This window comes from Uloborus diversus, chromosome 3 (genome assembly GCF_026930045.1).
Source record: "Uloborus diversus isolate 005 chromosome 3, Udiv.v.3.1, whole genome shotgun sequence".
In the NCBI taxonomy this organism is placed as follows: Eukaryota; Metazoa; Arthropoda; class Arachnida; order Araneae; family Uloboridae; genus Uloborus; species Uloborus diversus.
The window spans coordinates 212,007,733-212,079,821 of NC_072733.1; the positions used below are offsets into that span (position 1 = coordinate 212,007,733).

Here is a 72,089-nt window from a genome sequence, read left to right on the forward strand (position 1 = left end):
GAATAAAAGGGTGAGACATGCAAAAATCTGAACTATCCCACTCTAACAAATTCACTTTGCTTCAATGTTATTATGCTATCTATTAATATAAATAACATTTAATGTTTAGTTAAAATGTTCTGTGATTTAATTAATCATATCAGTTGGTTTTACTATAAACCAAAAGAACTAAAACCGTTGAGTAACATTAAGAACATTAAAACTTATGGAGCATAGATGCATTCCAATGCTAAAACTTCAATACTCAGGAGTGATACAAAACAACAAAGAAGCAAATACTGCAGGCTGAAATAATGTAAAATCAAAGAAAATTTTTTCAACTCTACTATAGTATAATATATTAGAAAAGAGAGAATAAATAGAGAGAGAAGTACATATTAAATTGCTTTATTTATATTCTGCTACTTCAGAATAAATTTAAAACTGTAATCATAAATATTATATTAATCACACTCAGTTTCATTTCATTAGTAAATCAATACATTAATATGCAAAATACACAACAACTTTTGGCTAATTGTCCATAGTTTTTGAATCTTGAGAAGAACTGCCATGTACAGGCTTAGAGTCACAAAGTAACAAACTCAATGCTATTTGCTCTTCCTCTTCAAGGGTAGGCTTTGAAAAATTATGTACAGGTTTACTTCTTTGCTTTTTGACAGAATAAATTTTTTTCTGTGTACACATTTTTTTATTTGGAGGAGCACTTTCTTTTACTGCTGCACAATGCTTCGGCAATTTGTCACACCTCAAGGATTGAACAACCTTTCGCGCATTTTGAAGTTCGTCATAGTTTTTCACGGAATTAATGTATGCTGTGAATTCTTCAATCAATCTCTGTTTACTTGGCAGAAGATCGACTTCGCTTGTTTGTAGCTCTTGAAGCAAAAAGTCACTTTCTTGTATTTTTTGCAGCTTTCCATCATCCACTACTAGATTTTCCTCTGTTACATCTAAGTGCTTCTTTGAAATTTCACTTTCTGTTTCTTGAAGTTTTGCTTGACACAGAAAATGTATGTGCTTGCACATGTTCCATTTGATTGAAGAATCAATACACGAGCATGTATATTGATGGATGCAAGCTTTACAGTGTTCACAAATTAAGGAACATGTGCACTCACTAGGGTTTTCCTCAATTTCGTATAACTGTGTATGGCTTGTTGAGGATATTTTCCATAGTCCTTCACCAACTTTCAACAGGGTCATATTTTTGATTTCTTTACTTTTTTTGTGTCGCCTTCTGATATCTTGAAGTTTCACTGTTAGTTTTCCTTTGTGTAGCATGATTAATCTATCCATAATTTTATCTCGAAGGAGGCGCATTATGGCATGGATCGATTTATCAAGCCGCTTCACGCTTTTACCTTTCAAGTAGATTCGCTTAAGTTTCCCATGCATTGATTCCAAATGCATATTGGTATTCACTCCAACATTTTTTCGGTAACAATACGCCCACGATTTTTTGTTACAGGAATAGTGTTTGTCAAAATACTTGGCAAATTCTGCTGTTTGAGGGTCATTCGACCACATAGCGATTGCATTAGCAAGCATTTTCTCAAATGCAACAGGATCCGTTTCTTGTAATATTGTCCGTAAATATTTGTAGACAACGACTTGAATCTCCAAATCCTTAATCTTTTTCAAATTCTGTCTCCATGCTCTATCTACATGCCAAATACAGAGCAATCTGTGGTCTGGATGTGACATGACAGATATCCAGCCCTTGAAGAATTCTTCAGCCATGTCGGACATAAATATTTTCGCCTTGATGTCTTCCCCAATAGCATCTTTTATCTTTTTGAAAAAAATAGAAAGAACAGTTGTGTCCACCTTGCTGCTGATAAGGAAAGCACATGGGAATCCTTGTCGCATCTCATCAATTATCATAACTGTCGACAGTTGAAATCCATATGGATTCGTGCCATGGGTACTATCAACACAAATGCAGTCCCCGGAGAATTTCCTCAGCATTTCTTTCTGTACATTGTTCATAATCACTAAAATAAAGTCATCAGTTTTTAACAGGGGTTCGTCATCACAGAGAGTACCTTGTGGTTTGTAATATATGGTGCAATTTTTTTCATCCCTCAAATGTTCGAGCCAATATTCGACACTAACAGCGTCATTTTCATGTCGAACGACATCATTAAAAAGGCCGAAAGACTTTTCAATGTTGTGCAAGTCTTTGTTGGTCAGTAAGTGAAGGCGCTGAAATCCTTCTGGTGAAACAGAGTCTCTAATTTCATCCAAAATGGTGTCAAATGGAACTTTTGCCGATATCTTGGCAGATAAAAATTCCTTATCTACAGCTGAAAGCTTCAGCCTTCCAATATCATTGGTGTGCCCAATGTGTGTACTGGTGAATTTCACAACACACTGGCCAGTCGTCTTCGATTGATTTAGAGAAATTTTCGCCGGACAATGGCCATCGATTTTGTTTGAACCTAGCAATTTGATGCATCGTTCTCCGGAAGAGTGACTTTTAAAGTGTCCAGATCGATGGCAATAAAATGATGAATAGGTAGAACTCTTTAAATCTTTTGAAGCTCTGGCTTTTACGTATGAAGTGCAGGTCTTCTTCTCTTCATCATCCTTCCACTTCATAAAATCATCCAAATTCAAAAAATTTAACTCGATCGTAGTCACAGAAATGTCATGCACATTATCATAATGAGAAAGAATCTCTTTTGATGGCACAAATGCATTGCAACAGACACATCGTTTTGAATCTTCAAATTGTTGGTCCTCCTTATGAGCATCTTTCATTTGAAGAGTTTTTTGATTGTTGTTTGGAAAGGTTTCCGAGCAGAACTTGCACTGAAAATAAATATTCTTCGGTGCTGAAAAGTCATGCTCTCGCTGCTCATGAAATTTCAAATGGTGCAACTTTGTAAATTGACGAGTGCAAAAAGTGCACTTGAAGGCTTTTGCCTTGGTTGGAAATAAAGTTTCCAAGCTTTCAGGATGCTTCTCAGCAACATGACGTTTCAAATTTTTCATAAACTTGAAATGTTTACCACAAATTTGGCAGTGGTTCACATCCTGTGAAGAAGCATCACATGTTTGGCCCTGAGAAGGGCCGTTTTTTTGGCCCTGAGAAGGGCCGTTTTGTTGGCCCTGAAAAGGGCCGTTTTGTTGGCCCTGAAAAGGGCCGTTTTGTTGGCCCTCCGTTTTGTTGGCCCTGAAAAGGGCCGTTTTGTTGGCCCTCCGTTTTGTTGGCCCTGAAAAGGGCCGTTTTGTTGGTCCTGAAAAGGACCGTTTTGTTGGTCCTGAAAAGGACCGTTTTTTTGGCCCTGAAAAGGGCCGTTTTGTTGGTCCTGAAAAGGACCGTTTGTTTGGCCCTGAAAAGGGCCGTTTTGTTGGCCCTGAAAAGGGCCGTTTGTTTGGCCCTGAAAAGGGCCGTTTGTGGGAACGCAATGGAAAATAAAACTCATTGTGACAAGATGAAACAGCACGTGCGAAAAAATCAACAACGCTAAAATGAATGAGCGAGCGCGGTTCGGCAATACGGCTACAGTTAAGCAAGTCTGCGCATGCGCATGTGAATCGGAGCATTTGTGATAAGTTTTTGGGGCTGCGGCTAGACGCCCGTCGCTTGAGTTGGCGGCATCTTTGCAGTCGTACGCGTTTCTTGTCGTCGGTGAGAAGCTGAACTTTCTGGAGCTTGTAAGCCTTGAGGCTGAGCTCCTCTTTCGCCATTCGGCGGACTGACCGATCGCTTATGCCGGTCTCACGAGCGATTTTTCTTATGGAGACCCTCGAATTTCGTTGAACTCTCTTCTTGATGATTTTGCGGTTAGCAGATGTGCTGACAGTCCGCTTTCTGCCACTTCCTGGACGGCGGCCATCGTGGCCAAGTTCCTTGTATCGTTTAATTGCTTTAGACACTACGTCCTTTCCAACACCGAGCAAACGCACAATTTCACATTGACGTTTTCCTTGTCGAAACAGCTCCAAAATTGCAACACGTTTGTTTGACATTCTGCATAGAAAAGCTTGTCAATTAATCGATGGAAACATGATAAATGACTGGCACAGAAAAATAATGAGAATTTAATAGTAAAAGAATCATGTGGCAGCATTTAAACATGTCCGCGTAAAGACTGATACAGAAAGGTTGCCATTTTTTTTGCTGCACCCTGAAATATATAATTTGGTTGTTTTCTTAATTCTTCATATTAAGGCATAAACTTTTATTTTATTTTCATTAACATTGGCGAAAAATAAACAGTTCACATTGTGGCAGTTTTTCTAAAAATTATCATTGAAAAAATTGGAATTTTTGAATTACTGACGTTAAGCCAGAACACTTTCCACGAGTTTTCGCACGGGTTAACTAGTTATTTATAATTCCAACTACAGTTATGTTTACTATCACATATTTCTTCCCTTTATTAAACCTGGTTAGGAAATTTCAACATTAAATTTAAAATTGTAAAAATTCAAATTCCAACAAAACCTCTTTTTCCCCCAGACGCAAAAAGTAAGCATATTTATCACATTTTGCAGTGCAGTCAAAAATACTTTCAAAGCTAGAACTACAATTGTTTTCTGACAATTAAGAAATTTTTTTTACATGAATTTCCTAAAATAAAAGGCTTTTACTTACTATTTGGTTTACTTGAGCACATCAAAACTAGCCCCTCTCCCCCTTCGACCCCCCCCCCCCCCCAAAAAAAAAAGAAAACACTTTAACAAAATGACAATTTATTTCCTTGGTTTTTAAAAAAATAGTGTGATGATGTCTTTCATCACCTTACAAAATCTGTAAACTGGAAATCCAACGACATTTGAATAATCTCCTTGGATGCTTTCAATAAAACCACCAGCTAGTCCTTGGATGGCATAAGCGCCAGCTTTGTCCCTATTCATAGAAAAGAATATATTAGATCCTACAGAATATTTCTCTTCATTGAACGCTACATTTGGTCACGGAAGTGGAAGAATACAAAAAACAGTATCATTCTACATTATACAAATACAAATAATGACAATCAGCAAGTCTCTGAGCCCAGCTAAGCTGGTCCTGCTCAGTTTATTAGTCACAATGAAGATCAATGGCTCTCTTTAAGCTATCCACCCCCTTGATTATTACCGACTGTTCCGGTAAGCAGTTCCGTGCACACAACCCTACTAAAGTTGTAATTTTTCCTAATTTCTAGGTTAGCCTGAGATTTCAATAACTTAAAACAATGATCCCTTGTCCTGCTTTCTGTGCTACACTCTTAGAATGTGCCCAACTTGCCCTTTTATCAGTGTAACTGCACCCTGATTGCCTTTTTGTTTATGAACTGGCTCTAAGAAGGGAGCCATTGTCCCCTCCCATTGTTTTCCTCTTAAATCATTGAGACATAGATGCAGCAAGTGGGTGTGGTTGTTGACACGGGAATCGTTGTGGGGGTAAGGAGGGGGGACCATGTGACTGCGACCTTCCACGGAAGACGTTTTGCCAGAGCTATGCTAATTCTCATAGGGAACACTCCTCGATTTTTACTTTTTACCTTCTGCTTGAAATGTTTTCGCACTTTTTTTTTCTGTCACCCACAAGCGTATAGTTTACTGATTCATAGATAAGTGTTTTCCAATTTTTTGTCCAATTTCTACAGAAAGTTGTTGAGTTATGCCGATTTAAAAATGGCTCTAAAAGTTGCGCTCATTGACAAATAGAGTTAGTATTTCACACATTTTCGAAATAAAGTGAATAGCAGCAAAGTAGAGTTCTTTATAATGAATGGATTTTTTTTTATTCTTTATCTCTTCCTTTTTATAGTGCAAGATAGGTTTTTTTACTATTTCATTTACTATTTACATGCAAACTGGAAATGAATAAAATATTAAATTTTTGAAATTGATGTTAAAAGTTTTAAACGGTAATGTATTTCAAACTATTTTTAGCCTGTCTTCCCTGTAAAAGTTTTTTTTTTTTGAAGAAAATTAATGAAATGAATAAAGTTTCGATCGATTGCAAAAACAACGCCAAAAAGCACAAAGAAAATTTTCATAACAATTATTTTATCAAACCCCCCCCCCCCCCAGTTGACACCCTTCTGGGAGGAGTTACACCCAAAATGCTATTAAGAGTTACTGAAAAAGTGAATATTGAAATTCTGATGCATTTCAAATTGTTCTATATCTAAATTAATTCTCACTTTCCAGTATAAGTCTTTCAACTTTCAAATACCACTAAATATGATATCTTCAATGTTTGTAATTGTTCAGAGAAAAAGTGTTTTGCTAATAAAATTACTTCTAACACAGGATTTGTGGAAAAAAATTTTCATTTTCCAGTTACTAATGTTTAAACAAAATTAATTTAAAGCATTTGATGCATATTTTTGGTGTACTTTGGGATTCACTGATATTTTTTACAAAGTGATACATTCGTATATTCAAATATGTTTTGGCAATTTATTTAGTTAATTTATACACATGATTTTTTTTTCCGCTTCGTATTCTAACACATGGCTTTCTAGGTCTATAAAAAATGCAATTTTAGATTGCAGTTATACACACTGCAATAAGGCCATGTTGAAGAGTCTAAATGTAGTGTAGAATTAGACATATAGGAAGAAAACGCCAAAATCCTAAAGGTCGTGGTCACGTGGTACATTTTGGCGAAATTATTTGATCTTTTCCTCCTGGCCATACAAGTTGTTGCCTTTACTCCTGCTTCAGCGCATACAATAGCTGCTTAATAGAATGCCTCCTTTATCTCTCAATGGTCTAAGGTTTTCCTATGATGTCTTCTAAGAGAAAATAGCGAATATGAGCTCCCCCCGCTCACCACCCTCCAGAGCCTCCAGGGGTCTTTTACTTTGGGAACAATAAGGAACGACCACCTTTCGTTCTGATAAACCACTGTGGCTGAATTGCCAGAATTCAGCCACAGTGGCTTATCAGACTTCCTTACTCCTTGCACTAACTCAACAGGAGGGGAGGGAGGCAATTTATCGCTTTGGTAGCAAGCCTGATGATGAACACAAAGGGGAGGGTTAGTTAGAAGATCATTTTTTTTTCACTGGAAAACAAGTGCTAAGTATAGTCGCCATATTTGGTCATTCACAAGATGGAAGTTAACAAAAGATGCTTAAGTGTCAAGGTTTTCCCAACCAAAGCAGAATTAGTTTTAATTCAACTGCAAACTTATAAAATAACGACCACCTAAAAGTTTTAATACTTTAATTTCGGAAACTTTTTGAAAGAAGCTTCCTAGACCCCCTCCCCTTAAGTCATCCAAAGATAACCCAAAACAAAGCTCTTAAAATTTCAGAAACAGAAATATTTCGGGATAGGCGGTGGAATACTCCTCCCCCCCTCTTACTGTGTTTACTAAAGGCAGTGTAAGTTTGTGTTTAAGATTAATTTTTCTATTAAAAGAGCAACTCTGCTCCCCACATCGCCAAAGACAACCCAAAGTTTTAAGACCACAATTCCGAAAATGTTTCGAGAAAGACCCCTGAATTCTCTAACTCTTAACTCACTCAAAATTAGCCAAAATAGCATTTCATGACTTCAGCATGGAGAAATTTTCGGGGGAGACAGCAGCCCCCCTCCCCCTAAATTGTCCAAGATATAAAAGTCTTAAGACCTCGGTATCGTGGGTTAATTTGCGAACTTACTATCTTTGCAAGAGCAGTGTTTTTTCGCGAACTCCTGCTGCCGTTATTTTCTCATTTCCTTTCTCTTTCTCCCCCCCCCCCTATATTTCCATTCTAGCGAGTGTTACATTGAATGACATTGGAATTTAGTGATTCCCCAAGTCTTGTCAAAAGTGCAGTATGGTTGCTCATCGGTGCTTCAAACCAGCTTGAGGTTCCCGCCTCCTTCCCCCCAACCCTGATTCTTTCTAAAATTCCCATTTTCATTAAAATTTTCAAAATCCCTGATAGTTCCCATCTTACCTGGTATGCGCATAGCTGCCAACATATCAACTTAAAAAATCTTACAATGCATGCCGTGGGTGCATTTGTACACTTTTTTAACCAACACACAACAAACCGTTAAAACTAAAAACATTATACTTTCAAATCTTTACTTGTAAATAATCAGCAGAGCAAAAAAAACGAAAAAAAAAACTGGATTTGCAAAAGAGAAACATAGGATTACAACAAGCAGCTAGTTTCAAAAAGGCAGGCCTGTGCATTTAAAAATTTAAGAATACAAGTGTGTACTTTTAAAATATTGCCTAATATTTCTCTGTAAGATGCATCACTTAATATTAATCTTTAAAAGTATTCTTTTGGAAGAAACTAATAACTTGCTGTATTATTTTACTTTTCCTTTCGTAAATTAATGCAGTCAGCTGCTTTTGCTGAAACTACTTTAACTGGAACTTCAGCTTTCTTATGTTGCTGACTTCAACATTCAAAAAATTTTATTTCAATAATTTATTCAAAATAAAAGTTTTTTTTTCTGTAAGTTCTTAATGATTAAAATGTTATATAGGTTATTATCAGTAAGAGAACTGCACAGCTCTGTCCTCGCCTTTCTGACACTACTGAATATTCTTTCGCACTCCGCATTGCTGTGAGGTATGGCTAGAATGGAAAGCATAGAAAAGGAGAGCCTTTCATACTTCAATAAGCCATTGACATCAACTAATTTCTTCAAAGCAGCCTATTCTTTATCGATCCTCTCCCTTTTTAGCACAACATTGGTCAAATTATCTATTTGTACAGAGCGAAACTCACTTTGGAGCTTACCTTAGGCTCTTCATCTGCAGTTTCTCTATTCTTCTGAAGCAACATAACAGGAAACTCATTTAAAAAAAAGCAATACCAGAGATCTAAAACCTAATTATCTAACAATTATGCCATAGCATCTTACAAACTTACAATACCTCCAAAAATCTTACAATGTAAGGCTAAATCTTGCAAGTTGGCAGCTATGTGTGTGGACGCCCTTTTCTGTGGCGTAAACAATTCATCTTGTCAGCAATCACTCTCAATCAGTGATTCAGATTCAACTCTAAGACATTTTAAGAGGGCACATAATTTTCACTTATGCGTGTAAAGTTTGCAAGAAAAAAAAACGCAAATGAAAAAAAACAAAAGGATGATCGAAAATAACAAGAGAAAAGGTTAAATTTTCAATTAGAGACAATTATTTCAAAAATTCAAGAAGAATAACGAGCAACTCTGCAGATTGCAATGCAGTGAGTTAGAAATAACAGAGCTATACCTAAAAAAAAGTCAAACGGCGCAAGTCTACAAGCCACTCCTCCAAAAGCATGTTGCAAACAAAACAAGCCCATGGCGGGAAATTTAGAGAATGTCAATGTTAATTCATGGTTATGGAACGGTTCAGTAATTAAAGCATATTTCTTAAACACTCAAATTTTCTTTTTTAAGTAAAGACTGAAAGAAAGTCATTTCCGTCCCGACCTCTGTGGAAATTTTGTCCAAGACGGAAGGTCTTGCACCCATGTACCAAACTGTTCATGTCTACTTATTATTTTAATCCCGTTTAATGGAATGTTAGAATACCACTTGTTAGAATAATTTTTCATGTAAAATTGGCTATTCCATTAAGCAGGCTCGACTGTAGTTTAAAGAACAAAAATCACTTAAGTCATCAAATTTGAAGCTGTTGTTATACTTACATAGGCTCACCAGTCTTAATATATTCCTTAATGGTTTCCTCATCCAATACTGACATCTTGACAGTAGTTTCCTCACAGAAACGAAACTCCATAGGAGTACCTAAAAGATAAAATAGTTTACTACAGCAAATACTTTGGTTATGATCAATAGCATTTATAAAATATACGCTAAACTTTAACTAAATTTATGGTCAAAATTCCATCATTCTTATTTCAGGGGGGGGGAGGGATAGAATTTCATTTCCAATGTTTCAAAAGTAATCCTGAATCTTTATTTTCAACTGGTGAAGAATATAATCCATGTCCTGCACTTTCACAAACACCTCTACAAATAACTAAATTTGAACATTTATAACAAAGCACTTTGCCAGTTTATGTTTGTCGCCAAAAATATAAGGGTGATTCTCCAAAAACCAGACATTTTCCAATCACATTTTTAAATAAAAATGCTGGAAAAAAACATACTTACTCTTTGCTAGGAACTTATTAAGAGAAAAATAGAGGGAACTCACTTTAACTATGTTACACCCTCAAAAGAGGAGTCAAATTTACATACAGCAAGAGACTGACAAGCAGCACCAGGCGAGTTACAAAATGAATGTCTTCCTGAGTTATCTAAAATGTAACTATAGTAATAAAGAAATAACTGAATCCTAAATCAAGAAATATGGTTATTAAATGAAGAAACAAAATTTATGTAAAACCTCCCTTAATGGACACCCCCAATTTCTTTTAGTACAAATCCCATAGGTTTTTCCATATTATTCACTTTGAATAGCTTATACTTCGAATAACGGACATTCATTTCAACGAAAAACTAAATGATTACTACATTATCAAAATTGATTACTACATTAAAACTTTCTTTAAAATAGCCATACACAGAATGATAAAATTTACAAAAAGAAAAGTTACCTTCTCATTAACTGTGAATTGTTTTATGGCTCAGGAAATAGAAACATAAAACAAAAAGAGAATCAGCAATATTAATAACATATATTTTACTTTAAAGCAACTACGAAATTTATAGCAACTTCATTAACCTATTCGAGCAAGATCTAGATGTCGAGCCGATAAATCTCTTTTGGAACACTTCATCTGAATAATAAATAAATAAATAAATAAATAGAATTACTCCACAGATACATTTTTTATTTATCGTTTGCCAAATTTCTAATTTTATTTTCCTTAATCTTATTTTCCAACTAATGTGTTGTGTATTTAACGTTAATTGAAGTTCTGCTACTTAAGTTTAGCCTTGCTCTGAATTGAATAATAACGCAGACGCTTTTTATCTGCAGACGATTTTTTTTTCATCTTTATTTTTCTTTAAGTTCGCAATAAATGGTGGAACAAAGATGATGTGTGGTCATTTGTCTTATTTTATACATTATATCGCATAAATATAACATCCTCACATTTACCAGCACCTTACCGAAAAAAATACAGTCTGCACATAATGTTTTGGAAATAAATCCTTCTATTCTACGGAATGCATTACCAGAGCTTGAGAAATAATGTTAGGAGAGTGGTTTTTTTAGGACAGGAGTATGATATTTTTTTTAGGATAGGAGTAAGGCAATTTCCATACAATTTGCCTGTTGCGTAAGCCCAGCATTATAATTAAGGTAACTAATGTTATTTTCCGATTCTAACCTCTTAATTCTACTACACACTATGAGTAGAGTTATAATTTTACTTTTATTTAACACACAAATTTTGTCCTGGAGAATGACAGCAAAAATGTTTCATACCCATTTTTGAACTTCAAAGTTTTAGTAAGAACAGAACAAAAATCATATGAACCTAATACTCAAGGAATCTAACAAAATGGTGATAATAAACAGTGTTGTAGCACAGCAAATCAAAAAAATTTTTTTAATGTACTTTGATGATTTAAATAATTTAATTTATTTAAAGAATGCTATTTTACACCTTTAAGTATATTTAATTTTGTCGTACAAATTGAATTTGTGGAATGTTGATATAAAATTTTTAAATAATTTAAGTCCATTTGAAAAACGGCTGGGGACACACAAAAAATGTGACTTTCTAGTTATTTAAAAATTTCGTAGAAAAATCTAAATGAGTTATTGTTTTAATAGGAGTAGAACAACTACATCAGGTAAGTTATTCATAACTATTAAAAAAAATGAAAACCCTTCTGAGTTAAACAATTTTTGTGTGCTACTGGGACATAATATTGTTAGAATTTTGGAGAATCACCCATAAACAGTTATGTACAAAACAGCAGTAGTCATGATTTCTATCCTGGAAATTATTAAGGCTCCATTTAAACAACAGGATCTGAAAAAATAAATAGGCAACAATAATTTTACTCCTTTTTTTTCTTCTAACATTCATTTTTATTTATTTATTTTTTGACACTTACTCATATACCAACTTTTTTGTCTCTTTTTTACAATATTACATTATTTTCTTCATCCTGATTTGGCACAACAGACTTTTGTGGACTTACCATTTTCCTCAGACCACCAACTTTCTAGCCATTAAATAGCCTATTTTGATATTTATGGATCTAGTTCTTACATTTAAATGTCAATATGAAAATGAGAAAAATATTTAATTTTCTATTATGCCACATAAAAGATATAATTAGTCAAGTCATAAAAGTAAATTTAAAATAGCTAACATAGTAAAATTATCCAATCATTAACTTTTTAAAATATCAAATTTTTTTTTTCACTTTAAAACATTTATAAAGTTGTAAAATGAATTTTAACAAAATATATCTTAACTTCAAGAAAAAAAAAATCTATAATAAAAACATTAATATTTTTTTTTTATTTCATTTACATATATTCATTTTAATTTCTACCAACAGGTTCATTAAATTTAATACAGGGGTCTGTCCAGGATTTTTCACAGGGTCCGTTTTTTGTGAAAAATCAAATAATTTCGCAGAATTTTTTATTTTTTTGTTAAAACGAAATTTTAGAATCAAGAGATGGCACAAACTGCAAACTTAAAGTTGAGTGTTTTCCTCTTCTATGTTGAGAATATCATTCTGGGGTGTTTTTCTACAATTTGGCGGGGGGGGGGGGCGACATTGCTCTCTTAAGTATCAATAATTATCTACTATTCTACATTACGGTAAATTATACTAGAAATTTTTCTGTACAGTATTTAAAATTGTAACAAAAAAAAAAGAAAAAAGAAAGAAAGAATATTCAGACAAGTGTTCAGCATTCAACTTTTTGATCCAAGACACTCTTAAAAAGCACGGAATTTCGTTTAAAACTTATAAATTCCGTGATATTAACAAAAATAAAAAGAGATTTTATTTGTTTACCTCTTAACAAAGAGTACTAAACATCAAAAATTCGAAAAATAGGATTACCATAGCAGATGCAAAGAGATCTCAATTCTCAAAATGGAGGCATCAAAAGTATAAAAACAGCTTGTAAAAGAAATATTTTTGATAAAATTATTTGAAAATTGCATTTTAGAGTCATATGATAAACATATCATTAATATCTGTTGACACAGTTGAAGCAAAAAAATAAATAAATAAATAAACCATCGATTCAGCATTATAATTTTTGACTCATAAAAGAAACTGGCTCTTTAAAAACGTGAAATGAAAGTTCTAACAAAAATAAAGAGACTTTTCATTTATTTGCATCCTAATAAAGCGAAGGTAGCTTGAAAAAAAGAACAAAATTTGATTCTCATATCAGATGTTAAAAGATTGCATTTTTCAAAATGTAGACATCTAAAAGGAGAAAAAAAAACGGTAACTAAAAGAGTTTATTTACAGTTAATCATCCTTCTTAGCATCGAAAAATCAAATCCATAAAATTTTCTCCCAAAATAACAGTTAAACATCGCACCTCACCGTAAACACGAAAATATTTACAAGCTGGTAAAATGATGAGAATATTTCTAATCAAGTTATTATAAAGGGTTAACGCCAGACACTAAGTGGAGATAATTTTGAAATTGGTAACCCTATCTGAAGCGATCATATTTTTTCCCCATCCTTACTATCCCTTTGCAGTTATAAGTTCATTTCGCTGATATATATTATTATTATTATTATTGTTAATTAAATCATGAGCGGGGAGAAAAGTGCTTACCAACACCTTTTCAGAAAAGTTTACAACAACACTGCTGCAATTAACTGTGATAAAACAAACAAAATTATTTAAAACCAAACTTATTTATCGCTTGCAGGAGCATCACAAGACTGCCAATTTTTTTTTTCTTTGCAAAATTAGCAAATTTTGTATAAGCTGATCCCTCTAATTTGACTTTCAAAAAGGTTCCAAAAATTATTGGTTTTATACATAGAAATATGCGTTATTTTGCTTTCAGATTTGCTCTATCAATAAACAATTTGTGAAAGATCGGTTCTTGTTTATCAGAATTTTGTGAAGGGTCCATTTTGGTTGATCGGGATTTTGTGAAAGGTCCATTTTGGTTGATCGGATTTTTGTGAAGGGTCTGTTAATGAACCCAAACATCCTCTGGCCAGACCCCTGTAATATTACAACAAAAGACTATATTATACAGTAAAACCCCTAATAACGGACACCCCTCTTATGCGGACAATTTTTAATTCCCTGATTACAAGGCAAATAACATTATTAAAACCCTGTCCTGCGAACACCTCGCTGCTGTGGACAAAAAAAAATCGCCCTGTCAGTTTCTGCATTAGAGAGGTTTTACTGTACATATTTGCACATATAAGAGAGTCATTACTAAATTTATCACTTACTTTCCTTTGGTAGGTTAATGGTAACACCTGTAACAACGTAATGAGCTCGTCCGCTCAGGCTAAACAAAAAATGAGTAATAATTTGTCATTACTTTGTAATCGGACTAATGAACAAAAAAATTTGTTAATTTTTTGGAGTTTGGATTTTTTTTTTCATTGCATAACATAAAGTAACTCCCTATGCACCACAAAGTATCAGATAGGGTCAGAAGGCAAAAAGCAAAACATTAAAAAAAAAACACACAGACACAATGAAGCTTTTAGATGTTAAAAATTTAAATGTCATCGTATCGCAATTGAGTCCCAACAAATAAATATTTAGGCAGAAAGTAAAAGTAAATGTTTTCCTGCATGTGGTAAAGGTACAGAAATAAACCATGTGATAAAGAGTGATATAACCAAGTGAAAATAGAATAATCTGGTTAAACCTCCCGGCGGCAAGCCAAAGTATACATGCACTGGTAAGTGTTGAGTGGACATGATCCCGCCGCCTAAGAAAGCAAACATAATCAGCCTTTCTTTAGATGTTTGGTAAGACGTCACTTGGAGTATGCTGTTCAGTTTTGGCCTCCTTATCTGAAGAAAGATTTTTTATTAGAAAGGGTTCAAAGAAGTGTTCCTAGGCTAGTAGGAGGACTTTTAGATTTAGATTATGATGCAAGACCAAAAAGTCTTAATTTGTATAGCCTGGAGCAAAGGAGAGTCAGAGGGGACATGATTCAGCTGTTTAAACTTATCAAAATGAAAGATGTTAATGGGTTACATTTTTGCATGGAAAGCAGGACAAGGGGGTCATTATTTTTATGCTATTTAAATCTCATGTTAATCTGGAAGTTAAGAAAAGCTACTACTTCAGTAGAGTTGTGTGCACTTGGGGTTCTTGCATGTCACATTTGTACTACTGGTTGGGAGGGTATCAATAAAGACTTACATTTGTTTGCTATAAAAAAAACTCAATCTCAATATTTTAGCAACATCAACCATTTTTAAGAAAAGAAAAATTAGCATAAAAGTCTCTTGAAATTTTGAGGCAATGTTATTCTTTTTGAGACTGATTGATTCATAATAAAATCAGATTACTTGTAAACAATCTCGTTATGATTCGTTGTTTATCCAAAATTAATTGAAATGCACCTCATTACATCGCCAACATATTTTTAAGTTTTTCTGCTATTCAACTGGAATTCTTTATAAGATGACAAATCTAATTGACTACAGAATTTTGAAAGTTATAAATTGACATTTTTTTCATATGGGCAGTGAGAAACAAATTACTTTCAAATGTCAGCATAATGATTATCTTGTGTGCTGTCAAGTTTTCTGGAAATTTTGTAAGTCAGGACGGGAAATTCGGGGTGTTATAAGCCAAAAAGGGGTTAAAAAACTGATATTTTTGAAAGAAAATGCACACATTTTCTTGAATATAAGTGATACTTTCCCGAAAATCTATAAAATTATTGTTAAAGTAAGTTAACTAATTGCTGAAATTTATAGCTCATTCCATGCTATTTAAATCTAAAGATGATCAAGAAACTTTTTGGTTTCTTCAACTTGTTGCTGTTCCCCAAATGCATGGGCAATATAAATTTTATTGTAACATGTCAGCTGAAACGTACCTTTCATTTGACAGAAGTTACAGAATAGTTGGTCTTTTATTTTTCGAGAAATTTGTAAAAACATTAATTTTTGCAAGTGACGCAGCTTTTTTGTCAGCCACTGTATATTCAACAGTTTATGTAAGTTTAAACGCATTTTTTTTTTGTTTAGCAAGCACTCAAACTCTACAATTTCAATGCAATATATAGTTGCAGAGTTTAAATATTAATGCTGTGAATGATACGGGAGAGTGTTGTATCTTGGGACATTGCTAATTTCTAAGAATCTACCTTTAACAGCCATGTTTTTTGTAATCTCTAATAGTAACCTTCACCACTAAATGGGGCCATAGTAACAATCAGCATCAAAAGAGGTAAATTGATGATTTTGTGAGAAAAAGAAAATTTCATGCCCCCAAAGATTTCTTCATTTTTATTTCACTTTCTGTCTTATGTCAGGACAGCCAAAGCTTGTTTTACCATAGGACATGTCCAAAGGTGCAACATATGCATGGTTCTTAATAGTTAAGAAAGTTTTAGGAACATGGAAAGATATTCTATTCTGATTTGGTCTTTTAAACACATTTAATGTTAGATATTAATTCCAAATTCACTATTCATATATATATATATATATATATATATATATATATATATATATATATATATATATATATATATATATATATATATATATATATATATATAATGGATGATTCATAATTTAATTCATTACCGAGAAAAAATCTATATATATATATATATATATATATATATATATATATATATATATATATATATATATATATATATATATATATATGGTTTTTTTAGTTCAAAATTGGTTCAAAAATATGGCTGTTTCCTGAATCATAAAGGGTTTCCATGGTACAACAGAATGTGTCACAAGGCACAAAAGGATGTTATACCTTGGGACAGTTTGGAACTCTTACTTTAAAATTGGCTAACAATATATATATTTTTCAAACTGTCTGAATTAAAATAAAAAAATATTACAAAAGTAAATTGAGGTATTTCAATGTGACTTTTAGATTTCAAATTTGATTAAAAATATGGACTTTAAAAATTAAAATATGAAAAGTGTCCCAAGGTACCACACTCCATCTTATTGCCCTCCAAAGTCGCTATCAAAATCCACCACATCAAAAATAGTTTGATTTTAATGTGTTAAATCTGCCGCAATCAAACTTCTTTTCATTAGAATCAGTAGAAAGGACAATTTTTTCCCCGAACAGAATATCAGGGGTCTGGCCAGAGGAAATTTGGGTAAGTTACCGGACCCTTCACAAAAATCCGATCAATCAAAACGGACCTTTCACAAAATCCCGATCAACCAAAATGCACCCTTCACAAAATTCTGATAAACAAAAAAGGATATTTCACAAATTGTTTATTAAAAGAGCAAATCTCAAATTAAAATAATGCAGTATATTTCCGTGTATAAAAACGGTAATGTTTGGAACCTTTTTTAAAGTTAAGTTAGAGGGATCAACTTATACAAAATCTACTAATTTTGCAAAAAAAATAATTTGAATTCTGAAATTTTGAATTCAAATTATGTTTTTCGCAATCACGAACTGCGACAGAACCCCACTCATTGGAGTTATTGTTTCTAGAAACGGTTCCTGTCCCCCCAAGTCTGCCCCTCCTCCAGGGCAGTTACATGTGTGTGTGTTTGTGTAGGCTTGTGTATGTGCGCACGGACCTGTGTGTATGCACGTAGGCATGTGTGAGTGTATGTGTGTGAAGTCGTGTGCGTGTATGTGTGTGTAGGACATGGACGCCTTCGACCTGGAGAAGCGGATAGCTCACGAATGGATGGACAACCGCCACGCTGCCTGCAGAGGCTCCTGGTCCAAGCTGAAAAAGGAACCACAACGTCAAGGACTGTCAAATGAGAACAATAAGTAATTGTGATTGCTCAAAAAAAAAAATCGCCACTCTTGTGATGCCTAGCGATAAATAACTACTACGGCCAAATAAATATAATACTTGTTGTTGATTTCTTTGAAAGAAATTAACAGCTGAAAGTCAGTTTGGTTTATAATTTTGCTTGTTTGTTTTATGCAGTGGTGTTGTTGGTGTAGTTGTAAACTTCTCAGAAAAAGTGTCAACCTTTTCTGAATAGGCACAGTTAGCACTTTTCTACCCTCTCATGATTTAATAAACAGTAATAATATACAGCGAAGTGAACTTAGAACTGCAAAGGATCGTAGGGGTGGGGGGAAAATGATATCGCTTCAGATATGGTTACCAACTTTAAACTTATCACCACTTAAAGTCTGGGGGTGCGATGTTTAACTGTTATTTTGGGAGAAAGTTAAATGGGTTTGATTTTTCAATGCTAAAAAGGATAATGAACTTTCAATAAACTCTTTTATTTACCGTTTTTTTCTTCAGATGCCTACATTTTGAAAAACGCAATCTTTTTACATCCGATATGAGAATCATATTTTATTCTTTTTTCAAGCTAACTTCGCTTTATTAGGATGCAAATAAATGAAAAGACTCTTTATTTCTGCAACAGCGCTTATTTTAAGTTTTATTTTAAAGCAGAATTCCATTTTCTTTCATGAGTCACAAATTAAAATGCTGAATTGATGGTTTATTTTTTATTTTACTTATTTTGCTTCAACTTTATCCAGATATTAATGATTATTTTAACATAGGACTCTAAAATGCAATTCTAAAGTAATTTTATCAAAAACATTTATACTTTTTAACCTAGTCGTTTTTATACTTTTGATGCCTCCACTATGAAGATTGCGATCTCTTTGCATCCACTACAGGAATCTGATTTTTCGAATTTTCGATGTTTCAGAGGTAAATAACTAAAATAATTTTTATTTCTGTAAAAATCACGGAGTTTATAAGTTTTAAACGAAATTCTGTGCTCTTTAACAGTGTCTTGGGTCAAAAAGTTAAATGCTGAACCCCTGCCTGAATTTCTTTGTTACAAGGTGCCCATCTCCCAGAGAGCGATGCCGCCCCCCCCCCCCCCCCAGAATACTCGAAAAACATTCAAGAATGATATTCTCAACAGAAAAGAGGGAAAACTCTCAACTGTGTCAATGATGAAGTTAGCGCCATCTCAAAATTCTGAAATTTTGTTTTTACAACATTTTTTTTTTAAATTTATTTATTTTTTTTTTAATTATTTATTTATTTATTTATTTATTTATTTTTTTTTTGCAGCATTATTTGATTTTTCAGAAAAAAACGGACCCTGTGAAAAATCCTGGGCAGACCCCTGAATATTTTTCTTTTTTTTTTTTTAAATGATGATGTTTAGTCAGATAAAGATGAAAAATGAAACATCTGACATAACAAATGGCCATGTTGGAACTTTGATAGCAGAACATATAATTACAGGGGAGGCCTGAAATTTTAGAAACTCAGAGTAATTTTCGTTAAATTAATACATTCAACATTTTTTGTGAATTTAAGCTCATGAACTTATGCATAACATGCATGCAAACTTTTGACATGGTGACTCAGTGGGGAAACTTATATCTGAATCTTAAAAGCTCACTTATTATCCTCCTCATGAAGAACACCATCATTTTAAAAAAACATATTCTGATAAAAAGGAATCTGTTACGTCTAATCTCATTAAGTTTCTTCAAAAAAGAAAATTCACTGTGGTCAAATTGTGCAACAGCACATTGAAAAGAGACTTTTTGTGCAGTTGATTTTGATAGCCACTTAGAATCATAATTGAAAATTGCTACTTTGGTTATAGAAGGAAAATGTGGGAGCTTTTGAATTAGCCTTGCTCAGAATTTATGAAAACTTAAAGCCTCGGAAAAAATTCCCCACTGAGTTTTGTCAAGAGTTTACAAGTTGGCTACACAAAAGCAAATGAGCCAAAAATTGTAGAATGCATAAGCAATTAAAAGGACCTTTAAGTTCCCAAATTTTCTAACCTCCAGTGTAATAAACTTTTCTGCACGGTTAGCCTAAACCAAACCCTGCAGCACCACAGCCCATGAGGGCCAAGGCATACTGTGTAAAACTCGGTTTTCCTGACCAGGGACTCTGGGAAGCAAGGCAGATGTTCGGGTTAGGTGGTCAGCCTAACCCAGAACTGTAACGCAGATGTTTGGTTCCCAAGTATGCTTGGTACTCATTTTATCGACCCACTGAAGGGATGAATGGCTGAGTCAACCATGCCCAACCCAGGAACAGAATCCAGGCCTGTGGCATGGGAGCACGAAGGGATACCGCTGAGCCACTGGAATTCAAGATTTGCCTAAGCATGGCAAATCATTTCTCAAAGTTATTCTGCCATTTTGGATTCCTTTATTTGAAACATCTAAGATCTTCAGGAATTAAATTTTGGAAGCTGAAAATTTGCATATGTTACTTTCAAAGGCATAGGTACATCACAATAAAATTTCATGAAATTCGGAGATGGTCGCCCATAGATGATTTGAAAAGTTGGGTCAGTTGAAGTGGAATAACTAGGCACAAATATAATTCTCAAGATATTTATTGCAGTATGAAAGCAATTTTTATAAACTTTCAAAATGGTGTAAACCACTAATGCAGGAAACTAAGTAATATGTTTAAATGTTTTGATTCAGTGAAAAATTGAACAAACCTTACTTATTTACTATGGAATTGAAACATTAAATAACTATAAGAAAAATTTATTACACAGCTTGAAAACCAAAATGTCAAAACTATATCAGAAAACATAGGTCAGGCTATACATTATTCGATGACATTTCTAGTATGCAAAACATTATTTTTCATACAAAACATGTTTTGAGAGTACCTTTTTAGAATTCTTTCTGCATCCTCTTCATCAATGGGTTTTCCAAACAGTTTTTGTTTCATCGGCCTTTCATAACTTCTTGCAATTGAAACCACAGTATCAGCGGCAATAATAACATCTGGCTTACTCATCTAAATAAAATTGAAATATTTATTTTTATTTATTTTTCACGTATTTTACTGTTTTTTTTTAAATAATTCGCAATTTATTGTGCAAGCAGACACATACAGTTGGCTCTCTGTTTAACGACGGTTTTTCACGGTCCCACATGGTCCACTATAGTGTTAAAAGCATTCTATTTAAGGACATTTTCTACTTAAGAACAATTTTTTGTGGTCCCTTGAAAGTCGTTTTAAACAGAGAGCCAACTGTATACATATATATATACACAGAATGTTCCGTTTTAATTTGCAAGACCTTTATTTTTGCAACCGTTAGCCCTAGATGTATGTTACAGATGTGTGTTATGATACCTAGATGTGTGTTGTGCCATGATACCTAAAAACACACTACAAGAACTCGAAGAATTTGAAAAACCACACTCTAGACACACATATAATTTTAAACCCTTGTTAACCGCTATATTTTCCCCCAAAAGGTGTTATTAAAGGCGAGGGTAAAGTGGTGTAAGTCACAAAATGCTGCATTTCATATCTCGGTGAATATTGGTCGCACTAATGTCAAACTTTTTGTGTTGGAATAACTTTTCAATGGAGATTATTTCCCTAAATATAAGTTAGGGGACCTGGGGCCAGTATAAAAATTTAAATTTTGTATTTTTTGATTCATTTTTACTTCAAACTAACAATATCTTAACTCTGCATCTGATTTTGAGCATTTTTGCAATTGGAAGTATACATTGCAAAAATAAAGGCCTTGCAGGTTAAAATGGAACACCCTGTATGACACTTGAATTTTAAAAATCTTCCACCTTCTGTTGCAACTCTTTCAGGCTCCAAAATTTAAACGAACTTGTTTTGAAGCAATGTGTCACAAAGGAGTAATACCTGTGATTTATCTTATACTGTTTAGAAGACTAATTCTAAGGGGAAATCAATCTAAATGGAGTAATGTTTTGAGTGGGGCTCCTCAGGAACCGTGTGACCAGGGGCGGATACAGGATTTCATTTTAGGGGGGTCATGCTCAAGAATGTAGTCTTACCTACAAAAAAATTTCTTCTACGAATGTCCCCCCCCCCCCAGAAACTCTTCAAATATACAAACAAAAATCATTAAAATCATAAAAGCTCTTCAAATATGCTCACAAAAATCATTGAAATGATTGATAAAAATCATATTTAAAATTTTTTCTTTTAAAATAATTTTCCAGTTTTCGAATGTAAGCCAAAAATTGTCGTAAATGACAACTCAAAGCTTTCGGAATTTTCGGATCAGAAAACCTACTTGTTGATTCAATATTTGCATAATACTCGACACATATTCATCAGATTATAAACTTGCATGATACCCTACACATCCATCTTGTATGCAGAAAAATAACATCATTTTAAATAATAGTAAAAAATCACTTGAAATAATAGTAAAGAAAGCGCCGAAAATCAAATTAAAAATTAAATATTCTTAAATAATTCTATATATTCCATTCTCCAATGTTCCATACATATAATGCTGACGTGATAAATTACTCACCGACTGATTAATTCCAATTGTAGAAAATTGGAGGTTGACAAAAACGTCTCAGTCTCAGAGTCTGAGACAGGAACTCCAGATATGTTTCCATCGGTTTTGGGTTCATCAGTTTTTTTCAACAGTCCAAAAAAAAAAGACTACACTGCTGTTTCAACCGAACGCTTCATTGTTTTTGTTATAAGAAAGGGGTTTCCAAAGTGGGTGCCACAGCAACCTGGGTTGCCCCGAGCAGTCCATATTTTCAATAAGCATGTATAATTGAAATAGGTTAGGGTATCGTGAAAAAATTGTAATTCGTCAAAGGGTGCTGTGAGTCGGAAAAAATTGGGAACCCCTGTAACCACTTAACTATTTCACTTTTTTGCCATTTTGGCTCCAAAAATAAACACATATTTAATGTACATATTTGTATTGAAATGGATTATATAAAATGAAATCTGCATTAAAAACTATCATATGTATTGATTTTATTGATTTATGATAATTTTTAATTTCAGCAAACAAATTAAAATTTTTACTAAAAGTTGGCTTTTTTCCAAACAAGCTAACTCAACTGAAAAGCCAAATTTACAGAGAAGTTTGACATTAAAAAAACATACATTTTTAAATATTTACATTCAATTTCAAAACTCAGCTTTTGTATGATAAATTTTGAAACATGGCGATAAGCAGAGTCCTATATCACAGTCAGGTCACTTGAGAAGTCGATGATGAACTTTCACAACTGCCAGAATTATTTATAGATATTTCGGATTCACTTTCTGAACCATTATCAGAATTATAATCACATATTAGCCACTCGCTGTCACTCATTTTTCTAATTTAGCAAAGAAAACCGAGAAGAAATAGAATCCACAACATTCATACTGAAGACATGTGCAACAAATGCAGCTCTTTTCCCTCGTAAAGAAAAAACAAAATCAAACCAGTAAGGAAAATAGTTTTCAACACACTCTTTGCTGGACAGCTAGCGACATCTATTTGAAATACTGAAAACTAATAAATATAAAAAAATCAGGCAAAACTGCCCAAGCGGCGCTCGGGAATGTCAGTAGAGGCACTTACTCTGTGCCCGAGCGGTGTTCAGGCAAAACGGTTAAGTGGTTAAATGATTTTTTTCTAACAAACGCGGCTTTTTCAACAGGGTTTCCGTCTAAAGGGCCATTCACTAATTACGTAAGTACGATTTTGGCAATTTTGACCCCCTCCCCCTATGTAAGGGTACGTAAGATTTTTCAAACCCCTCCCCCCCTGTTCTTATCAAAGATTCCATTTCGTTTTTCAAGATAATAAAATAACAAATCTTACATCACTGAAATCGTTACTAAATTCACTATTATTAAATCAAACCTTTTTCAGTAAGGAAATATGTACTAAAAGGTTGAAATCTAGACTAAATGTTTTTCACCATTTTTTTTTGTATATGATGTGATACTTGTTAAAAATAAAACATGCCACACCTAGTGCGATTCCTTTAGAAAATGTTACACTATTCATTCTTTGTAAAAGAAATAAAAAACAGCTCATCATATGTATTTTACCTCCCAGACGCAAATGAAATATAATCCCTGTCAAACCACTCGACAGAGCGGTTTCTGACGTAAAATATCGACTTGGAAAATATTATGTAAGAATGGGTTCGACACCCCCCCTCCCCAAAGTAAGGGCATGTAGAGATTTTTCCACCCCCCCCTTCCCCTCAGAACCCTTACGTAATTAATGAATTGTCCCTAATGTAGTGGGCTAGTTTACAAGAACCTTTGTATAATGAGGTTTTGCAATCACACGACACTGAAATTTTACATTTCTTGCACGATACTAAATCCTAAACACTAATTTAAACTAATAAAAAAATTTACAGCACATTAAAAAATACACTCAGCACGACTAAAAGCGAAACTATCTAAAAATCAACAGAAAGAAATTATAATCTACAGAGAAAAAAAACATTTACAAACTCAAATGTTTTATCGATTGAAACGGTGCCTGAAGCTTTGGATGCGGTTTTACAAAAACTAACGTTGACTAAATTTGTTGCGCAAAAAGTGATTGGGCGTCAGACACTTCTATGTTACTTTTCTTTGTACTGGCTCTTGAACCCAGCACCGCAGACTGTCTCAAGAAAAGCTATTTTTACTGTCTACATATTTAAATACATATGCTAAAAATAGGAAAGTGACAGGTTATACTCCTCCCCTTCGCAAAAAAAAAAAAAAAAAAAAAAACAGAATTCCAGAACTATTTACTCTTTCTTATTATAATTTTGGTCCAGCTTTTCTTTTGTTTTTTTTTCAAGCAAATCATTTTCACTTCTCAAATACAATGAACCTTTTAACCTTGAAACAGATTACAAAGTATTGTCGCAGATTTTGTTAGGTGGTTTAACCATTTACTGTTTTAAGATAAACTGAATTAAATACAAATGAGTTTAAATTTGATATAGAATATTGATTGAATTAAAACAAGATTGTAATCCTAGAATATTTGAAAACAAAAGTCATAGAATTTTTTATGCATCCAGAGCTTTCAATTTATTCTTATAGAACAATTTATGCCACCCTCCTTCCCCTCTCCAAAAAGTAATTTGCTAAATATCAGTAAAAAGTAAAACTAGAAGTATTTCCCAAACATCGAAGAAATAGATGAAGCTTGATCATTTTTCCCCTTTTGTTTTTTAACTAAGCCATATTTTTTTGAACCTCTATTTGAGTCCAATATTTTCTTATTATGTAAATTTGGTACTTTAAAAATTATTCAGATGCTCTCTTTAATATATTCCTAAAGTATCACACCTTTCCTGATGATATAGATGAAATCAAGAACTGAAATATGATTAAAGCACTTGGTGAACTAACTTTTGACCATAGTTGACCATCAAAAATGTGTTTAAATAACATTTATTTTTTCAAAAGAACTAGGTGCGTTGAGCATTTAAAAAAAAATATGGTTATTTACGATGGTTTTAGATCGATTTTTCTTAACTATGACCACTTTACCCTACTCCAGGTCCTTAACAGACATGAAAAAGGAAATGCCATTAATCTATACAAATCAATTCTTTTTTTTTTTTAAATTCAGCGCAGCATGTTCTTTATTAATATAACGTAAAATAACAACAAAAAAAAATTGAAATTTTAAAAGAAATTCCTGTATTTGTTATTTACTAAAGTTGAAAAACCTGTGTTTTGGTAATAAGGTCATCCTACTTATAAAGTCACTTTCTCGACATCTCAAGGGGTGACTCTATATAGAGAAGTTCGACTTTAATATTATTACTCAAAAAAGAAGAAAAAAATTAACACATTGAAAACATTTACAGGAATAGCAACAGAATACCCACAATTAAAAAATTGCAAAATTAATTTCAACCTGTAATACGACATAAAACAGCTGACTCAAAATTTAAGAAGTTTGATACTTACACCTTTTGATTCATATTCTTTAAGTACATGAAAAGTTTTGAGATCAACAGTCTTCAAAACAAACTTTTCCACTGTTTCAAAATCCTCTGGTACTAAATCCTCAGCAAAGCTATGAGGATATGTATCGAACTTGAGTCTCTAAAAAATATTGAAAGTTTTAAAGACCATTGTTTAAGCATTACAACATAGTACAAATAAAATCAATCATCATCATTAAAGGTAAAGTAGGCTGCCTAACTCCTCTCTTCAAAGGTAGTAAATATAAAAACAATTATGGAAATAAATACTTTATTTTCTTTTCATTTTTAATTAAAATAACTAAGAACATAGAACATATGCTTTAGTTGCATAAATTTTAGAGCAGCGCTCTGCATATCACTGATATAATATTATAAGTTTTCAGTATTCACTTGCATTCTATACAGAATAAACTCTTAGGCAAAACTTTAAGGGGTGATAAGGTAAAAACTGTCAATACTGACATGGCTGATACACACAACAGATAAGGGAAGCTGCTGTACCCATGGACGGTTGTTCCTATGGATGTTGGTCGGGAAATTCCTTGTATCGTCGAGATAGATCCAAATTGGGGTTCAACGTGTGTGTCACAGCCCTCTCCAATACCCCAGGAAGTTTAACGGCATCAAACGGAGCTTTAAGATTTTATCACATTTTTTGGGTTTTAGTACGATCTAAGTAAAAAAAAAAACACAAGCGATTTCGTTTTTTTCGTCCGTCGTGGATTGTATTATTCATTTTTTTTTGTAGGTATCATGATTTCCTGTATTTTGAAGGTTTTGTTTCTGATTTTTAATGTTGTAAAACTGTGGTCCTGTCAATGTAACTATCTTGCAAAACCAAAATGACGTACCTTTGTACCCAAGGACACATAACCATGTGCACTACAACGGCAACTTTAGTCTCCTTGGGTCACACCTGAGTCTTCTTACATTGTGAAGTACCTCAAAATGATGCCTTGTCATTAACATCCGAAATTTGCTTTCAACAATGATGATGAATTTGAAGTAGGGCTTGAAGATATAGTGTTGAAGTAACCCCCACCTGTTGTAGGATCTACAGACTGTCAATCCCACCTGTTTTCATTTGAAGTCAACTTTTGTGGATTTTTGTTGGATTAATCTAAACTGAGTTTTTTGTAGGTACAGATGTGATATACCCCCCCCCCCACCTTGGCGAAGATAGAATTTTTAGCCCATTTCGAAAATTGCCAACGTTGGCGATAAAACTTTTTCCGGTAGCCCTAGTAACCCTGCAGAATATACCTGGGAAGTACAGATGTGAACTAATTCTTTTCGCACGTGTGTCCGTGGAGGTAGGTGCACATATGTTCCGCTCTTAGGGGGATTTTACGACGTGGTGTTGTTTCGTGCAATATACCTTACAGGAATGCTTATTTTGTGTTAGTTTAAATTCAGTAGTTGTGTTTTGAAGTAAAAACATTAGAAAATGCCAGTTTCTTCAAACTTGAAGGCTAATTAAAAGTTAACTCCAACGTGGTGTGTATCTGTAACGTGCCATTGTCATATGATGTATTGCTTTAGACTGAGTGTGAATATTTATACCATATAAAAAGGTAAGTTCTTTATTTTAGAATTCAAAAAAAACCTCTCACTTCCAAAATTCTTTGTTTTTACAAATCCTTGAGGGGTTCTTGTAGTATACATAACTGTGATCATACTCCGACTGTAATGTATATTAACAAACGGAGGGATAACTGGCGAGCCAGAGGTCTCATAGTACTTTCGTAATGAGACCTCGGCAGGGCCGGCGAGCCGAGGTCTCATTACGAAAGTACTATGAGACCGAGGGCTCGTATCCCGGAGAAATGATGAAAAAAAAATTAATGCATTAATTTCGACTTGTAATTAATACAATAATTTATTTCATTGTATTTTAATATGTTTACAAAAAAACCCCGGCCCTGTACATTTTTGAAGCATATATTCGTGATGTTTTTTGTTGTGCTTTTATGTTATTTTTATATATATTGTGTTCTGAAGTGCTTTGATCATTTTTTCTAATCTGATTTTTTCCTGTTGGCGCTAAAAAAGCATCGCTAAGAACGATGTATGACATATGTCGTCATACATCGTTTTCTTGGCGACGCTTTCTTGGCGCCAACAGGAAAAAGTCGCCAAGGGTGGGGTATATCACATCAGTTCCTTTTTGTAATGGGTTAATTTTGGTTAAAGGTTTCAATTTGCATATAAATTGAAGTTATTACGTAGGTACATAGAAAGTCATACTATCATGAATCTAGTTATTTTTTGTTTAAAAACACATTAATTATACATAGCATCATTAACTCTATTAAGAGCAATAAATTTTCTAAAGAGTTCACTGATGTTAAAAACTAAGGAAAATTTTAAAAAAAGGAAAAAAACCTTTGATTAATTTTCAAAGTTTAATTTCAGTTGGCTATTTTATTTAATGTCATTTTCAATGGATGTTTGAAATATTTCAATATAAAATGGTTTTTGAAAATGTAATGAGTATAATTGAGTTCCTCAGACCTATTTATATATTATTTTTTTTATATGTCCATGGGTATAAAGGCACCTGTCCGTAGGGCATGGGTGCCACTCTAAAATTTGGCCAGGACTGAAAAGCGCGTGGCTCCATTTCCCGACACCAAAATGTTAGCGCTTAGTTTGTTTGCTGTTTTAGACATATATAATGCTAATTTTTGATGCTGTAACTATATAGTAAAACCAAATTGTAAGATTAAGTAAAAATTAAAACCTAAATAGAAAAATAACATATCATTGTCCAAGATTTTTAGGAGGTAAAAAAGTAGAAAAAGAACCTAATAATAAAATACAATTAAAAAAACTTACTATTTGCTACTGCAGAAAAAAAGCTTCAGATTGTATAGTTCATATTACATAAATAGTTCATATTTCACACAAAAAATAGCAATTAAAAAAAAATTCAGGTATGAGATTCTTGGCTATAAGATGCATTGTGATAAAAACTTTAACAAAACTTTCCAGATTAAGATAAGAAAGGTTGAAATCAACAGATTGAGTAACTTATTTAGTTGTTTTTTGAAAAAAAAAAAAAACAGCTTATCTTTTTAACTTAAGCAGATGGGCCAGTTTTTTGTCCTCAGAAGAATAAGACCTTTTCTGAGAGTGAGAGATTCAAAAGTAAAGATTTGTTTCATCTATAAAAATCATTTTGAACATGGAAAAAAAAATCCGATGGCCGAAACTTTTGAAAAGACGGAATTCCGTCCCTTGGACGAAAGTGTGGCAGCCATGCCGTAGGGTGAACAGGGTGTTGTACCAACGGACAAAAAAGATGGTTCAAAAAAAAAAATTTGAAGTTGAAAGCTTTGAGCTTTTCACCTGACAGAAATTGCCAAATTAGATGATAAGTTGTAGATTCTGCTAGAAAATTTTTCCGATTGATTATCCATTCCCACAGACCAGCCAAAATTAAAAAGTAAATTTTGTCCGTGGGTACAGCAACTTCCCCTATAATCTGTTAGGACCTAAAAATGATATTGTTATCGACAGCTTATCATTATAGACAGTTTGATCATTTAGCAAACATCTCCCCCCCCCCTACATATCCAGGGTATGAAATATATTGAGTTTTATTTAGAAAACTCATTGTGATTCAAGTAATTTAAAATTTGAGATTTCTATAACTGTATAAAATAATAAAAATAAAAATTGAAAACTTAGCCAAGCAAGGGCATATTCGTTACTGTCAGTATTAGGAACAAATTCCAAATATTTTTTGCATCAACTTCTTTTAATTCTGTATCAATTTGATGCTGGTACAGTTTAGTACTAGCATCAAAATTATCCTGAATTTTCTTAGCATTATCTTTTGTCATCTCTTCTTCCGGATGTAGTTTCTAAGATAGAAAAAGCTGGAATAATTAAATACACCATTTTTGCTTTTTGAAAAAATGCATCTGCTTTTATATAGAAATTTGGTAATACTTTATTTGGAGTATGCTGTTGAGTTTTGGTCTCCTTATCACAAGAAAGATATTTCTTTGCTGGAAAAGGTTCAAAGAAAGACTACTTAGGCTAGTAAGGTGACTTTTAGATTTAGATTATGATACACCATGCTTAAAAGGCTTAATAAGTATAGCCTGGATCAAAGGAGGGTCAAAGGGGACAGGATTCAGTTGTTTAAATTCATAAAAATGAATGATGTTAATGGGTTGAATTTTTGCACAGAAAGCAGGACAATGGGTTGGTTTTAAGCCATTCAAAGCTCAGGCTATATTGGAAATTAGGAAAATTACTACATTAGTAGGGTTGTGGTCATTTGGTACAGCTCACCGAAAGAGGCTGTGATGAGTGAGGGGGTAGATAGCTTTAAGAGGATCATTGATTTTCATTGGGGACTAATAAATTGACTAGCTAGCAAGGGTCGGAATGGTGATTTCAAAAATTTTAGGACACAATTTTGAGAAAACTTAGGACATTTTTAGGAGATTTTTTTTAAAACTTAAATGCAATTTATAAGCTTAATTTTTGTAGTGGATGATAGAATGTTTCAAATCCAATCTTGAAAGCTACAATAAAATGCATTCAATCTTCAACAGGCATCATGCTTGGGTTTATCAATAGATTTATTTCAAATAAATCTAAAGAAGTTCTTCTGCCCTTATATAGAAGTTTGGTAAGACCCCATTTGGAGTATGCTGTTCAGTTTTGGTCTCCTTACCTTAAGAAAGACATTAATGTATTGGAAAGGGTTCAAAGGCGGGCTACAAGGCTAATAAGTGGACTTTCCCACTTAGACTATGATTCCAGGCTTAGAAGGCTAAAAATGTAGTCTTGAGCAAAGAAGAGACCGAGGGGACATGATTCAGCTGTTTAAATTTATTAAAACGAAAGATGTTACGGGGCTAAAGTTTAGCACTGAAAACAGGACAAGGGGTCATTGTTTTAAGCTATTTAAATCTCAGGCTAACATGGATATTAGGAAAAATTATTATTTTAGCAGGGTAGTGGAACCTTGGAACAGCTTACCGGAAGAGGTGGTAATGAGCAAAGGAGTAGACAGTTTTAAGAGGGCCATTGATCTTCACTGGGGATTGTAAATTGACTAGGACCAGTCTAGCTGGGCCCAGAGCCTGTTGCTGGTCGTCACTTTTGTATTTGTATTTGTATTTGTATTAATTCTTCAACTCGGTGACATTATGAAGAAGAAGTATCTACCACATACTAGTAGAATAAATGTATGTCCAATTACTTCTTTACTTGCCTTGTTGTTTCATCAAAGTGAATTACAAAGGATGATGAAAAAATATCCAGAAGAGGAGAAATTTAAAGTAAGGTACAAGTCCAAAATTTTTCTGTACTTTACTTTTATTAAATAATTTGCTACTTTTTGCTACCTCAGAATCATCAAAAATATTCTTCTAAATTACAGCCTATAATTTAAAGACGTGAATCTGCTTTTTCAAACCACAAAGTAGAGAATTTTGTTTCCCGTGGCATTTTAATAAAACAAATTACTATTACCTTTTAAAGCAAAAAGTTAGTGACAAAATTTAAAAGTTATATGTGCAAGAAATAATCTAACTTCACTGAACAGAAACACAAATCAAACTGACTCTTTGCACTGTGAGAACAAACTAATGCTCAAACCATTCACAAGTACTATACAAATAAATGTTACTTCCAACCGATATGATTTAAATTTTGCTCTAAATAATTTTTTTGAACAATATGTTTATGTTTGGGTTCTTACTCAACACATTGTATTTATTTTATTTCAATTAGCTATACCTTTCATAGCGCTGCCATCTCTGTGGCAGAGAGAGAGGGGAGGAGGTTGTGGGCTCTCTGCCACGGAACTGCAACTTGAAAGAAGGAGGGAATAACCCCTCCCTGGTTCATATTTTTCATTTCTTTTGTAAGGGGTAAAAAATCAAAAACATCAGATCATATTCCTTTCTCCTAACTTTTTTTCTGCCAAATTTGCGACACAGATGTATTAATTTTCTTTATTATTTTATTTTTTACAGAAGAGGAATGAGTGCAAGAGTTGAAACCTAGAGACAAAACCATCAGATGTACATTCGGCATGCGTTTTCGTTAACTGCATCCTTTACCCCCTCCCCTTCTACAGAAAAAAAAGCAGCAACAGCATAGGTTTTCCTCAGTTTATTTTTCACAGAAAATTTCTTAGGGTCTACTTTATCCAAAAGTACAGGCATTTTATTGTGAAAAAAATCATCTTCAGGTTGAATTTAATCTTTCTGTGCAAGTATGGAATACATAATAAAAATTTTAGGACAAAATTTGAAATTTTAGGATTTTTAGGACAATTCCTACCCTTGCTAGCTAGGCCCAGAGTCAAGCCTGCTGCTGGTAAAATATTTCCAAATTAATCATTGAAAAAAGATTGAATACATGTGAAAAAATATTTGTTTAAATACTAATTACCATTTTTTGAAGCATTTCTATTCTTCTTGGGGAACTACTTGCAAGGATAATCTTTCTTGAATTGAGGAATTCAAACGCACGAGGTGCAAGCATGCTAAAAAGTAAAATTGGATTAAAACTGTAGTATGATGAATGATTAACATATGAAACACATATGGGTCATTCTTCAAAACGGGTGACTTTTCTGTCACGTGCCTTTTACAGTAAAAACTTTAAGGAACAATTCATTTAAAAATACTTTTTAATTTCATCAAAATTATATCTATTTAAACCTGCCAACAATTTTTTAATAATCATTTTTATTTTAATATATTTTTGGTTCACAACATGTGAATTCTCACCTCCATGGCATGTCACACACAGTGGCGGCTCGTGGCTTAATTTGGCGGGTGGGCCCGCTTTTATCAGTGGCGCCCTGATGGAGGTCATTGTGACCTCATAAAGGTTTCTTTATTAGGCAAATTTGGAGTTCATATAGCTTTTCAGGTCTAATGTATCTTCTAATTATGTTTTAGTATGTGTGCATGCTTTGTTTATATTATTCGGTAAAGTTCGGAGTTTCATTTTGTGAATTGAGAACTCAACCACTGTCCTCCCATCCCAAAAGGTCGGGTTGCCTCTGACGATTGTATGAAGTTTTTACAAGAAAAAGGAAAACAGATAAAATGAAGAGAACTAAGGTGGGCGTGCCAAATAATAAGGCAATGAAGACCAATAAGAACCCCTCCCCCCCCCTCCTTCTTCCCATACAGAATAGCAAAAATTAGATTGTGACTGGGATCATGCATTAACTTTCACTTTAACATGTTTCATTATTATATGAGGTAATGAGAAGCAAAAGGATGTAAGTGGACATTTTCAAGTTTTGAGTTAAACGCGTTTAAAGATAACTTCTTACGTATGCTTTCATAGATTTTTTTCTTCTAAATCATGCTGTACAGTAGCACCTACCAGGGCTACTGGTACTATCTCTTGCCCTAAGACAGAGGTTCATCTACCATTTGTACTGGTTATCTCCAAATTTTTAATTTTGCCACTTACATCCCTTTGCTTCTCACTGCCTCATATATATTAAATTACGAAACTGGTAACTAATTTTTCTAGAAACAGTTTACTTAATTACCAATATATTCTTTTTATAAGAAATTTAAATTACTTTTAATTTTCATTGTGTAATAATTTAGGTATGCTAAGCGTTTGAATACGCTAGCGTAGAAAAGACATGATAATAAGGCCAACGAGATTAAGACTTATTACTTGAACCAAATATCATAGTTTATAAGAAAATTGAAAAAATCTCACGCAATAAAGATTATTTTAGGCGCAGCTTTTAATTCAAAAATTTAAAGTCTTATTATATTAGCACGACACTGAAAACCAACTGAACCTAAATTCAAACTGAAACTTAAAAAATGGCAAACGCCTTTTCGAAAATAAAATGTCCATTCAGAAATTTCAAGAATGCGCTCTAAGTTCCATAAAGAAAAATAAACAAATTAAAATGGACATCCCATGCAATGAAATGAGTGGGAACCCAAAATATTGTAAACCCCAGTACCTCCTAGTAACAGCCGTTTAAGATTAAAGAAAAAGATATTGGATTATATCATAAGAGAGAAAGGGAGAAAGAGATGAGAGAACTCTTCCTTTCCCCGTGGGGTGGGTTACAAAAATTCTGCCCATCGCCTCACTGAAACTTTGTATAAGCTACGCGAGACGAGACACATTTCTCCCATTGCTTCTACTATTGGGTCATTTTCCCTAAACAGTGCAATTTGGACAGGGCAAGGAATGGCATTCACTGTGCCAGGGGAATGACACTTAGAGGAAATAATGCGTTTTACTGACGATATTATAATTTATGTGGGAAAAGGAAGCACTACTTTTATGAAATTGAAAAAGATCCAATGTCGTGGTGTCCAAAAAGTAGTTATTGTGGTTATTTGTTTCCTTTACATTTTACAGGGGAAGGACGACAGGGGAATGACAAAAATTAAAGTTAATTTATATATTGTCATAACTGCAAACAACAAATATCAATGTCACTTAAAGTAAGGGGGGAAACTCCATACAAACAAAAGTCAATCACTCATTGAGCGATTATTACAAAATTAAATGAATTATCAGAGACAGGGTAATGACAGTCATTAAAAATACTTATCAAGATTTAACTTCAGATCACCCGAATATACTCGACACCGTGTATTCATTCAAAAAGAACTAATTAAGATTATTTCTACGATGAGACCAGAATTCAAAGATTAAATTATGAGTTAATACAACTATTACCAGGTGTGAGAAACATTCATTCCATTCCTCGACAGGGGAATTACAAAAAATCAAAGGACATTTTTTACTATTTTTTTTTAAATAGTGCAAACCTTGAAAAGTTTTTATTTTTCTATTTTACAACATTGCATAACACTTGTTAAGAGGTTAAACAACAATTTCTGTACAAATATGCATGGCTTCCTGAATCTCTAGAGCTGATTTTGCTTTAAGGTGGAGGTAGGGACACACAGGGGAATGACATTTATCATGTCAAAAAATTATTTAAATGTATAATAATAATAAAGTTTTTGTTTTAACTTATTTTACAAACATAAAAACATGTTGTTAAAGCATTCTAGCATCAGTTTTATTTCTATACTAGTTAGTTTGTTATTTTTGGAGCAAGGACAAGAATCTAGCAGTTTAGAGAAAATGGCCCTATTGCTATTGGATGAAGCTACTTTTCGAGGGGGCAAGAAAGGAGCCGGCCCATGGCCCATACGCATCGTTCGGGGTGATGTCGCTTGCTGCTTTCGTTATTTTGATTTAGTGCTCGCTGTTGGTTAAGTTGTGGGCCGTCGTTAAAATGACCTAAAGAATCATTTTTAAAGCGCTGTCGCTATTTGATAGAAAAGGAACACTTTTTTCTTATGTTAGCGATTAGCAGAGTGATAGAAATTTAAAATCAGTTTCATGCGCTGATTTTATTTAGAACTGAAACACAAAAGACATTTTAAAATATTCTAATTATGTATTCCCATAGTGACGAGCCGCCACTGGTCACACACCTGGTGTGACTCTTCATGTTGCTTAATAACTTCTTTAATTAAAAGAATATATTTCTTTATTTATTATTCCTTTCATAAGTGTATCAAATACTAATTGTTTAAGTATATTTCATTTTTCAATATTGTGCTTCGTTTTAGTGGGATAAGAAATTATGTCACACAATAAATTCTCAACTACATTAACTAAACACAAAATGCAATTTCTCATTAACATGCGGCAGTAATGACATCACATTTTATTTCCCGTGACACAAGCCCCTTTGTTTATTTTCAGCCATAAAGTTGTGATATTTTTGTTGAAAAACAAGAAGATAGATTTTGTTTTAAACAGGGTGTCTACTCAAAAACATTTTTCAACTTAACTTCCCTGACTTTTCCAGGTTTTCCATACCCTAAACAAAACTTTTCCAAATGTGTTTTTAAAGGTTAGTTTAGCTACTTTTGCAATTTTTTTGATGGTTGGCTGTGCTTATCTGACATTTTATACACATTACGTTTATATTTTGAACCATTACATCCGTCCATCCCTAAAACAGGCAAACACATCGATTCACACAGGAAAGGGGCCATTAGTTTACCAGCCTGGAATCTTATTTTGTAAAAAACCTTGCAATTCAGATGCCACCAAAATAAAGAAACCCAACTTTGCTTCCAAAATTTCACTGCACTTCAACAGATTTTACTGTGTCACAGATATTTTTTCATTCGGTGCAACAATTGCAACCCATGCTTTTTGAACAAAGACTTTTAAGTGTGACAAAATGTCTAATACCTTTTGTGCAACAACTGAGCTCTCTACCCCCCCCCCCCCCCCGGAATCAAACAAAATTCGAGTAGAAAAACTTTTTTTGTTTTCTGAAATTTTTAGTTTGTTTGGCTCTGATTCAAAAGGAATTGTTTCAAAGCATTTAATCATGCATAAATTAACAAAACATATCTACAGAGATAAACTACACAAACACTTAAGTAATGTTGAAGTTATATGGTGGCGGAGATTCGGAGGGGGGGGGGGGGGGGGCTACCGCCCCCGCACTTTTGTCATCATTAAAGATTGCCTCCACTGTATAAGAGTTTAATTACAAACCATTCTGGGTGAGATTACCTGAACGTCATCAAATATTGTTTTACCTTTGGGAGGGGCTTAAGCCCTTTTGCTCCCCCTGTGGGTGCGCCACTGCTCCGAATCCATTAGTAATTAAGACTTAAAACTTACTTTACCAAGGCCTAAAAGCTAAATCAGAGAAAGCGTTGTGATTTCTAATTTTTATCATAGACTAATAATAAGAGTCTATTATTAGTCTATTATATTTATCTGCTGCCATCTCATATTTGTTAACGAGTATAAAATGTTTGTAATTAATCATGGCCCCCTAAATTCCCGCTTACGCTTAGTATTAAGTGGGGTCATGAATTAATTTAAGCAAGCTTTTTGAAGTATGCTAAATCTGTGCGCAAGCGCAGTTCAAATGGAAAATTTGTGTTAACAGAGATTTAACATCGAGTACAAATAGATACATTATATTTTTTTCCCATAGTTGATTTTTTATTATGACATTTGTTCTTTAATTTAATATTTGTTCACAATACGTTTTCATTAATAATACAATTATCGTACAAAATTATGAAATGTGGCAACGAAACAATATTTTCAAGCACTTTTTGAGAAATTTCAAATACTGGAATTATAATTCCTAAGGAAATACTGGAATTATAATTCCAGTATTACCTTTTAAAAATACTGAATACCGGTACTGAATTTTTGGTCTGGTATAGCAAACCCTAGCTGTATTACTTAAAAATGTCAATTTTTCAAGGGTAATATAGCTGGATTTTAATTACAAGTAATTTAAACGTGTCGAGAATAAAAATTATTTTTCATATTTTGTTTATAAATGTTATAAAGGAGTAAAAAAGCTATCAATTTGATTATTTTACAGGGTAGAACATATTTATCAGAAAAACAATAATGATAATAACAACAGTAACAAGCTTGATTATCCTTTCTCATTCTCAGTGATATTTCACTTTGCATAGAACTCTAAATTTAGTTTCTCAACCACTACTTAATGATTTTTCTTGATTCCTTGCACATCAAATTACAGTAAACTCTCGATTATCAGCAGTCAGATTACCTGCAGGGCTTTTCTTTTTTTTTTTTTTTAAACTTATGATTGTGTTATTTATCACTTTTAGATTTTGCATTTTTTTTTTTTTTTTTGCATTTAACATCAGCAGATGCAATGTAGCAATATTTTCAGTAATAATTTAAATATATGTGAGAGAGTTATTAATATTTTTTCGGTATTGCATACACTAAATATTGTTTTTACGTATTATCTGCGGTTTTCGCTCATCCGCATTTAGAGTGTCCCCCAATTCTATTATACTATTTGGATAAGTAATCAATGAATCTTCTGAATACTTTCTTAAATTAAAAAAATACATAAGAGGAACAAACAAGCTAAGCTTCTTCAAAATCTGAGACTATGAGTTCTAAATCATATTTTCTTGGTTGAATTGGCACAACACCTAAAAGCAAAGAAATAAATAAATTATTGGAATAAAGATTAAATAAGCTGACTTAAGGTAGCTATGTTACCATTCAAATGAACTTAAAAAAATAACTGAAACCTTTAACATGATGCATGAGGATTGAAATCTCAAACAAGCTACGCAATTTTCGGCGATGCACGTGTTTCGCACTGGTACGTTTAAAAAAAATAAGTTTTTCAGCGAAAATATATGTGCTTGTACATACATCAGGAAAAATAGGAGATGCAAAGAAGGAGGGACGAAAAATTACATTAAAATAGGACTCCTTCTTGCCAGATTTGTAAGAAAATATCGGAATATATATAGGAGCAATGTGAGGGCTGCTGAAAAGGCCTAAGAGAACGCGCATTTTCAGAAGTGTTTTATACTTGGATAAAATTGGATAAAAATAGAACAACGTTTAAAAGCACAAAAAGGATAAAAGGTTTTTAAAAACGCAGACATGTTTCGGAGGCAATAGCCTCCTTCCTCAGTGCGAAATGAACAAATGGATGAATCAAGGTCATTGGAGAGTTTAAATGCGTAACCAGAAAAACATTGACCAATCAGATATCAGCGAGTGCTGAGGTTTTATACTGCCCGATCGTCCGTTTTGATAGTCACACATATCTCATAATTTTACCCAAAAAAGAGTTTAAATTTAAAACATATCTTTTTGGATTGTTTTTTATGCACAAAATATAGTTATGGTTCAAAACGACTTCGTTAAAAAAAAATGAGCAGTCAGATACACTCAGAATAACGGATTAACAATGGATTCAGAAAGTAAATCAGAAATATTTGAATGGTGAATTACTTGCTGTTTGCTCCTGAGGCTGAATGATTCAACTTACTTTAACGAGAAAGTTAATTCTTCAATCACTCGGATGTCAATATTCAACAAAACTGAAATCACTTCTTTGTTCACCTCAGACGATTCCTTCTGCTTTTATCCCAGGCGAGTTTCAATGATCAGGATGTTTTTGTTTATACTTGCTTAGATGCAGCGGCGCTGCCAACATAGTGAAAGCAATAGTAACATCACACACAGGGATGACATTGGTTACGTTCGCATAGAGCTACCGGTCAACCGAGGCTGGCTGTTCGCAGGCACTGGTTGCACACACCAACCGATGCTCGATCAAGCACTTTGCAATAACTGCGTCATTTGTTATATTCAACTCCTCGTGGATTTTAACTTCAACCCATGCTTTAACTGTATTAATTCTGGCAATTTATTCAAATCGCCAGCTAAGCGAGAAGGTTCCAAATAGTGCAACCCAAACAGGCAGCAGGGCGTGCTCAATAACTCCATAGGCGGTCCTAGCCTTCGGCGCAACCCCCCTCAGGCGTTCTTTTTATAAGACACGCTCAATCAAATCCATTATATGAGTAAAAGTCCTTTCTCGATGCAGGCGCTTGTATTTATGAAGACAACAAAAAAACAATTTGAATTTGACATCTGCAATTAAAATTATGTTTTTCGCAATCATAAGTATGTGTATGTAGGCGTGTGTGTGTTTGTGTCTGTGTGCAGGCATGAGTGTGTGTGTTTGTGTTTAGGCATGAGTGTTGTGGTTATGTATGTGTGTGTCACTGGCGTCGTTGGCGCGAGGGACAGGGGGGACACGTCCCCCTCAATATTTTGAACTCGTTAAAAGTCCTCCTCAATATTTGAGAATAATAAATGCGCATACAGAAAATCCGGTCTTACTCATTTGTGACAAAAAAAGAAGAAGAAGAAAAGTTTTTGGTCCAAAATGGGGCTGCTGATCTACCAAGAAAACGAACAGAAAATGACACCCCTTTTCCAGCAAAAACTGCCTTATCTATAACATTTGAGGGGCCATCAGAAATTCAGTTGATTCCCACACTGTTCGCTGTCCGTTTACTTTCTTGCCTTTTTTGCCCTCTACTTCTTTTCCTTATTTCCTGTATCTTCCCAAGTAACACTGAAACGTTACGTCATCGTTACATCACGTTGCAATTAGTTGAAACATCGTTACCGTTTCCCACGCAACGTGATATCACGTTGCTTTATCGATTCGTTACAAAAAGTGTAATTTTGAAACGTTACATCACGTTGCAAATTTCTTAAATTTGTAACGTTGACAAACAGTTGCAAAAGAAACGTTACTTATCGTTACTTTTCGTTGCACCTTGCCTCGTCTTCGGTAGAGTCCCTATATGAAAACGTAGTTTTCAGAGTTGCGACAACAGCTACGCTCGGAGAGCGCAACCGGTTTCCAGGGGAAGATAGGGTTGCCGCCGAGCTGCAAGATTGGCTCCTTGTTCGCTTTCGAGTTTCCTTTAAAAAAATAGTCACAAGCGGGAGCGGGAAGAGTGGATGAAACGGGTTATGAAGGATGTAAGCACGCTGATTCGAAAATGCATGCTGTCAAAAAATGAAACGCTCGATTTAGATTCAAACATGAAAAAAAGACAAAATGGCTCTGTGTTAGCAGAATTAAAAAAAGATTTTTTCTTAAACCTTATTCTCTTTAATACTATTAATTTTAATTTAATCAAAAGATTCCGAGACAACGAAAATTATATTGGTTTTAATTGATTCAAAATGAATGAAGGAATAAAAACTGATTAAGAAAATGAAAATAAATAAATTGGTAACAAATAACGAACTTAAAAAATTGCTTGTTTTTGCTACATTAAATTAAGCTTTATAAAGATTTTTGAACTTAGAAATATTTCTTATATTGATATCAAAAGCATTACTTATTTTATTTCTATAAAGGGGAAAAAATAAAATTTTCTGATTTAAATGGAACAAAGTTTAGCATTAACTTAAAAATTCCGAAGGGAAATATATGCCTGGGATGGCCACCTGCGAGGGGGGGGGGGGGTTAGGGGTATGGCATCCATGTATATGCAAAGGAAAGTTTGAAAGAGTAATACTAGACATATGTAGAAAGCTTAAAACAAGGTACCCTATCCAGGCCTGGATCTATACATTTTGGGCCTCCCTGCAACAAAATCTGTATGGCCCCTCCCCAGAGGTAATCAGTGTATGTTTGTAACGTTAAATAAGTCTTAGTGCTAGGTTTTTCTCAATTTTTTTTCTTCAATTTCATAGGCCGTTAGACCCCAAGACGTGGGCCACCCCACACTGCGGGGATCTTATCTCGTTCCCCCCTCCCCCACACTCCAAAAAAGAGATTAAGAACCTCTGAATATTTCAATGGTTTAGTGGGCACACCTAGTTAAAAGATTAATTTGTATAAAGTTGAAAACTGAAATTATATTAATTAACTAGATGCAGATCGAAATATTCAGAAAGAAATTGGGAAGCTAAAGGGGGGGGGGACATGTATTTTAATACATCATATTTTTCAACATTCGTATATGCATAAGAAACAGAGGTCTCCATTGTTTTATATTTATTTCTCGAAAGTACACTATCTATTACTTAAAAGTTTCAACAACATTTCTATACCAAAACAATACTAGAATGAAAGGTAGTCGACATTTTTTTTTAATGAAATAAAATTAAAACAATTCAGAGCACCAAAAAAGGACTTGTACTTATTTTGAATTTTTATGAGAAAGCAAAAACTAAAAATTAAAAACAATTTAGCAAAAGGAATACTCATTTATTTCATGCTAAGTCTTCAGATCAATAGCATGATCTTATTGTTGTAATCTTGTTGTTGTTGTAAACACAGATCTCTGTTGTTCAATTTATTTTTTGGTGTTATTGTATCTGTAAACTTTATTTAAAACACATAATTTCCAGCATTTTCATCCGGAAAAAAAAAATTCATTTTTTTAATGAAGCAATCAAAACTAGAGTACCAAGACAGGATTTAAAATTAAATGTTCATGACTATTATATTTATGTGGCAAAACAGTCTTAGTGTTTTCTGAAATAAAACGTAACTTCAAAATAGTTGATGTACAAAATATGTTTATTATTACAAAATGTTTAAAAATTCTTAATTCAAAGTGTTGTTTCCTTTAACAAAACATTAATTTAATCAAAACTTCAGTCACTAATGGGCTAATCCTCAAAAAGTGCAACTTGGCTGTCACATGCCTTTTAAAGTTAAAACTAAGTGATAATTTATTATTTTTTTATTTCAGCAAAAATATATCCATTTAAATCTGTCTTTTTTTTTGTAATAATTTTTGTTATTATTATTTTTTTTGGGGGGGGGGGGGGGTTTCGCAGCATGTGAATTCTCACCTCCATGTATTAGAATTTGATTCAAAATAAATAAAATAAATGAAGAGATAAAAAAAGGTAAGAAAATAAAAATAAATAAATGAACGACAGATAATGCACATTAGAAATTGCTTGTTTTTTTTTTGGAAGGCAAGCGTTATAAAGAGTTTTAAATCTAAAAATATTTCCTATAACCATCTAAAAAGCAATATTACTAATAAAAATGGTTTGCTATTAAAAAAATTGCATGTTTACGTTTACCCTGTACTTTCTGATTTAAATGTGATTAAGTTAAACATTAAATTAAAAATTTGAAAAATAAATATGCAAAGGAAAATTTGAAAGTTCAATACTAGAAATAGGTAGATTGTCAAAACGAGGTAACCCCCCCCCCCCAAAAAAAAAAAAAGAAAGAAAGAAAGAATACCAAGAACCTCTAAATATTTTAGTGGTTCAGTAGGCACTCTTGGTTAAAATATTAATTTGAATAAAGTTGAAAATTATTACTTTAATTTGATGTAGATAGAAATATTCAGAAATAAATTGAGGAGTTGAGGGGGTGTAATTTGAAACATTACTTATTTTCAACTTATATGAATAAGAAACAAATGTATCTATTGTTATTTATTTATTTTTCCGTATCACATCATGCAACTATTACTTACATTTTGAACAATATTTTCATGAAACAAAGAAAAAAATTATTCCCAGCACCAGTAGAGGACTTGTACTTATTTTTAATGTTCGTGGAAAAGCATTGTTTACATTTAATTTTGACAGAGATTTTAAATACAACTTAGCATGAAGAAAACTCATTCATTCCATACTAACAGTTCAGGTCATTACCCATAAAGATTACAACAAAAGTCTCTAATGTTCAATTTATTTTTTGGTGTTGTTACATCTGTAAACTTTATTTCAAACATAGAATTTCTAACATTTTTACACACACAAAAAAAGAGAAAACAAAGAAATTTTTCTCAATGAGGCAATTAAAATCAAATTCAGGGTACCAAAACAGAATTTGTAACTTTTATAGATTTTGGGGCAAACTATTATTGTCAATAACTGCTTAAGTAACAAAATAAGCAAAGATTAATCTTTGTGAAATACACCGCCAGCTCAGTCATTTCCAGCCGAGGACTGCAGTTTCGTGCTTATTAGCACTCACCAGCCCGGCATAGGAAAGTGACTGAGGTGGAGATGGAAAACCTCTTAAGGAAGCCAAGAGTGCGAAACAAACTGGTTGCCAATATGGAATTAGCAGACCAGACGAGTGACCGAAGCAATGGTTCGGTTCAATTGGCTACCAGTTTGGCTTCCTTAAGAGGTTTTCCATCTCCAGCTCAGTCACTTTCCTATGCCGGGCTGATGAGTGCTAATAAGCACGAAACTGCAGTCCTCGGCTGGAAATGACTGAGCTGGCGGTGTATTTCACATATTTCTGCTTTAGCCCTGGCCAATTGGGCGGTAATTTACTGAATATTAATCTTTGTGTTTTCTGAAATGCAACGTAACTTTAAAATATTCACATGTTCAAAATGTGGTTATTATTATCAAATTTTTAAAAATTCTTTACTCCAAAGTATCATTTCTTAAAACTAATAACTATGGACAAAACACAAGTTTAATCAAAAATTTCAGTCACTTATAAGCATAAAGAAAATAAATTTTGTTATAGGCTTTACTCCCATCTACTCAATTAGGGAGTTTCGATTAGACAGGGCAAAATATACTGATGCTTGTAATTTATTTTCTTTTATACCATTTGTGAAGTGAATGTTTGAAAAAAAAAACCCTTGATTGAAATAAATTGAAATTTTTGTTCAGATTTTTTCATATAGATTGCAATTCCATTCATTACCCTGTATCATGGATGGATGAGCATGACCTATATTCCAACATCCTGAAAAATGCTTCCAGAATTTAGTCAGAAACAGAGAAGGTGCATTGACAGTCGGAAGTGGACTAAGATAACAGTTGCTACCTATCCTTTCCAAAATTGGAGTTATTTGCAGTTATTCAAATCCTGTCCTGTAGTTTAAGTGGGGAGAAAAATCTGTTTTTTAGAGGGGGGATTTCTGGATAACTACACAAAGAGAATGAGCATCAATGAACTGTTCATTTAATGCTGAAATAAACAAACCTAAATATATCTTTCATAATTTTATGTATACCTAAATTTTTTAGCCTTGCATTGAATAACCAAAAAATTTATTAAAAATCTAATTTGAAAACAATATTTTTACATGACAAACAAGCATAAACCTTAAAGCATTTGTTTTACAAAACAAATTCAAAACTCTAAATTTAGAGAATCAAAACAGAATTCCAGCTATTTCTCAATTTCTGTTGTAAAATTATTGTTTGTTTTACCTCTTTACATTTCAATATTATTATACAAATGAATGATAATAAATATGATAATAAGCGTGACAAATCAGAAATAAAGCACTGTTTGTATGAAGAAGAACAAAATTTCATTTAATTACACTATTTAACATTTAAACACAGAATTTTTGTTGGTTAGTATGTCATTGTTGAAAGTCCAAAGACCATTTCGGCAACAAATTTCCTGAAGTCATCAGCATAATAAGAAGCATAACAAACATGAATGGCATATTATGTATGGAAGTTTATTATTTTTTTAAACAACTTCATTAGTTTTGATAAAGCTGTCAAGCTAAGAAAACTTGGAAGATGATTTCTGGACATCCTTGTAAACTAAATATTGGAGATCATTCTATTATACAATTCTTTAAGCGAACAGTAAAATACTATCATGAGTTTTCTAGAACATCTGCATCAGGGCTATAATTCAGTTAGTAGTCGAGCTTTCTTCAAGTTGCAGAATATCTGAAAGAAACTTAAAAAACATTAAAGGCAAACAAATTTAAAAGCAGAAGTAAAATTCTTCAAATGTGCTAAATCATCAATACGGCTGAACACAATTGGCAGGAATGTTTTTTTAAACTAGTTCATAAAATTATAAATGGAAAATAAATAAACACACTTTAATTGAAATAGAGCTGTATTTCAACTACTTTGCATTAAGTGTGTTGTAAAATTTAAGTTCAAATAACAGGGTGTATTTTAAAAACACTTGAAAAAGTAAAACACATATTACAGGAGTCATCAATCTAGATAGCATAGATTGCTTTTCATTTAATTATGTACACAAAATTATGTACATATTTGTTACTGTGCATCATCTTTGCTCTTAAGAAGAGAAATCATCAGTTTATGATGACTAAAATAAGTAATGAATGTTCGTGATTCTAAATTTTTTAGGAACCGAGAGAAAACTTGCTTGTTTTTTCTGCACCTCACTCAGGAATATCCAAAACAAAATTGTAGGGGGAGGTGGGGCACTTTGGACAGTGGGGCATGTTGTACGGGTTCCAATTATTTGAATAATATTAATATTTTTTATTTTATTTTTTGACCAACAAATAGCTCCTATGGTCCTACAAATCCTATAATGAAATCACATGGTACAGTTATATTGAACAAATTTTATTCCAGAAAGTGTTATTTCAGCAGTCCTGAATACTTTTCAGAAAACTATGAATTAATTTTTTTTAATGGTTTTAGTCAAGATTGCAGGAAAAAAAATGTAACTCCTGTCTTAAACTTTTACGTGAATGCTACTACCTCATCAAAGCGCTTACTTGTGATTGTGTATTGTGATTGAAAAAATGTGAGTGTATCCTACTAAAGAAATTAATTATAAACTGTTTTTGTTTGTTTTTAATATATAAATTTAAGTGAAGTAAAAATATAGAGAATGCAATATACTGATGCTTGAATTTAAATTCTTTAAAATAAAGCCACATTTTTTAGTAAATTCATTTATCTATACCTGATATTTCAGCTGGCCACATGAATCAGTTTTGAAAGCCGTATGTTGGGCACCACTGTTTTAGAGCATTTGAATTCCCCTTTATTTCAATGTTCTATTTCCTGACAAAAGTATTGATTTTCTAAAGACTTCAACAAATTAAGATAAGCTCTGTTAAATTGAATATTTATTTATTTATATATTTATTTTTATGAGTGGTTGAAATGAACTCGGATGCAATTGAACTACTTTTTGAGTGGATGAGGCAAAATCATAAACATGTAATAAATGAATATAAATAATGAAAGAAAAATTACTTTTAAAGTTGATGCATCATAATAATAATATAAGAAAATAAATAACTCTGATTTAAGGAAGCAGTTACTAAACACTTTATTTTGCATTGGTTGAAAACATCGGATAAATATCAAAATATCCAATATACAGTCGACTCCCGCTACAAAGCGATCTGACTTACGCGAAATGGCTATAACGCGATTTTTTCAACAGTGAAGAATTTTTGAGCTAGCGCGAATTCCTCGCCCGCAACATGAAAATTTTCGGAAAGGAACTGCGGTGAGTAAGTTGTTTTTCGTGAACGGACCTTCATCCCTTTAGACTCACTGAGAGCAGAAGTACCCACACTGTACTAGTCTTTTATCGCTTATATAAATAACTACTTCTCATTTTCCATTATATTTTTTCATTCTAAATGCGAAAGTTAACAAAATATAACAACACCTAGGAGCGCTGCTTTATCTAAAGTTGGTAAAGATAGAAAGAAAAAGAGAAAGTTTCTGACAATTAAAGAAAAGGTAAAGCTTCTTGAAAAGCTGAAGCTGAACCAAAAAATGCTTCGAAGGGTCGCACAACAATTAGGTATGACGGTATGAGTGAATCTTCCATACGTACAATTAAAAGTTAAGAAAAGGAAATCCATAAAAGTTCACCAAGCAAAATGCAAAAATTATGAAAATGGAAGCTGTTTTTTATTGTAAATTAAAGAAACCAGGAAGAGGGGTAATGCCATAGATGGAAACTTTATAAAAGAACCAATGAAGCAACTGTATTTAAAAATATATTAGAATAACTGCAGCATAAATCATCATTTTCACTTTTTTTAAGTTACAAATATCATAACTGAATCAACTGTACAGTACAACTATAGGGCATTTGTTCTCCTTACTACATGCCGTACGTACAGTACTGGTTTATTTTATGTCTTTCTTTCCCATGGATCATTGTTTTTGTGCATCATAGCAGTATTTTATGTTGAATAAAACAGCTTTTTTTTAAAATACAAATAAAAATTCAGTTATTTATGTAAGAAACAGTAAGATATGGTTAAGAAAAGGTTTTAACTGTTTAAGGTTGTGTTTACACATGTCTAAAATGATTGGTTATGTTAATAAAAGTTTTTACATATACCTTTTTCCACAACGCGAAATTTCGACTAACGCGAAGGGTCTTGGATTGCATCCCTTGCGTAAGTCAAGACTCGACTGTATATCAAAATATTGGATATTTTCGAACCCTGATCTTTACAGATAATCTCAAAACCCCACGATGACAGCCTTTATTTTAAAATGCAATTCCACACTAGTTAAAATTTAACTCCACATTAATCGAGATAGGATTATTTAAAAATCATTTTTCCACCAAATATCGAAATTTTTACGAACTTGATGTGGGGTGAGAGCTTCTTGTACTTTATTTTTCTGCTGATCTAGAAGAGTAGAATTCTTCTAAAGTTTGATTCCAAGAAACAGGTTGTGTCATAATGACACACGATAGACGTGAAACATTTTAACTATTCATCAAACAATTTTGAAGAGATTGTGTTTCTTATTCATATTTTTACATAAAATTATATACATGTGTCCACTGATAATGATCATCTTCTTCCTTCTTAAGAAGAGAAATGATCTGTTTACGATAACAGTAAGTAATTACAAATGTACATATTGATCTCCGCGCTGCCTGAACACAGTACATGCAACCATACAAAATGAGAAAGGAAGCGAGAAGAGTATAATGTCTCACTTTTCTCCAATACCAGAAGGCAAGCAAGCCACTGCTTTCCTTCTAACCGACATTGCTTATCCCCACCACTTTTCGTCACACAAAAAGGGTGGATCATAACTTCAAAGCCCTCGCACAAAAAGTTTTACTTAAAAAATCTTTGATTCAGCATTTTATCATAAAAGTATTGATATTTCAACCCGCAAAACTTTAAATGTACCTAATTTCTGACAAACAATCTCAAAAACCCATGATAACGGTCCTGAGATCAAAGGTAATTCAACACTTGTTAACACTTAATTATGTATCAATCATGGCCATAATTATTTAAAAATCATTTTCTCAATAAAAATAGAAATTTTTACTAACCTGAAGCGGGGTGATAGCATGCACTTTATTCTTCAGGTGATAAAGAAAGAGTAGCATGTAAAGGAAATAACTAGGCAACCTAAAAATTAGTAAACCCTAATTAAAGCATAATAAAAAGTACCAACACACTACTTGAAACGAACTTAGAACATCTCAGTTTTCTGTTTATGATGGAACACACAGCGAGTGACATGCTTGTTGAATAAAAAAGAGTAAATTACCAAAATAACCAAAACTGCCTACAATTCATTAAATTTTTAATAAAATAGTACATTTTAAATTGACTCGCTCAACCTAAAAAATGGATAAAAACTGCCGTGTGTCAAGCAAGTGTTCTACTTCATATCCACCTCAAACGCTTTGGCAAATTCATGTGGTGACATTAATTTCATAATTGAATTGACATTTTTTTTTACAATTTTTAACTAATAAATATTTAGCAGAAAATCATACAAATCGTTCTTCCTTAAATCTAAATGTTATTAAAAGATACTGCCAGCAAGCATTGAAAGTTCTATACTTTATAAGCATTTTATTTCCTCTGCATCTCCTTTCAAAAAACAAAAATTTGACACTGTAAATACTTACGTTGCATAAAGAGAAGATTTAACTTGGAGTTTTATAGCTTGAAGGAATATTAAAAACGATACATAAGTCAATTTTTGTCAGTGATCACGAAAAATAAAAACCCTAACATTAAAACATAAGTTAAAATGGGTTTTAATATCAAGTCACATTTATTTAAAAAAAAAAAAAAAAAATTCTGCAACATACAGCATTTATAATACAAATCACAAGTTAAGACATCCTCACGTACATCACAAGTGTATGTTTTGTTTACTTTCACTCGTCGCCAAGCACGAAACTGATCGCGCCAAACCGAATACAGAGATCTATCGTTAAAAATATTTAATTTACACAATTTAAACTTTTGCCTAGTCTTAAAGTGTTGTTTTTCAATAACATCGTGATTGGAATAATCGATTTAACAGGAAAACTAACTATAAAAGACCCAAATAAAGCGTCAGAAGGGAATTTTAGCACACTGGAACACATGTTCTCGATATAATTACGCGATAGTTAAAGAAATAGGAATGGACTCACTCAAGTAAAGCTACACACGTATAATTTGAACATTGTAGAACAGTAATATGAGCATTAAAATCCTGGACTCACCTTTAATTTTTCAGATTCTGGGTTTTTCCACAGCACTGTCATACGCTCCATGTTAATCCTACGGGAGAAGAAGAAACCTTGCCTCAGGCGGTCTTCGACCAATAGGAAAATGATACCGCGTTGTCGCAACTCTGAAAACTACGTTTTCATATAGGGACTCTAGTCTTCGGCAACCTCCGAACCCTAGTGGCCATTTTCAGTAAACAACTTCTGGCTTGCTATGCCGCCATTGTTTTGCTGCTTCGCAATCGCGATCTCTCATCACTTTTAGCGGTAAGTACTTTGTATTATTGTTAGTGTATTATTGTTGATATACTTATTTAATTTTAAAAAAAGTGTTATCACATATTTATAAGTTAATAAACCGCCGTTGGTCGGAGTTTGAGTATTTTTCCCACCGTTACTTTTATTTATAATATTGTTTGAAAGAATAATGTTAGATGCTTTCATTTGAATATTTATTCATTGATTTCTTAAAAAGATGCTGAAGCTTGGGGATATGTTCCATTAATAAGCTATAAAAGCGATAAATGATACCATTTTTTACTCATTTAATCGGCTTTTTGCAGAATGATTTTGACGAAATAATTGTAACAATTTTTTGAGAAAAATTTTGTCATGTAACTGAAATTATCTTTAGTAATAATACTGCAAATTTTTGTTTCTAGTACTGATGTAAGAGGATTTTTTTTAAACTTTCATGCCTTTCGAAAAATATTTCTGCAGTTCTTTAGTAATAATAATAATTATTTTTTCAAGGATTTATTTATGAAAGAAGTTTTTATTTAAATTGTAGTAATATCGTTAATTTTGACTATTAATAGAACTCCACTTGATGTAAATTCGGCTATGCTATGTTATGCTCTGTTTATTTTTAAATGTCAGGACTGCTTTTACAAAATATTGTAAATGAAGCAACAGTGTGAGAATACTCGAACGCCTTTAACGGCATGAGACATTCTATAAATTTTTTTTAAAAAAAATTTTTTCTGAAGATTTTATAAAAGTATATTAACAATAATTGCATTAACAAAAAATGCAGAATACTTACTGTATCAAAAATTAAGGGTTCAACGAACCCACCTCCATTCTCACCAAGAAAAAAAAACATTTTTTTTTTTTTTTCAAAGCTTGAATAAAATTTTAATACAACGTTTAAAAGCAACGTGATGTAACGTGATAAATAAAGATTAATGTAACGTTTCAAAAATCGTTGATGTAACGTTACTGAAACCGTTGATGTAACGTTACTAAAAACCGTTGCTTTTGCGTTTTGCAACGAGACATATTTTCGCTCTATCAACGTTACCAGTAACGTGATGTCAACGCTTCAGAGCAACGTGATGTAACGTGATTTATGTTACTTGGGTTACTCCTCACCTCCTACTAACAAAACTGATTAAAACGACGATCCACCATGTAAACTCCCCCCCCCCCCACCATCTTTCTGACCACTCAGATGGGGTGACTGATCTTTATTGCGGTTCGCTTCGTGTTTCCTTCCGTTGATCATATGGTCTTAGTGAAAAATTTTTTCTTAGAATTGAGATCAAGGTCGAATCTGTCACCTGAAAAAAGTGTATGTTATTTTCTATCCAAACACAGTCGTTTGAAGTTTGAACAGCAATCTTTGGGCAAAAAAAAAAAAATTATAATTCGAACTAACCATCATTTTCAATCTCTCCACAACTTCAAGGCTCATTTTAGTTCTTTTATAGTAAGTACAGCTCTCTTTTTTTCGTAGAAAAAGGCATTGCGATGTACAGCTATTGGAGGTTCTCTCAAAAAATATTTGAAGACACCCTCATTAGAAAAATACCTCTCAAATTTCTGTTCCCTTTGGGGGGGGGGGGGCGATTCTTTTAGCGCCATTGACACTAGAGTTTAAATTGGTATCAGGTATTTTTTATTTTCTTATTTTTCTCTTAGCCTAAACATGAATCTTAAAACGGTTTTGAAATATATTCGTTTACAGAGCTGTTTGAGTTTTTCACTCAAATGAATAATTTTAAAATGACTTTATTTTCCCTATCTTTTTTCATTGGTAAAATAAGCCTTTGTCGAAAAAGCGAATATTATAAGAAAGTTTTCGGTATTTCATTTTTATTTTTCATAGTTTTCATCAATTTGCTACGAGCTAAGTTAATAGAAGAACATTTCAGTCGAAAATAATGATATTGCGCTATTGATAGTATAAATTTTTGACTACATGAAAATAAAAGTATTTTACTATTTATTAACAGTTCACAACATAAAATATTGTTACAAATTCTGTAAATATTAATTATTTTTGTGATTAATTTGTCGTAACCTAGTCAAATTTGGGCGTTTATTCCATTATCTTTCATCTAAAATTATTGTAGTAACGTAACCTGTAAATAGTTTCTTGTAATGTCAGTACAATCCCCTGACATTCGACTGAAGTATATGGTCTCCCTATTTTTTCATTGATAAAATTTGTGAATGAAGAAATAAGAAAGTGTAGAACGGTGTAGCATTTTCTGGAATAGTTGAGAGGTCTCTTTCGATGTCTATAAATAGTTGTGCCGCATGATAAAAAGTCAGTCTCGAGTTAGTTTTTGCTTGTGAATCGTTGCAGCGGTACGATGGAGAGCATTTATTGCTCTGTTTGGTGAAGCCTTTTGAGCTGTATTTTTGCTTATTTGAATACATGTGTAACCGTTGAGTTTACGGTGTTGATTGTTATTTGCTTAATTGCTGATGATTAATTTAGCAGTTGTCAACGATCTTTCCTGTACATAGTGTAAATAAACCTCCTGTGTTTTTCTCAAGAACTGTGTAGTCCTTTCAAGAAAGTTGGAAGTCGCACCGGATCCGTTACAATATTTTATCCATATTTTTCTAATACATTACATTACTTCTGTGATATATGATAATTGAAGAGAGGATTCTAGTTTCTCTCTCCCTCTCCACCATAGAAGAAATATCTTAATTTCGTTCTTTGATTATCTTTTGACTTGCAAGAATAGTGACCAAAAATGCACTAAAAATTAATAATTTAAGTTCTTAAAATTCAAAACTTTTCTTGTTTCTTGTAGCAAAAATTTTGAAAATTTCATTGTTATAAACATCAGTAAAATTTGCATTTAAATGAACGCACACATTACTGAACGAAGACGTTACTGGTATAAATACTGAAAACTCGAAGTTTGGTTGGAATTCCGAATTAATGGTAAATTTAAAATGGTTCACAAATCTTGTGGGGGTTTTTTCTTTGTAGTAAAAACCGCAGTACAAAGAAGGGATTGAATGAAGCGTTAGGTCTGGTCGAATCATGAGGTTTGACTCGGCCGCTTCAGCCTATAATAATTTATGTTGAGAACATTAATACAACAAATATTGATGTAATATTGTGTTTTTACAAATATAATTTTATAAATTATTGTCCTTAAGTTATACACAACTGTACTATACAACAAGATCTACTGGAAAATTGTATTTAATTAAAAAATTGTGTGCTGAACCGTTGGAACCAGAAACTGTGCAATATAATTGATAATATATTCTATTTAACTTGAAAGTTCCCAAGAAATAAAAAGTTACATTAAGTTATATAAAATTGATAATTATATGAACAACTTTAGTTGCTTCAAAATGAAACATTCAAAATATTGCATTCTTGAAACATTTCTAGCTTTCAAACTTCCAGAAATAAAAAAAATCGTACCAGTTTTTAAAATGCACCGGGACAGAAGTCGCAGCAATGAGAACCCTTAAGAAATTTCTTTTAAAATTATATTTTATTGTATTGTTATTAGCATAAAATTTCAGTTTTATTTATTTAAATATATTGATGTAGCGGTAAAAATTTACTCAATTCCTAGTCATTGATCAAGATTATTAGTAATAATCTAGGATTATATAATATCCGGAGAATTATAAAACGTAAATAAAAGCTGAGTTTTTAACTTTTAGTTTTTACAAACCTAAATCAACTAATGTTTTTTACTAGTTTCCACAGTTTTGTAACGGGTGATCTTGAATCAAGTTCTGTGCATAAGTCGTTCCATTTTTGTCTCTTAATAAGAGCATAAGCACACTTAATCTCTGCATTTACTTTATTTAGATCAGTTCTGGTCAAACTGTTGTTGGAATTGACTTAATCGTTATGTAGCTGTTTTCTTTTTTCCAACAGTGGCTGTAATATAGCACAATCGTGAGTGAAGTAGTGCCTAAAGTTCCAAATTTTTCCCCTGGGGATAGATCTCCTTGCAGATTTAGCGATTACTTTTTTCAAAGTGATCCAATCACTATCGACATTGTTACACAGGGGCTTTGACTTTAGTTCATTGTCAATCAAATTAGCAAAAGAGTCCCAGTCTGCCTTTTTAAAGTTCCAGTGTTGTAATCTAGTAGTAACAAATGATTTACTGTTGATTTCAATCAGGACAGGGAGATGGTCACTTCCTATACTCTCCAAAACAGTCCACTTGCTTCCAGGATACAGGATAGGACTAATAACAGATATGTCAAGAGCTTCCGAAGAGTTATAACTATAAGAAATATGAGTTGTAGAGCCATCATTTATGCAAATAAAGCCACTGTCATCGATCATGTTGATTAATTCTACACCTCTCCGGTTTTGGTCAGTACATCCCCACTCTGGATGCTTAGCGTTGAGGTCTCCAACAAGTATTGAATTCCAATCAAAGAGATTTTGTAGATCTGAACTCAAAGCTTCATTATTTGGTGGATGGTATAAATTATATATGTTGAGAGGTTTACCCCTATATATAATCCTGATTCCCTGAACTTCCAAGTCAGAGCCATTTGTAATAACACTACTGACATCGATACTTTGATATTGGATGTTCCTGACGAGAAAAACTAGGCCTCCACTACCCTTGCCTTTTCTATCATTGCGGTAAATATTATAACCCTTAACCTGGATAGAAGCACTAACATTCAGTTTAGACTCCTGAGTGGCAATTATTTGGGAACCATGAACTTCGGCCAAGCTAAGCACTTAATCCAATTTGGTCCTCGAGGCAGGAGTTGACAGGCCATTTATATTTATCTGTGCAATTTTTAGAGACGTACATTTCTTTGGAGATTGTAATACACTATTCAATCGAGGTCCTATACCTAAATCTCGATCGCGACCCTTTTTTGACTGCGCGACGGCCAATGCAGTATGAGTTTCAGAGAGCGACAAAATCATAGCTGGAGGATAGGAGCAGCTTCTGTTGTCAAAGAAATGACAGGAGCACCAAAAGGTAGAAGTCTGACTTTGCTCCGATGCCTGCAGACCTTAGCTAGGCATGTTGGAACGGCCTTCACGCCTGCGGTAGCCCTGCCAGGAGAATACTCTCCCGACGTACTTCGCCCATTCCACCCAGAAACACCCCCTCGCCACTTTGAGGCGCCCTGCAGGACTTGAGGGGGGGTCAACTAATTTGGTGAAATACAGTCGACGCTCGATATAACGACCATCTCCGTCCCAGAAAAAAAGGTCTTTATAACGAGTGGTCGTTATAAGAGGTATAATTTTAAAAAATATACACAGATCATCATGCATGCCCTGTTCCAAAAACAAAAAAAAATGGTACTTTTTCAAACATTCCAATTAAATGCTCAAATTATTTTTATCATAGGAATTTTTAGAAAAATCGTGTGCAAAATACTATGACAGAATATTAAACAAATTTTAAAATAGAAAATATAGGGAGGAAAATGTTGCACACTTACAAATCTGCTACTACTACTGCTACCACTACATTTTCTGACCAGAAACAGATGTTTGCCTTTAAGTAGACGTGATTTTTACAAAACCTTATTTTCCGTTTCAGATATAGGTGATAAATTGTGTTTTTCTTGCTTTTCAAAGAAACATTTAAAAGTCCCACGAGAACCCCAAATCTTAAAAACCACTAGATTCAAACACAAAACTACCAACACATCTGTCAACTCCCTTTTCTTAGCAATCTGGAAATTTCTCGATTGTTCCTCCCTTTTTTGTGCTAGCTGTGGTGAATGGTAATTTTCCTGCCCCCCACCCCCCACCCCCTCTCACAGTTGGACTTTACATTGAAAACGTCAGGCAAATGTCCGTAAACAATAATCAAGGTCATTTCAAGCTACAGATTTGTTTTATTGGAAAGAACACCAGAAATAGCGTCCACTAAATTCGGTCGTTGTATTGGATTAGACGATACAGAACGGTCGTTATAACGAAGGCAAATCAACGTAGATTTCATAGGAACAAAGTTGGGATTTTTACCACTGGTCGTTATAATGGGACGGTCTTTATAATGTGTGGTCGTTATAATGAGCGTCAACTGTATTTCTCAAAGCTCACCAGTTATGGGACCCAGAATCGTACGTCTGAGTTCTTGTTGGGGTGAACCAACAATAAAAGATTAAAGAAAAATAGCCCTTTAAGCTTGGCTGATTCAGACAACTTGATCCCAAAAAATGTAATTCAGCACAGTTTGAAACAGAGCATTAATCCCTCAATTGGTTTAAGCAGAGTCTACTTCCACACGGATCTTCCTTCCCAGGTGAACAAGAAATCAGATGCACCGGCTTATTTGAAACAATTGGCTTTAGAAGTGATAAACAATATCCCTGAGGACTCTATTATAATGTATACGGATAGTAGTAAGGATGAACGTAACTGCTCTGGTAGTGGTGTTTATATTTTATTCCAAGGGTGTGCAACAAAATTAAGCAGAAGAAATCCAGACTGTTGCTCAGTTTTTAGAAGCGAGCTTATTGCTATCGATGAGAGGCTCGGTTCAATTTTGTCTTCTTCCGGCTCTTCAGCCGTTTGGATTCTGTCAGATAGCCGAAGTTCCATCCAGTACCTCTCTAATTGGCATAAAGTGGGTGATGGTACTGGTGTTTCTATTATTAACAAACTGGAGCATATTTCTTCTTTTCAAGAGGTGCATTTTCAGTGGATTCCATCTCACGTTGATGTACAGGTTAACGAGATGGCCGATATCTTGGCTAAAAAAGGGACTGGTGAGCCATTATATACACCTGATTCCTTGACTTACTTGGAGCTATTTTCTAAGGCTAAAAGAGATGCAAAGTCCTCCTGGACTGTCCCTCCTACCCATAATTGGTACCAAGCGAAGTGCCCGGGAGGTGCATTATCTCTCAAGTGTGGTAGGCGAGATCAGACGACCATCACTAGGCTCATTAGTGGACACCTAAAATCATTGACTTATTGCAGTGGAAAAAAGACTTTTCCAACCTGTGTGAAGTGTGCCGACCATCAGGCCACCCCCGAACATATACTGAATTGTCTGGGACTCTCAAGATTGGATCTTTTGGCGGATCCAATGTTGGTGTTGGATTTTTTGAGAGTGTCGAATTTCATAGACCTGGTTTAGCGCTGCCTAAACACCGGAGATTTGCAACAACATAAACCTAAATATGAGGAGAATGTCCCTTCCTTGCGCATCTAATTTTGATCTAAAATCTAAATAATTCTCTCTAGATAATTAAATTCATTTGCAAAATGAACATTGATATAAGACTACAAAAGAAAAGTGAAAGATATAAAGTTTTGATTTTATTTGTTATTTTAAAGAAAAATGTTTTTGGTTGTATTATAAGTCAATGTGTGAATTCACGAACATTGTTAATTGTACTTTTATTTCTTTGAAAATTGAATCGTACGGCTTATTTTGCCATTATTCGTCTAGAAGTGAATCAATTTGTTCTTCCTTATCTTTCAAAGATAAAAACCGATTTAAAAGAATACCTGTTTTCGCTGGAGGAGCAGCATCGGGAGTGTCCGGTGGTGCTGCAGAGGGAGGCGGGGGGAAAATAAAATCATAGGATCATCAAAACCGAAAAATCGTCAAAAAAGAACAATAAGCAATGCGATTGCTAAAAAAAAAAAAGAGGATGAAATGAAAAAAAAGATCAAAGTTGTGAAATTTTAGAATAAATTTGGTTTTTTGGGGGGAAAAAATTCATGAGAAAAAAAAATCCTGAGGGGTCAGTTCATTTTTATGAAAATATTGGTGAAAAAATGATATTTTTTTTTGAATTTGAGGAATTTTGATAGTCGCTTTTTGGGGAAAAAGTTGGAAAGGAAGGTTGCGTTCGACGACCTCAACTGGTCGATTGGTGACTAACCGGTTACTAACCGCAGCGTTCTATGATCTGCCGGTTAGCGAACAGGCTAGCATTTTAAGCTGTTGATTGGTTGATTGAAGCACGTGATCAATAGCTGTCATTGCTACCGGTAGGTTAATCACGTGATCAATAGCTGTCACGTGATTAACCAACCGGTAGCTACCGGTCGAGCTCGTCGAACGTAAGCGAAGTGGGGAAATATTTATTTTTTTGACCATCTGGCAACACTGATCTGTATATTTACAAATGCACCATGGAACAAGGAATGCACATGCAGCAAAAAACTTTTTAGCAAAAAAATTGAACCGCCGAAAAAACTGAAAAGCAAAAAATAATAAACCATTTTAATTAAACCTTAATAACTAAGTTCTTAAGCTGATGTAAGTATACCTAAGTATATATTTTCGTAATAATTTTGAGTTTTTAATTAACCTTAATAACTCAGTTTTTAAATTAATGTAAGTATATCTAAGTAGTTTTGAGTCGGTGCCAAACAAGCAAATTAATTATTTTTGTAAAGCGTGAGGCGCAGCGGTGGCGTATGGCGACACGCCCCTTCGCCGGAAAATGCCGAGCGTTCACGAAGTTAAACCCGAACGTCGTCGAGTGGTCTCGAAGAAGCACGTGTCGAGTATTTGGCTGCTACTGAGCTTTTGCCTCATATACAACAGTCAAAATGTTTAGATCATTGTTCATCATACTGAAGAAGGATTTCTCATCTTGTTAAAAGCTCAAATAAATGGTTTTGTGGGTCATAGTATTATTCATCGTAAGTATGGCATAACAACTGTAGCCGTTAATTGCATACATGACCCTGAAGATTTTTCTCACTGGTTGTTTGCCTCTCTCGTGCGAGGTCCCAAAGGTTTCAAAGCTCCAACGAGAGGTACTTTTCGTTGTATACGATCTACTAGTATTCATGATTTAATGATGGCGTGTGGAGGGAGCATTTTTTGAAACATTTATGTTTATCGCCGGACATTTCACATTACATTGCTAATTTTATTTGGTTATTTCTTTAAATTTAGGTAATTTAGGGATCTTTGTTTATTTATTGTTTGGCACCGACTCAAAACTACTTAGGTATACTTACATTAATTTAAGAACTGAGTTATTAAGGTTAATTAAAAACTCTAAATTATTACAAAAATATATACTTAGGTATACTTACATCAGTTTAAGAACTTAGTTATTAAGGTTTAATTAAAATGGTTTATTATTTTTTGCTTTTCAGTTTTTTCGGCGGTTCAATTTTTTTGTTAAAAAGTTTTTATTTTATAATTTTTTGTGGCTATAAGCTACTAATGTGGCTATAATCTGTATGCTTATATTTTTGATTACTTTTAAAATAGCTACCTATCTTACTTTAGCTATTAACATATATATATATATATATATATATATATATATATATATATATATATATATATATATATATATATATATATATTTTAAGGGGACACTGGACGTTCAAAAGGAAGAAATTTGTCAAAATTTTGAAATTTTTATTTTTTGAATTTATTTGAATATGAGGACAATTTTGTGAGTTTTGTTTTATTTAGTATAGTATAGAGAATGACTTAAAATAAGTTTCAGTGTTGCAAAATCAAAATAATTACGCAAGGGACTTTTCAAAGTTTTGTTAATTATCGTTAAGGCTATTTACATTTTTTTAAATAATTGGTCTTCTAATTAAAATTTAATGAAATTTTATAATTAAGCTTGTACTAGTGTTTAAATTATATGGTTAAAATTTCATGCAAATCCATCAATAATTAAAAAAGTTTGTTTTCAAGGTCCGGTGTCCCCTTAACAATTATCTGTTGTGTTACATAAATAATTTTAAAAAAGCAGGCTTTATATACTAACATGGGTAGGCCTACAAAAAATGCTGCTCGGATGAAGAAAAGATGTTTAGAAGAATCTATTAATGAGAAAGAAAAAAGGTTGGAAGCAAACAAAGAGAATTACATTAACACGTTCACAGGAGAGTTTAGGTCAGCGCGAGGAAAGACTGTCGAGAATGAGAAGCTACAATAACGATAGTTTATTGCAAGAAGGTGATAAGCAGCGCGCTCGTCGTTTAGATATAAGAGAGCGACTTTCAAATGAGAGTGAAGAGCAACACGCTCATCGTTTAGATCTGATAAGAGAGCGACTTTCAAATGAGAGTGAAGAGCAACGCGCTCATCGTTTAGATCTGATAAGAGAGCGAGTTTCAAATGAAATTGAGGACGTCGTGTCTATACAATCCGTTCCATAGATGAGTCTCGTGAAATTGCTACCTATGGAAAGAAACCTCCAGATAATGTTGTCCCGAAAGATGTGAACAATTGTGGTGGACTTTTATCAGAGGTAAAACTTGCTGCCGAATCTCGTGTGATGTTGAGACGTAACATATCAGTATCTGACGGCCTCGTCAATGGTGCAATGGGTATTTTAAAAAAAATAAAATGGCCATCAATACGTAGGGATCAACTAGAGGAAGGAGAATTACCGGACTGCATATTAGTTAAGTTTGACGATGAAAGCATAGGAAGCAGACTAAAAGATAGCGATGGTTGTGTCGCCATACCTCCAGTGGTTGCAACTTTTTAAGGAACGAAAGGTTATGGTGACATTGAGCACAGGATGTTGCCAATAATTCTATGCTGGGCCGTCACGGTACACAAATTGCAAGGTACGACCCTTGATAAAGCTGTAATAGACCTCGGAAAGAAAGTGCTTGCTAAAGGACAGGCATATGTGGCACTGAGTAGAATAAAAACACTTGAGGGTATTGCTTTATCTGATCTAGAGCCAAATAAGTTACTACACAAACCTCACGATGAACGAGCTTTAGCAGAAATGCAGAGACTGAGAGCTCTAAATCAAGAAACTGACAAATCTAAAGCTCATTCATCGTGAGTTGTTTTTTTTTTTTTTTTTTGTAATACACAACTCAGTAATAAAAAAATCTGTGAGCGAACAATAAATCACTCCTAATATCTCACCTTTAGATAAGGAATTTTTCCAAATTTACATGGGACCAAATTCTAGGTATACTCTTTCCAATAAAAAAACAACTATCGAAATCAGACTGTTCTGTAAAAGTTATGCGTCGTCTTACACGAAAAAAAGTAAAAAACCTTTGAGTGAACAATAACTCACCCCTGTTTTCCATCCTTTAGGATAGGAAATTTTTTTCCAAATTTATATGGGAACAACTTCTGGGAAAATTCTTTCCAATGAACAAAGAACTATCAAAATCGGACGAACCTGTGAAAAGTAATGCCTGGTCATACATGAAAAAAAAGAACTTATATATACGGGTCGATTTGAGAACCTCCTCCGTTTTTTCGTCGGTTAAAAAACTAATCCTAATTACAAATACCAGAGATTGAGAGATCTACACTGCCGTGAGCTTGTCAAAGGCAGTAACTGCATTTTTTTTTTCATTTCTTTCTTTTTTTTTTTTTGCATTTTGTCATCTATTGTACGTTAGCTTTGTTGTACAAACTAACTTATTTGGTTTCCGCTGAAAAAAATATATAACTCCAACATTTTCTTATTGTTAATACTACTGAATCCAACACACATTTCTTCAAATATCTCGAAAACTCATTTTTGCAGATACTGCCGCTTACCTGCCCACGGCAGTACACACGAGAGACATACAGGTCTGAAGCTCATTCATTGTGAGCTTTTTTTTTTTTTTTTTTTTTGTAATACCCAACTCAGAATCAAAAAATCTTGGAGTGAACAACTAATCACCCCTCTCCCCCCCCCTTAGGGTAGGAATTTTTCCCTCAAACTTATAGGGGAATTACTTCAGGCTATACCCTTTCTAATAAAAAAAGAATATCCAAAATCGGACTATTCTGTAAAAAGTTGTGTGGTCATACATTAAAAAATATATATATATATACGTGTCGACTTGAGAACCTCCTCCGTTTTTTCGTCGGTTAAAAATAGTACGTCACCATCACTAAACTTCGCCCTATTTTTTCATACAAATCCTGAATATAAAAAATGTTTGATGACTGGCACTGAAAACTAACCCTAATCACAAGTACCAGAGATTGAGAGGTCTACACTGCCGTGTGCAGGTAAAGGGCTATAACTGCAATTTTATCTTTTTTTTTTTTTTTTTTTTTTTTGCATTTTGTCATCATTGTTTGTACGTTAGCTTTGTTGTACAAACTAACTTATTTGGTTTCCGCTAAAAGAAATATAATTCCAACATTTCCCAGTTGATAGTACTGAATCCAGCGCACAATTCTTCAAATATCTCGAAAACTCATTTCTGCAGATACTGTCGTTTACCTGCTCAAGACAGTACACACGAGAGACATACAAGTCTGCATCTCATTCATCGTGAGTTTTTTTTTTTTTGTTATACCCAATTCAGCATCGAAAAATCTTAGAGTGAACTACTAATCGCCCCCCTTTCCCCACACTTAGGGTAGGATTTTTCCCCTCAAATTTATATAGGAACAACTTCAGGCTATACCCTTTCCAATAAAAAAAAGAATATTCTAAATCGGACTATTCTGTGAAAAGTTATGTGTGGTCATATATAAAAAAATTTGTGAGTGAACAACAAATCTCCCCCTTTTCCCACCCTTAGGGTAGGAATTTTTTCTTCAAATTTATATGAGACCAACTTCAGGGTATAACCTTTCCAAAAAAAAAAAGAATTATCAAAATCAGACTGTTCTGTAAAAAGTTATGCGTGGTCATACATTAAAAAAAAAAAAAAATATACGTGTCGAATTGAGAACCTCCTCCGTTTTTTCGTCGGTTAACAAGTGGGCCGTGGTAGCCTGATCAGTATAGGGCATTGGATTTGGGACCGGAGGTTTTCGGGTTTGATCCTCACTGGTCGAAGACCCACTGTCGTCATTAATGGTGACTGGGCAACGTTGAATATGCTCGTGTGATGGTCACAATGTCCTCCAAGTGAAACGATACCTCTGGGGGTGCCAGACTAGGAAGTTGGAGGTGCTAGACTGGGGGTGCCAGACTCGGCTCCCGGCCTGGTTGGCACCACCATCTATTGTGTTGTCTTTGTACTGTCCTGGGAAAACAAAATTCTGGAAACATTGTGTTGATTAATAGAGGTATAAGCTTCCCTCGTGGAATAGTAGAAACCTCAATCTGTGTGTGTGAAAGGAAGAAAAAAGCAAACAAGCTTATTCAACTTAAAAAAAATCAATGATACAGAGGTAAGTGCACGTATAATTGAAGAACCTATCACTTCAAAATACGTCATAAAAGGAGTGAGTGTGGATATTCCGCTGGAATATTTAGCCAAAAAATTAGAGGAAGAAATCAAAGTGATACAACTACAGTCGGATCCCGACTTACGCGAGGGATGCGTTCCAAGACCCCTCGCGCAAGTCGGAATTTCGCGTTGTGGAACAACGTATGTTTAGAAAATTTTTATAAGCATACCCAATTATTTCAGACATGTGTTAACACCCCTCAAATTGTTTCAAACAATTTCTTAACTATATATTACCGTATCTTTTATAAAGAACTGACTTTTTACTGTATTTTAGAAAAAGCGTTACTATTTAATATGATTACTGTTATAAAAAGCACAAAATCTATGATCAATAGTGTTAAATGGTGGGATATGTTAAATTATTGGAATTGTTATCATACATGATATACCGTATTATCGATATGATATATGCGTTGTGAAAAATATCATACTGGCATATTGGAAATTCCAGACCACGTTGAATCATGAGAATCGATGGTGTAGGCCTGATGGCCGTGAAGAGGCACGTAAGATACAAAGAAAAATTGTCAAACGTTCACTTACCGCATCTGTTTATTGTTAAAGACATATGTATATTTGATGAAATGCATTGATACTATCGAGGGTCACCCTTTTCATAATAGAAGACAATTTACATCCGAATAGAATACAATGTTCTCGGGTCAATGGCGGTTCGATGAGCAGTCTCTTACTTGCAATTTCAATACGCGAAAATTATCAGTTCATTTCCGAAAGCCAATCGTTCAATGAGCACAGTCTCGGAGCACATTAGATGCACTTAGATCAGGGGTCTCCAACCTTTTTCACTCGCGTGCCACATTGTAAATTTTTGGAGACGAGGCGGGCCGGTACACAATATTTTAGTTCAGATGGTCTATTTAGTGCTCGCCCCCCCCCATACCCATAAATCGTCAATGTATACATAAATTTGTTTTTAATTAAGCGCTCAGTGGTGGATTTTGAAAATTTCTGGACTTACTTCTGTTGCTATATTTCCTGAATTAAATTATATTTTAAGTGCCCGTAAACTTCTAATATTATAACGATAGGGAGTCTTGTAAAATTTAGAATAGTACAGAAAACTAAAATGAAAAGCATTCTTTGTAACAAAATAAAGTGTAGTTATTTTTTTTTTTTAAAGGCTAATGAGTGAATGATAAAAGACAAAGTTAATGCAATGTACTACAAATTTTATTGAATTAATGATTATTGAAAACTTGGAAATAAATGAGAACACAACACGTGTAAAGATTTTAAAATATTTTTAAAAGTTAAAAAATTAATGAGAAGATTGCCTTTGTTTACCGCTTAAAATTTCAGTCCATTCAGGAACAAACTTCGTAGTTCCGATCATTAAGAGGGATTTTAAATGTTCGTCTGATAAAGAAGATCTATACTTAGATTTAATATACTTCAAATTTGAAAACGTCTGTTCACATTTGTAAGTGGATGCAAAAAGAGAAAACATAGATCTAGCATGATTTTTTAAGTTGAAGTCTTTCTCTGGTAGAGAACTATAAAATGGAAGTAGGTTACCTTCCTTGTGGCATTCCTGGAAAGTTGTCTTGAGTAAGTCATTAGTCGTTAACTCAATGACTTCCAGTTGCATTTCAGAAGGTACCTTGTCAATGTCACACTTAAAAGGGTTTTGAAAGAGATGAATTTCGTCTGATGCACGGTCAAAGTCTTCAAAGCGGTTTTCAAACTCATGTCGTAGCTGAAACATGACTTCCAAAACGTAATCCTTGGGAAAGGTAGCAGTGCTTACGGCACTTAAGTGCTTACAAGTTTCAAAGTGGTCAAAGTTCATAGATCCTAAGTGCTTTTCGAAAAGTATGAGTTTTTGTCTGAAAGCTTTGACATGATAGTACAAGTCACAAATTGAAGAGTTTTCACCTTGCAGTTTTAAATTCAGGAAATTAATATGCGTCGTGAGATCAACAACGTAAGCCAACATCCATACAAATACACTGTCAGAAAGTTCAGGTACAGGACGACGCTGTTCTTTCATAAAAATGTCAATAGCTTCTCGAAGTTCAAAAAACCGCCGCAATACTTTGCCTCTGCTCAACCAGCGAACTTCACAATGGTACGGAACATCTGAGTAAATGCTGTCAATTTCAGCAAGAAAATTTTTGAATTGATGGTGTTTGAGGGAACTTGATCTAAGGAAGTTAACTGTTTTGACAACTATGTCCATTACTTCAGCTATTTTCAAGTGTTTCCCACATAAGGCTTATTGATGGATAATGCAGTGAAAAAACATGGGTTGAACACCTCCAACTGTTTTTATAAAATTGGAAATGTTTCCAACTACTTCGATTTTGGGACCACACATATTTTTTCCACCATCTGTAGTAACACCTTTCAGGTGTTTGAAATCAAGCGCAAGATTAGAAAGGGTTTCACATATTTTCCCAAAAATGTTGTCTCCTGTCACATTACTCTCCATGGAGTGAACATCAGCCAATTCTTCTGTGATTTTAAATTCACTGTTCACACCACGAACAAATAAAAGAACTTGAGCCGAGTCAGTAACATCAGTTGATTCATCCAGAGCGATTGAAAACCATTCGAAATCCTTGCATGCGTTTTTTAGCTGATGAACAACATTATTTCCAATATTTTCCGTACGGCGGGTTACTGTGTTCGCCGACAAACTTATAGCATTGAACAATGAAAGTTTATCAGGGCAGATTTCTTTCACAGTCACCAAGATGCAATCTTTCACCAATTGACCGTCCGTAAAAGGTTTCCCAGCTTTAGCCAGAATATGGCTGACTTTGAAACTGGCTTTTACAGCAGTTTCGTTTTGTTTAGATTGCATCGTAAAGATTTGTTTCTGAGTTGAAAGGGAATTCTTCAAAGAAGCAATTTTATCCTCTCGTAGTTTACCAGTTAAATTGCAAAATTTGCTCTTGTGTTTTGTATCATAATGTCTACGGACATTAAATTCTTTCAGAACAGCGACAGTCTCGTTGCAAATAAGACACAATGCTTTATTATTGTTGTCGATCATAAAATAATCGTGTGTCCACTGCTTGTTAAAAGTACGGCACTCAAAATCAACTTTCCGTTTTTTAAGAGAAGTCATTGTAATACAAAATAACACTATAAAAATAAAAGAAACTGTCCACGATCGCTACGCATTTCGTGAGGCGTGTAAATTACATACCTGCCAACATTCAAAGAAAAAAATCCAGTAGATTTTTTCAATGTAGCGCAATATCGCTTTTTTCCATGTTATTGAGGGGAAAATAGGGATTTTTTATTATCTCTTAGGAACTACTTTGATACACTCCTCCCAAATACTAAATTTGGCAACAGCAAAAACCTAAAAGCTGAAAAAACCTAAATGGGCAACAAAAAATAAGAAACAGCAACCCTAAAAAGTCCGTAGGGAGTGCCAGATTTTACGCGTAATTTTTTTTTTTTTTTTTTTTTTTGGGGGGGGGGGTATATCAAAGTTATACCATCTCTTAAAGTGCAATCATATGCAAGTTCCTTGAGTCATATACAGAGTTTAATTAATAAAATTATTAAATAGAAGAATAAAAGTTAAAGTAATACTTTTTCAATGAAAAGTTATTTAGGGAAAAAAAGAATTTCAATTATCTGTAAAAATTCAATCATAGACAAGTTTTTTTCAGGTCTTCAACAAGATTTAATCTCCTTTTTTTGGCTGCAAAGTGCCCGATAATAGCGGTCGTTTTGTGTACAGGAAGAAATGTAAATAAGAAACATAGGCTTAGCAATGAGTGCGCTCCCTGGAGTGCGCGAAGCGAGATCGCAAATGTAAACAAGAACTGATGTTGCCAGATTCCAATGTGCTAAAGTTTGAAATTGAGTGGGAAACTTTCAAACCATGGAGTAAAAGCGCTAAAATGATGTAAAAATTTATTTAAAAGGGGTTTATTGTTTTTATTTTCAAGAAAATCCCTAAATGGAAGGATTTTTTTTAGAGATTAATAAAAACCGGGAGATTTTCAATAAAAATCGGGAGACCGGGAGAAATGTCAAAAATCCGGGAGTCTCCCGGAAAATCCAGTAGAGTTGGCAGGTATGAAATTATCAATCTACATATTTACACTAGGGTTAACATAAAAAAATTTAGAAAAAAAGAGCCAAAGCGCTTCGTGATGTTCGCAAAAATAAAGCCAACCTGAGCGAAAACCGTGCTCTCTCCTAGATAGATTTTTTAAGGGGTTGGAATCCATTTCCCATATTTATAAGCTAAATAAAAAGTCACGCGTGCATGAAGGAGCAAAATTATGAAAAAGCAAGAGATAAATTTACAATGGTTGATATGTTCTGCTTAAAATGCTATTTGTGGGAGACTTTCGATTTCTGTTATCAAGTTTTTTCTAAAGTTTGGCAATAAACATTTAAATCTGGTGTCAGCCTCCCTCTCAGGCTGAGCTGACCATTAATTAAACACAGGAGAAGACAGGAGTGAGCACATGTTTTCCCTGGGGCCAGGAAATGCCGAATGCCAGGGGACTAACGGGAGAATGTGGCGGCACGGAGAAAAGATATTTGTTCTCGGAAAGAGCAAAAAGAGAGATGGGTGCTGCACCCGTAGTCAACGTTAAATGATTAAAAAACGATTAAAACTAATGGTAAAATGATTTAAATTTTTTTTTTGTAATTACAAATAAAGTCTGAATTATATTTCCAACAGGACTGTCTCTGTTCCGCAAAAAAAAAGTTTGTAAGCTTCTCGCGGGCCGGACAAAATCTGTTCGCGGGCCGGATCCGACCCGCGGGCCGTAGGTTGGAGAGCCCTGACTTATTGCTTCATAGAGCAACATTATCAAGTGCGGCATCCTCGTCAGTTAGCATGACGCTCGCCTTATAGACGGAAGATCGGGAAGTCTTAGCTGCAATAGGGAAGTTGCAACCTACTAAATGTTCATATTTTGGCTATTGGATATTGTTAATTGACCCTCAAAACTAAAAAATTCACTATCGCCGAATTTTAAAACACAGTGGTTGATTTTTAATGAATTTTTAAAAATCCACGCGCAAAAGTGCGCGCTTCTGAAACGTCACGAGCCTACGTCACAGGGCGCGAATGGGCAGCCTTCCGTCGAAGATCCCTTGTTTTCGCTAGGAACATTTTGAGCGCGCTGATATTTTTATTTTTTAGAAATTCAATAATCCTTTTGAACACACTATGGAGGCCAGATTCGTTAAAGCACGATCTAAATAATCTTCCTCAAGTAACACCAATGAGATATTCGAATATTTTCGAGAGGATGAGAGGTTTAATGTTCCAGAAACGAGAGGAGTTAAATGCGAGGAGAAAGCCTTTTACGTTTCTTCTTCGAAGTCGAATGCGTGACCTTCGCTTCTCTCCTATCAGAAGAATGGATGACGTCACTTCCTATGCCATTTGACGTCACAAGCATAGGCGGATTTAGGACTGAGTTCCTGGGGGGGCAAGATTTTTTTTTTTAGCAACATTTTTACTGCCCCCACTCCCATGTTTTTGTCTGTTTCCCGTGCTGCATAAGTCCATGCTTTACTTTTTTGTGTGTCGTTTTCATTAATGTGTGTTTTCATGCTGTCCTTTTTGAATTGTCCTTAAGAGAGGGAGCTGGTATCAAGAGAGTGACGCAGGGCTCCTTTTTAAGTGGGAAATAGAACATCTCCGATTTTAGGGGGCAGGGGGTTTCTCCCCCGGAGGAAATTTTGTAAAATGGATATAAAATTCTGCATTATGAAGCCTTATAAAGGTTAACTGGATAGACATAGAAATTGATGACTAGATTATACAGTTGTACAGTATTGTTCAAACTTTGTAAGAAACAGCCATTTTAAGTTTGAAAGAAAAAGATTTCTCATTGCAACAACCTTTTTTTAATTATAAGTAGTGCAGAAAACGAAAAGGAATAGAGAAAAGAAATAGAAGTAGTGTAACATTTTTTTTTCCTTGCTAAACAGATTAACAATATGCAGTAGTAATTGGAGCCCATTTTGCTTAGGATTTCAAAGACTTATCTAATTATTTTCAAGGACTCTAGAATAAATAAAATTATTTAATGCACTTCATTTGTACTTTCCAGTCTCTGATATTTTAGTACTTGATTGTAAATTTTTACAGTCTTGTTCTAACTTTGTGAGAAATAGTTATTTTAAATTTAAAAGAAAAAAGAAACCAAACATTTCTCATGACAACAACTTTTCTTCAGTTGCAAGTGGAGCAGAAAACGGAGAGAAATAGAAGTAGCGAGTATTTTTTTTCCGTGCTAAACAGATAGACAATATGCAGAAGAAGTAAGATAAAAGCAATCAATACAAAATAATTTCCAAAATACTGCATTCGGGATTGAATAAATAGCAAGATATGAAATATGTGAGTCACAAAAATTTATTTGAAATAATATGTTACCAACGTGAGGACCATGATTTTTACATTTTTAATACAGGATGTGGCAAGGAGCTGAATTTGACATATTTTGGCATTCCTCCCCCTCTACCATTTGTTAGAAATTTTAAAATTTAAGGTTTGTAGCCACACGTTTCCAAATATTCAAGGTTTTCAAGCACTTAAAAATGAAATTAGTTTTTTCAAGGAATTTCCATTTTTTAAGGAACGAATCATGAATTTTTTTGGGAGTTAGGGACCCGCTTCAAAGCAGGGGCCCTAAGCAATAGCTTGTTTATCTTATAGGCAAATTCGGTCCCATTTGTAATTCACTCTTACCTGCAAATTTTTGCTTGATTTTTTTGTAATTTTTACGAAAATTCGTCAGTTTTTACGGTTAAAGGATTTTTACGATTTTACCAATCTTTGTTAGGCTTTTATAGACTTTTATAAATTTTCAGTAAATTTTTCCAAAACTTTTGATGACTCAATTATTTAGATTTCCATAATGACAAGGACTGATTCACTTAGACTTAGATGATTATGACTTACCTTACTTTTTAAAGAGTATTTATAAAGTAAGAAAAATTGTACTCTCCCTCTAAGTAAAAAGATTCATTTAATCAAAACACTCAGATAACTGAAATTTATTCAGTTTGCGATAGTATTTATTTTCTCTCGCTCTCTCTTTGAGGGAGAGGGGGGAGAAGGAAAAAAAAGCTTATTTAGAATTTCTCAAAAGGCCAATTAATCTACTAAGAGCATAAATATTATGCAGAAATATACTTTAAATGTGGACACAAATCACAACGAGTGGATCGTTCTGTTAGCGCGAATGGGGTGGGGTGGGGGGAGTTTCCCCCTCTTTGCTTTAGGTTCTAATTTGTTAAAATAATCGTCAATTAATATAAGTGTTGCAGCTTAATGTATAGCTCGGTTTAGCCTATATTTTCATTTATACTTGCCCAAATGGTTTTCAGTCCGAAATAGTGAATTTAGACACATTTTCAGCACCCCAGTGACAGCTGTACTATTTGTATATTTAATGTTCGTTTTTTTTTTCCTTTTCTTTTCTCCCATCAGAAAAGGACATTCGCTTTTCTCTTCATTTTCATTGAACTATTCAAAAAAGAAAAAGTCATGATTTTTTTGTTTTAAGATTTTGGAAGATGTGTTGATACTATATAAAGTCCTCTTATAACTGGGGGGCGTTTCCCCCTATAAATCCACCCATGCCCTTCTGAACTATTCAAAAAAGAAAAAATATATTTTTTTTAACTTTTGGAAGATGTGTTGTTACTACATAAAGTCCTCCCAAAACTGGGGGGGGGGGCATTGCCCCCCTCAGCCCCCCCATAAATCCGCCCATGGTCACAAGAGCTTGAACTTTAAAAATTAATTAAAAAAAAAAAAATACTTATCGTATCGCAAATTTTTTTTCACCGATGATGTTCATACATGTTACTCTATCATATAAAAATAAAATTGAAAAATCGAAAACTTCCAATCTATGTACATCGTGCCACCGTTGACTATTTGAGAACCGTGTGGAACCTTGGTTAAAAAATGGTCTCGATATTAATTTAATTCAGGCTTTATTGGCCACACAAATCATCTCATTTTTTCTTTATCTTCCACGTCGAAGATGAGCATCCTTCCAGCGAAAACGCTGCAGCAAACAGAAAAAAGCTGCAGGAAATATGATACTCTTTGTATATGGAAGAATGGAAGGCGGGAAAATTCTTGAAATCCCATTTCCCATAGGCCGCTGAAACCACGTGATTGGTTATTTCACCTCAGCAAGCGTATGCTGCATGGTGCTGCCATCTACTGGGATCAGATTCATTGAAAGTTGATTTCCCCTTTTACACTCCCCAAAATAAAAAAATGTCCTTCATTTTTGTCCTGACAGGAGTAATTACAAGGATCATTCTGCTATTCAACAAATCTAATAATATTTCTTTATAACAGAAAGGAAGCTGGAAATGCAGTGCATCTCTAGTAAATAAAACGGTAGCCCAGATATACCAATTGACGAGGATGAGATGTCTTTGCTTTAACAGAATCGACCTATAAAGAAAGTTTTTAGAATAAGCATTAAGAGAAAATAATTCATTTAAGCAGTACTTGAATTGTGTGTATACTTTCTTGACAAATTAATGAGATATTTATTGCTTGTGCTGCACAGAATTTGCTGCAGTTATCCAATTCCGATCAACTTAAATTATAACTTAAATTATCAAATAATAACTGTATACAATACTCTGTCACCGGCTTGTCTGTGGATATTTTTTGATCAAAAATTCATGGAATATTCTTAAAAATATACATAATAATGCACAGAAGGTTTTAATAAATTTAATCAAACCATTTTGTAACACAAAATTCGTAAAAAAGGTAATTTTTTGACGCTGAAAACCCTACCCCCCGCCCCTCCTTCTAAAAATCTCCGCACTTCTAACAGCTAGAAGAAAATACAAACTTAAAGGTAATTGTTTGCAATTTGATTCAACATAAATTATTTTACCCTCCAATACATAGCTTTTGCGATATGAAACGAAAAAAAAAAAAACGCACCCAGAATAATTTAAGAGAGCGGCGTGAGTTTCCCCGAAGTCCGGTCAGATTTTGACAAACAAGGCGAAAATCTATTTATCTTATGATAATTATGTATGAAAACTGTTTTGTTCAAAAAACAGATGGAGATAGAAATTTTCGGAGGAATTTCGTACTTAAAGGGCTGTGATACGTTGACTAGGCCATTTGCTAAACGAAGAGTTTAATTTTTCAAACATAAGTTTTAATTTCAACTAAACTTAAACTCCAATTTGATTTACTATATTTTATTCATTTTTTAAGAACTAAATCGAAAACTGTATAATAATAACTTTGTCATTAGTTCT

General features: G+C 33.6%; 1 protein-coding gene across 2 annotated transcripts; it reads right to left on the reverse strand.

Moving 5' to 3' along the window:
* Positions 1 to 4,699: 4,699 nt before the first annotated feature.
* On the reverse strand, positions 4,700 to 38,829 carry LOC129218564 (probable bifunctional dTTP/UTP pyrophosphatase/methyltransferase protein). Of its 2 annotated transcripts, none has more exons than XM_054852874.1 (7): positions 38,699 to 38,829; positions 32,254 to 32,347; positions 25,811 to 25,948; positions 20,739 to 20,869; positions 14,343 to 14,401; positions 9,602 to 9,701; positions 4,700 to 4,864 (listed from the first exon to the last, which is right to left on the reverse strand). In XM_054852874.1, the coding sequence occupies exons 2-7, from the start codon at positions 32,344 to 32,346 to the stop codon at positions 4,723 to 4,725; spliced, it is 663 nt and encodes a 220-aa protein (XP_054708849.1). In that variant the 5' UTR covers position 32,347; positions 38,699 to 38,829; the 3' UTR covers positions 4,700 to 4,722. The 2 variants fall into 2 exon arrangements, with proteins under 2 accessions (XP_054708849.1, XP_054708848.1); XM_054852873.1 differs by having other exon boundaries at positions 38,662 to 38,824.
* Positions 38,830 to 72,089: the final 33,260 nt, after the last annotated feature.

Coding starts and splice junctions, on each gene's coding strand:
- LOC129218564 (XM_054852874.1), bottom strand. CDS start 32,346: ATGCTTGCACCTCGTGCGTTTGAATTCCTCAATTCAAGAAAGATTATC. Junction 25,949..32,253: donor TAGAAATGCTTCAAAAAATG/GTAATTAGTATT, acceptor AATATTTTTTAG/AGACTCAAGTTCGATACATA. Junction 14,402..20,738: donor GCAGAAAGAATTCTAAAAAG/GTACTCTCAAAA, acceptor TTTTTTGTTTAG/CCTGAGCGGACGAGCTCATT.